Source organism: Colletotrichum gloeosporioides (assembly GCF_011800055.1).
Source record: "Colletotrichum gloeosporioides strain Lc1 chromosome Unknown consensus_53, whole genome shotgun sequence".
In the NCBI taxonomy this organism is placed as follows: Eukaryota; Fungi; Ascomycota; class Sordariomycetes; order Glomerellales; family Glomerellaceae; genus Colletotrichum; species Colletotrichum gloeosporioides.
The window spans coordinates 289,620-360,439 of record NW_025544698.1 but is presented as its reverse complement, the minus strand read 5'-3'; the positions used below and the strand labels follow the sequence as shown (position 1 = coordinate 360,439).

Genomic DNA, 70,820 nt, shown 5'->3' with positions numbered 1-70,820 from the left:
AGAGTAGGTATCGTGGAGGCTGAGCTTGAGATCCTGTAGAGTGCGAGTCGTCTAGCTGGTTCCACCGTCATGCGAGCTTCCGCTTGCATCCCTCCCGACCCTCTGGAGCGCCTGCAATCATGATCCCAGCGTCTGCTGGGATGACGTTCCCGAAAGGAAGTCAGCCCGCCCGTCCCGTCCCGCCGTTGTCTTTCAGGGCGCATCGACATAGTGACACCGCCATACGGCGCGTGGTGCCGACAACAGGGGTGTTGATCCCATACGTAAGGAACTGCTGGCGGCCGCCGCCGCCGGCCTGGCGCTGACCACCAGCGCCGCCACCGAACGGCCCATGCCGAGCCGGACGACGACGCCCCACCCCGCCGCCGCCTGTACGGCCCGGTAGGAGATCGGATGCCCCACATATTACCCGGCATATATAGTGCTCGGTCCCCACAACCGGGTGGGGGCGCTGGTGGCACCGGCTGAGAACCGCAAGCTGACTAGTCCCGAGGTGCCCAAAGCCTACCTGCTTGGGAACGGCAACTGAAACTGGAAGATGGCGACCGTGTCTGAAGATGCGAGGAGCACCGTGGCTTTCTCTTACGTGGATACAAAAGGGCGACGAGGTGGCTGTTTTCAAGACCGACCGGGAAACAGATCGTATCGACTGGGTAAATTAAATCGTTCTCAGCAACTTGCCGAAAACGCTTCTAATCTAGTCTTGTTTACATGTATATATCTTAATGAGAACTGCTTTAAGCTAAGTTGGGCAGGGCGACCATGCTGCCCCGCCTTCTTTCAACACTTTTCACCATCAATGCTCCGCAATGAGCGGGATCAGGTCAAGCTGGGAGTTTTACCCTGTGTACAAGGCGCTGCATACCTGACTGGAAAAAAACTTCGGCTTTGTACGAATTCAGCAGGTATGGCGGCCGCGGGGCCCCAGACTGCGGTCGGGCGGTCGTCTGAGTCGTCATCGGTTCTCCCGCAAAAGCCGTCTAAGATGGCGGAGACAAAATCGCGAGGGTCGGCGAAGGAAGCGGATATTTGACGTTGGGCTAAGTCTCAACAAGAGTTTGTTAAATTTCTGCAGTAATTCAAGTACAAAAGGATACGAGAAATCCAGCTTGCTGACATCGGTCAGTAGCGGAAGGGTGGCCTAGGTGATATCCCTGCTCGATTGCAGGCATCGTCGTGTGTAACGTTCGCCAGAGGTCACTGTCTCGCACATTCTGCTCTCTGACGTGGTCTGGACTGCCCTCCTGGAAGATGGAATGAGGATAGTTATAATGCTTAAAGTCGACGCCATGGAGTGCCACTCGGCAAATACGCGGGCGACGCGACAGACATCGTGGGCTCCTTCGCCACGGTCGTCGTGGAAAAGGTTTGGGTGATTCAAAGACGAAGAGCCACGAGTTACCTTGTGGCTTCATGCGCCACACTCAAAGAACTAATGTGGGTCGCTGTACATCCCAGGGGGTACGATTACCCACTTCTCTTTGTTGTGGCTGGGTGTTTGGTCGACGGGAAGAAAGCTCCGACCTCTCACTTTTTCAACCGGGCAAGTTCTCAACCACCTGCTGATTTCACCTCCTGCCGATCCCACTTAGATGATAAGTCAGGGCAGATGCAATGACGAGACGTGCATTGAAGATGAAAGCAAGGTTGGACACCCACCTGTCCTGCGTCAGAGGCAGGGGAAGCAAGATTCCTCCTCTAGCGGCCACAAGTGCACACAGCCATTCATGCAAGTGAAGCTCCTCCGACGGAGCTGACTGGAGGAGACTTGCCCAAGCGGGCAGGGATGCAGGACGACGATGCAGCGGCAAACGTTGATGGAGGCAGTATGCACATATGAATGCATGGTGTTATCGTGGTTTTTGGTGTTTATGGCGGGAGTGTTTCGCAATCAGACGTTCTGCAGCCTTTCACCAATCACGCCTTGGAGCAACAGGGGCGGTCAGACACGGCGCGACGCGTCCCAGCCCAGCGCGTAGACACGTGATCTTGTCTACAGTGAGTGTTCTGGTTTATGTGGGTCAATGTGCCACCCGGTTGGTACATTGGCCCACATTAATTCCTGTCGACTTCAGTGTGGGACACTGAGTTTTCTGTGCAGCCCCACGTAACCGTCCGGGTGCTCGTGCAGCCACAAAGGTGCACGACTCCCACCGCCTTCCTTCCCAAAAGCGCCCACTCCAAAAGCCGCATGCCGCTCCGCTTGCTTCGCCTCAATGCAATGCTCGCCTTCTGCACACCGCAGTGAGAGCTTTTAAGAAGGTGCCTGAGAAAAAAAACACCCTGTGGCCGGCGGGACGGCCCGCATAGTCAGTGCGTGGGAGCCGCTTTTTCTCCCGCTAAACCACAAAGGGAACCACAAAGGGACTTCCCCCTGGCGCCGCCCCCAGGGTGTTACGCCAGACTTCACAGTCAGTCAGGCACATCCAACCACATACTGAATAAGATATGCATCGCCAACACGCTTTTGCAGAGCTCACTGCCCAGTGGCGGATTACCAGGCTCCTGACTTGCCAACAACTGCCTTTTGCTAAACAGTGCAGCGCATTCACTTGCCCTCAGCCCCCCAGTTTAGCAGTATCTGCAGGCAGTATGTCGACATCAGTCAGTGAGCTCTGTCCTTGCTTTCTCTTCACTAAGTCGGAGAAAGCCAAAGTCTTCGGTCGGACTTCAGGCCTCCTATCTCGGCGCTCCTTAACGGACTCGAGGTTATAGGCGAACATACGGCTCCAGCGGCGCTATGCGGACTGGAACAGGCAAGCAAAGAAGCCTATGGTAGAGACGTCTTGAAGAAACCCTGAACGTGCAGACCCCCGCCCAGGCACGCCAAGGCACACCACACCAACACTACGACGAGCAGCCAGCTGATTGCGCTCGTACAGTAGATTATCTATCGCCGCGCTCTTGGTTGCTGACGTGATTGGTGTCGGCAATAAAGAGTGTCGTTGGCGTCGGCGAGGCGCGGTGGCTTGTGGGACGCAGGCAATGGAGGCGTCAAGTCCAGCTGCGCCCAGGGTTCATGCCCAGTGACAGCTACGTGGGTAATCTTGATCCTTCCCAGTGTCTCTGGATGAATGCCGTTTCCCACTGCCCACATGCATCGGGGAACCTCGGGGAGGTTGCGAATCGGTATCACCAGTTCTCCCGGTCCTGAGGTGACGCATCGCGGATATATTCATCGCGGATATATTCATCGCAATCGCGTAGTTCATCCTTCCACAAAGCGGAGTCCAATGACGGAGCGCAAAGTCTTAGAAGGAGCCAGTAACTTGTATCAGGGCAAGGAACCAAAGATGGTGTAGTTCTTATTTGAATTTACGCGTCAACTATCTGTGCACCCTCGCCAGGAATGAGGAATGACCCGCCCTCGGTCCTTGAAGCAATCCGTATGGTCAACTCACTCCCTTCCATTCTCCGGTATTCATACCAAGACGCTTCCGTGTTGGATGACAAGATGCCCGCGCCTGTCAAATTTGATATTACACCGGAGAAGGAAGCTAGCGCACTCGAATTCTTTCGGAGACAAGTCCACGAGGATCGTCTATATTTCCCAACGGTGCAGAGCTCTGCACCGAATGCTATGATTCATGGAGATTGGCTCGTGTACATGCGAGAGAGGGGAATGGGGAAGGAAACCACCCATCTATGTCGATATGACTGGCATATTTCGTACGAGGGGGTTGTCCGTCCTCTGTACACAACCGAAGCCAGCCCTGGAAGCTTGGAGCTTGGTCTCGGCGTGCCTCGAGAAGTTATTTTGTCGGCATTTCCATGGCAAATACCCGAAATCTGAAGTGTCAATGATCAAGTTGACTTGGTCCGTTGATCCAGGCAGGGTTTTGCGCAGGCGTCGATGTGCCAGCATACGGTACGCGCACACTTGACACAGTAGACTGACAGTGACCATCTTGAGCAGGCTTGACGGCTACTTCCCCATTTCTGCCTGTGCCAGAATATTTCAGCAGCGATGCGTCGATGACTTGCTCCTCAATTGGCAGGTGGTTTTCGGTTTTACCAGTCATGCTTAGCCCGCTGTGTCGAAAGCTTTCTGCATTCGTTCGGTATGAAAAGAATCTCTATGTAGATTGCCGCTGTGCTTACTGAAGAAGCCCTGCAGCTGCAATGTAAAGTAATAGGAAAGCTGGGAGGGAACGATTAGGTTCATCCGCCGCTGCGCAGTTGATCTGTTGCCGAGGAATGGGATCAGAGATTGCCCGCCGAGTGGTAAATCGTCCATGCCACCTGACCATCTCCGCTGGTCTCCCCATCACGCCGGTCGACTGATGGTTCCAGGTTACATGCTCGCCATGAAACCGCATGAATGACGTCAACTACGCCGCTCGAGAACCCGGACTTGCTCGAACAACAACTGGTGGTGGCTATAGAGGTTTCTCGGTGAGCCATCCTGGCCCTCACGTATTTCGCCTGTAGAGTCATATAGCAGCTAAAAAGGTGCGCCTACAGGCGGCAAACTGTGAATAGAAGGTTAGAAGGGAAGAAGGAGGAACAACAACTGGTCCCCGATCGGCCCTGTATGCGCATCAACCATTCTCGTGTTGGGACTGGATGCGCGACGCGACGGGCAACACCATGCTCATTTATGACATACTTAGTATGGATGCTGATATCATGGACCGATGCGTCGGGAATTGGTGACCAGGGGGTGAGCAATCAGTTGGCAGTCGATTCGTGCTGCTGTTGGCGAAGACGAATAACATCGCCAGCGCTGATGGGCAGACGCGACGAAGGAAGCGGCCGCCGAGATGGCAAATTGTGAACTTGTGGTCAAATTAGCAGCATTTGCGAACGAGTGTTTGGGTTAGGCGAACATATTATCGCCAAGGCGGGACGTTTTCCAATTGTTCCAACAGCCGTCCATGTCGTCGACGTTTCTTCAGACCTGAACTTGGCTATCTGCGCAGCGTGCATGCCATATGCCGGAGCATGCGTCTTCCAAACCATCAACAGTACGCTTCCCAGGGGCCAGAGATTCAACACTCCATGCGTAGTGTTGTGCCACCGCTGAAACATTGTTACGTCTGGACCATGCGAATGCAAGCTGTTGACGGCCACTCAAAAGTACGATTGCCGTGGGTCTCCAAATCGAGACAGACTAGTAGGAATGCGACTATCCTGTGTGATCGGCCGGCCATCCGGCGTAACGGTCGCGGGGAAGTTTGACAGTCACGCGAACTCCATGTTTTGGTGAGGAAACTTTTGAGTTCATCTAGGATCGACTGGGACAAAAGCACAAGGTTCGCCAAGTACGAAGAGCTCAACATGGACGAAAGCAATTGCAAAGATAGCCTATTATCTTTTTACCATTTTTCCTTTCCCCTTCTAACCTTCTTTTCAGTCTTCACACTCGCTACACACTCCTTACCAATGAATCTTCCTTCATACACATGCAGGCCAGTCTGCTCCCCCAAGGTTACAAGGCCCACGAAATGAGGGCTTACATCGATTGCAATGCGGTCCAGGGACTGGCAAGTTGATCCGGGAAGGGAAGGATGATCTGCACCTCTTTTTCAACCTTGGCGCAGATCGCCAAACCGCTCTGTGCACAAATCGCGTGTGTGGAATGACTCCTATTCGTTAGAAAGGCCATGCACGTCGTCATCACCAAGTCGCTCGAACAGCTTGAAGCGATGCTCCAGGGGGGGTCTAACAAGAGTAGTCGAGCCTGCCCTCCTCGGACATGATTTCGTAGGATTGGCACCTGCGGTGCAGGATTGGGGTGTGGCTTGGGGCCCCGCCCTTAGACTTGTTAGGAACGAGACGGGTGTAGAGGTGAAGAGAAAACAAGGAAGAACAGAAAGAAACGTAGTAAGACTCACCTCCGAAACGAGGAGTGCATATCATATCTCAGCGAGCGACGAGACAACTAGGTCTAAGAGGGCCGGGTTCATGGTGATGATGGGCTTTCCTGGAAAGAAGACTGTAGGATCGACGCACTGTTGTAGCAGGTGATTTGTCTTCCTGAGCATTCGCACTTCTGTACCCTGAGATGGACCCTTAATTGGAGGAAAAAGACCCTGAGATGGACCCTTAATTGGAGGAAAAAGACCCTGAGATGGAGAAAACTCTGCTTGGAACCGGCCCCTGCCGATTCCAGCGCTGAAGTCGGCATGTGGCCTCTGACCGCGCCACTGAACGNACGGCACCTGCCGATTCCAGCGCTGAAGTCGGCATGTGGCCTCTGACCGCGCCACTGAACGCCAACCACACCATCGCAACAGCCGCAGCCACCGACACCAACCCTTTTCAACCTTTCTTGAAGAATTGTTTGGCCAGCATCGGCCACACATGGCATGGGACGAACTGCTTTTGCGCCACGAACATGAAGAGTGGATAAATATTCGTGCACACGGCTGCAGGCACTCAGACTCGTCTGATCCAATGCCTAAAGAAGACTTGGGCATCAAGACATTCACACACTTCGTTTTCGGTCTGCGAGACCTGACAACGGTCCCCAAACAAGCTCTCGAAAGAACCCTGAAACCGATGCCAAAAAGGACATTGGATGCTTGATCCTTGTGCGATGATGGACGAAGTGAAGAGGTGAAGCCTACTTGAAGAAACGCAACTGGAAGCCAAGGAGAAGCATAAATGGAAAAGTCGTGGGTAGCAGACGAGAGGCGTGGCCTTATGGATGCTGATGATGTTAGCGATAGCCGGCTAAATTCAAAAGAAGCGCATCATCTAACCAGCCAAGCCTCCGATTTATATCCTCTGCGCCGACATATCTTCAAAAGCAGCAACGATCACTCACACTGCAGTGACTCGTACTAATCAGGTCTATTGGCCGACATGCTTTGGGTCTAGCGACTAAAGCTCAGAGAAGCTAAAATGAATGGACCTGTCCTTTGTGCCGTTGTCGAAGAACCGCGAAGCCTTTCTGAGCAATTCAGCGGTCCCCTCATCATCCATTTATTTCCATGGAAATAGCGAGGCTCGTTCGTCGCCTGGCCATGCAGTACGAACACATCCAGCCTTCTTTTCCCTTATGACGTCTTCGTGGTTTTGAATCACAGGTTGCCGCCTACGTACATACCTTCTCGGCTGCTGGATGACTCTGGTAGTGAAGGATTCTGGTGCAAATTCGTGCAATCACCAAGGAATACGTTCAACCTTCCGCGGTTTGAAACCAAACTCTTGCATGTCTGTTTTTCCTGTGGGTATTTCGGGTAGAGCAGGTCAACGGGTCGATGGTTTGAGAATGGCCCTGGAGGCGGCAAAGCGACGTAGACTGACTAAGGCGGTTTGAAGCAGCATTTATCATGTTCAGAGCGAGAGGGTTACAAAGCGCACAAGAGCAATGACACTTTACGGCCCGGCTCACCGGTCGTATTAGTCCTTCGTGGCCGAGATTGACAAGCCTGATATTGCTCATTAAAGCCAGCGTTAATTCGTCATTTCAAATCCAGACATGGGTTGGCAAGCTCAATACCATAACCACCGACTCTGCACGTATGGTGCAGAACTCTCCGAGGAAAACTACCCTGCGAGTCTGTTTTTCGCTTGTACATACAGCAGGAATACGCTGACTCGATGCTTGCGTTTCGCACCCTCGCTTGCGCTCTCACTCTCTGCTTGAACTTCCTTCCTCATCTTCTCTAATAAGTTGGCAGCCTTCAGTAGTCAATACGCCTACGCAAGGTACGGTAAGATGTCTCCCTCTTCGGAAGCCTCAAGAATATTGTGAAGCTAGGGACGTGCAACCTGTTCCCTTCCAGCACTCTGCCAATACCATGTACGCATCGAATCAATGAAATCTCCATCACAAACATGGGTGGCGCTAAAAGTAAATTACCTGGGTTGTTGTAACAATTATGCCACTTGCGTTGCAGCTGAGTTCTGAGCAGGTCACGAAGATTGAGACCGTGGAGTCATTCACCCGCGAGGCCTCCTGCGTTAAAGAATAGACTTCTTCCAAAAGAAACGATGATGATGATAATTGTTAGTGTTTTCATCTAAACCCATGGTTCGCCATTGCGGTCATCATAGATTGAACCAACGTGAAGTGTCGTATCCTCTTTCTCATTATCCCTGGCCTTCTGTGCCTGCTCATTGATCGGCACACGCACGTCAAATCGCTGCTTCTCGAGCTTTTCAAATTCCGCTTGGATGCCGTACAAGCTGTTGGAAAAAGCATTCAAGCATCGGCACACTCTCTGTAGAGGTGCCTACTCTCATCTAAGTGACTTTCTGTTCCAGTTCAGTGGCTTTACATATGCTAATAACGACAGGTTTGTTGCCTGCGGCGGATCCAAGTATCTCGCTGACGTCGGTGGGCAAAACCTGCCCGGCATACTTTCTTAACATTCCTGGTCAACTCCACTAGCCCGCGCGGTACGATGGCGTGAATTGTCAGTCGCACCAGCGCAGCCTGCGACAACTGACTTGTGCATGTGTCCCAAATAAGAACTCTTTCTGGTCTGCCCTACTGTTAACCACCGCGAACACATGAAAAGATGGACTAATTGACCTTCTCTGGTTGGCGGATAGGGAGAATAGGGCTGTGAGTACATTCACACATCTCTCCAGGGACCCCACTTTCGAATCCGCAGTTCTCGCATCAGGACGATCTCTCAGCTTCGACATGTGCTTGGGTCCCAACCACGGGCCAAGCCAAGACTCGACAGTCTATACGTTATAATGTTGTGACTGTTCGGTGCTCGTCTGTGCAGGGGGCCGATCCGGAACTCTGGCCGCCGGAGATGGCTAGCAGTTGCTTTCGGCCGCCTGGACATTCTCTGGTCCAACGTATGCATTACGGTCGTTGCGATTGACAGGAATTCTGTTAAAGGCTGTTGGAGGGTGGTATGAACTCCATCTCTCACAACAATACGTCTGTTGAGCAAGGATCTGTAGATCGATTGGAATTTGTATCACACATCTAGTCAAGTGTCAGACAGGAAGCATGAGCGTCTCCTCTAACTCCGATCCTCGGACTCTGCCGACCAGCAGCTGCCCGTATCTGCACCACTTGGCGATAGATGCTAAGTTGTTCACATTCTCCTTGTCCACGTATTCATCGCGACAAGTTATCGTATAGTAGACCAGTGACGGACAAGTATCTGGCCAGTGACATGCCTTCTGTCAAAGATTTGCGACAAAGACGGTAAACTCCAGCCATCCGTCTCCAATGATGCTGATGATATCCGTGCAAAAGCTCGAGGCTGTCATAGCACACGTCGCACAAGCTACTGCCACGGTACAGCTCTCTCCATGACTTCTGCCCCTCGAGTCATCCGTGTCGACCGTACTGTCGTTGGAGTAGTTGTCTGACATGTTGACTTTGAATTTAGGGGCATCTTCAGCCAATGCCAAACGAAGATGAGTTTGGAGATGTGGAGAAGTATCTGAAAAAGAACAAAAAAGGTGAAGGTGAAGTTGGAGTTGTTCGAGAAGAAGGCTGTGATGGACAGGTAATGTTAAAATAGTTTGATTGCAATCCCTTCTTTCCCAAACAGTCATGAGTATACGAAACTCCCTCATTTTACTAATTCGGTAGGGACGCTAACTGATGATATCGTATTCCGCCGTCAGCACTCGGCATTGCCCCCCCTGACTTGTGTGCACACTCCATCCACAGTCCTAAACATATCTCCTCCTCCAAGAATGACAAGCACCACTCCTCTAATCACTTTCTCATACCCCTCTGTTTCACTCCTTCCTCCTACATGAATAATATCCTCAGGGATACCCATTGGTTCACCGTTCACTCAAATCGTCCACTCTCACCTCTACTCGGCCAACTCACAGCGTCTGGTCAAGTAACGCTTGAGATTCATCGCATGTACCTTTCTCCTTCGGCCTCTCGTGGCTGGGTAGCAGGTCTACAAAGTGATATTCGATCTCAAAGACTCAACTTTCTACGGACCGGTCCAGCGGGGCTTGAAGGTGTTCGACCGCTGCTGTATCCACGGTGATCTCCATGGTCTCCGAGCCAGGAAACGTCCGACCCTGATATCCTTCTTCCTTGAACCAGCTCACACAATGAGTCGCTCACCACAAAGGGCTGGTAATTATTTGGCATCGCATCAGCTTACCATTGGATCCAGTGGTCTTAAATGTCCCTTATCATCCCCTTGCACTCATCCTCAAACGACTCCACCGACACCTCTTCTGGCAAATGGGCTGCTGCAAATGCAGACCCGGCCGCCTCACAGTCCATTACCGACACCAGCCGTTGTCCGTCTTCCGCCGTCGGTGGCCCTCGATTGTGGCCGGCAGACACCTTCATGGGCCATCCAATTGTGACTTCAGCCGGTGTCTACGGCATGGCACGCAACAGACGATTATTGGCATTCATTGCAATTTCCCTCACCGCTTGCGACCACTCGTTAAGGTACGCATAGCCTCGGTCGTAAGCCCACTTGTCCAAGCTCTTTTTCACGACACGTATCAATTTGTCGATGAAGCCCACAGACCAACGGTCCAAAATCTTTGTCTCTTCGCGAGCAAAGAATAATGTGGCAGTTGGAATCTTGAAGTACTCAGCGTTGTTACTTGCTAACTCATTATGAAAATCTCAGGCAGAGGTCGCCTCGTCCCAAGTGTCGACAACCACATTCCCCGTTGCCTTGCCAGGGCGGAAGTGACTGAAGTAGTCGCCCGCCAAAAAGAAGTGTGTCTCTCTGTTTCGACCAGCAAGATGGATGAGTCCCGTGAAGTCCATTCCAACCATGTTTCAAGGTCTCAGAGCCAGGGGTATTGGGTCCAAGATTTTGATGGCCCGATGGGCAGACCTGTTCATGAATGATACACACTTCTTCACGCAGTCCTTCACGCTACGATGCCTCATTGGTCACCGTATGGATTCCCTCAGCTTTTACAAGGTCGAGGCCACTGCGGAGTGTCCACGATAGTCATGTGTTCATTTCATAGCGCTGGCACCTCCTCTCGGACTACGCAGATCGCAAAACTTCCATTCGTCTCTCTCCGGAGCAGATTCCCACCAATCGTTCTGTGGTGAATTGCCTTGCGGTTGATTCGTCTTTGCTGGATCAATGTCTCTCCGTCAATGCCCGGTCTCCGCCAAGCAGTCACAGCACAACATCATCGTACCCCCTCCGGACTGGTCTGCATACGGCCCAACCGTGCTTACGCCTTTCCCTTGGAGGGTGCTACTGTCAACAAGGACGATGGAAGGATAGACATCGTGGTGGGCTTTCTCACTTTCGGGCGCTCCAAGCATGCCGGCACCATCACCTGCCGTCGGTCATCGTTGACTGTCACATGAAATGCTCCGACTTCCGAAACATGAGCCTCTGGTACATCTGCGGTGGGTCCCTCAATCGGGACATCTCATCTGGCAATTGGATAATCTAAGTCTTATTTGATCGATAGACGATGCTGAATCAAAACTTGTTGAGCTCATACAACTATGCAGCGACACGGCTCGCTGAAACAAATTCAAAGTGGAATCGAGGCCCAAGTGATCAATGTACACCAATATTGGCCTAGGCGAATCAATCAGCGACGGCCGGCGTTGCCGCATCTCTCTCACTACCGTGAAGCCTTTTCTTGCTCGCTAATTCTAAACGGCGTTTCGACATCCTCTAACTTGACTAACAGGGGTATTCTCACGTGCTTCATCAGTTTGTCGGTCACTTGGTTGTCCGTTTCATATCCCTCCAGCTCGAAGACAACTCCGTCAACCGCAACGCCAGAAGCATCCGTCGCCAAATGGTACTGTAGGTTACGATTTGGTGCCGCCATCACCCTGGATTGCACTTTCTCGCACATCTGAACAACGCATTCTCGGACCTCCACTCGAACTCAGGCTTGTCCACCCACTCTGTAAATCTGGACTGCTGGCTGGTTGGAGACACCTTCGAAACCCTCGGCATGAAAGGAATCTTCTAGACCAGCCAGCACTCGCGCAGGCAGCCCAGGAACGAATTGCCCGAGGGAAGCAGCAGCCACAAGAACTCCTCCAACTCTGCCCGTGTCTTCGGATGATTCTCAGGACGAGCCCAATGAGCAAACGTCTTTCTGTATTTCTCTGACAGCCACACCTGCCCCTGCAGCAGCTCAAAGTCCAGTGAGGGGATTCGCAACCCAGACAGCACCACCCTATTATGCGGCGGCAGCGCAAAGCAGTCGAACTCCACTTCCGGGAAGCAGCCTTAATGCAGTAAGCCAAGGGTATTATGGTCATTAATATACACATCGAAGGGAATGCCTCTCCTACGATTATATCTCATTAGTGAAGGCGTGCTCGGCCACATGATCGCCGTTGGCCGCCGTCGGCAACCACAATCCCATCTAAAGCCTTAATGTTGGCGGGCATCAACCATTCCCCAAAGACCATTTCTCTGAGCGCACAACAGGTATGCGCACTCCCCAATATTCCCCGTGGCACCTGAAGGATGAAGTACTGAGTATTCGGTGTGAGAAGAGTAGTCTTGAGTTTATCTCCTGGTGCAATGAGTACCGGCAAATATCAAATGGCAGCATCCCTGGAATAAAACATCACGCTGTCCTTGAAGAAGCGTATCAAGCACTTTCTTCTTCGAATTAGTTTGCTGCTGGGGTCTGAATGCACAGCTGGTGATTGGAATGTAGTTGCACACAGACAAGTGATCGCTATTCATCCTCGTCGGATACCGGGAATGTGCGCCTCAGCCTGAAATACCGGAGCCAAGAAACCCACTGCCTCTGTTGTAGGGCGGAGTCGGTGAGCAGACTCCGCCTGGTCAGGTGAATGACGCGGTTGCTTGGGCCCGAACGGCTCTGTATCTGGCTTAAGATGGAACAAATGACTGACCAAGTCTGTCTACTAGGCATCTTTCAGGCTAAGCGCCAACAAATGCTTCCATGTGTAAGCAAGTCGTCTCAGCCTCATTTGCTGCCCGTCCGTCTCGCATTCATCACCTATGCTAATCCCACACGCAGCAATCGATGCATCGACGACACTGTAAGGGGCGTCAATCCGCTCTTATTTCACTGGGCGTCTATCAATTTTACGACCCATCATTCTGCCATGTGTCAGTAACTCCCGCGCGGTCGTGGTCATAACCGGCTGCAACCAGTGGTGGCTGTCGTCCACGAACCGCTTTCTATTCGTCCAATCGTCCCGATGCCGAGTAGACAATGATGCAGGTGAGGGTCATGAGACAGCTGAGAATTATCGAATCAAGGCACAACTCCATCTTACACCTCCGTGTCTCCTCGCGTCATAAGAAAGATAACAGCTGTTTTATTCGCCACATGCTGTAGCTCTAGAGTCATCTCGACACAGCATCTCCGACCTCTTCCCCGCCGCTGAAGTCGCAATGGTCCAAACGGCTCAGGCGACCGTACACTGTGGTCTGATTTGATGCCGTCGCCGTTGAACTGGTTTAAGGGTATGAAAACATTCTTTCCAAAACAAGCGCGCTGAGCCAAAGGGAATGGGCTGGGATTATCATCGCCATTGAAGAACCCACCACCTTCTCCTTCACCTTTCCCCCCAGTACACACACACACCAGGCTAGGCGTTTGGGGAAAGATTTACCTTCTGGTCAAGGGCATACTCCGTTATATCCACTATTTCACTCAGAGTCATAATTGATTCAATGCTGTCCTCCTAAATCCAGTCCTCGTCCACACTGGACTAGTCGTCACCGTCCGTGGCCGAGGTCGACGTCGTCGGCTCAACTATAACCCTGGCACTGACATTGAAGTCCAAGAGCAGACGAGGATCAGATACGATGGCACTTTAGCACCTCGCATCTTCAGCACCGCCCGAGTTCCACAGATGCCCTCAATAGTCAACGTGTTGTAGTGGTAGTCCACCACCGCCTTGTGATGCTTCAACCAACACTTGCTCATCAAGAGGTCATACGCCTCATTCTTGCCCATGATACAGGCCCGTAACATCGAAACGAGGCCCGATACCACAAGCGGGAAGATGACATGATTGGTCATAATGGCGTTGCTGTCATTCGCCATCATCAAGGTTAGCGGTACAGTTGTCACTGTAGGCTTCAGCAACAGACGTGCCACTGTCGCTGGACTGATCAAATCAACCAACAAACCACAGTCGAACAGGCAATTCGGGATGATTTCAGTGCCAGCGTCGCCTTCAATAAGTCCGAATTCTACGCGTCCAGTCGGGTTCATGGCCCTTTCTACCGCCGTCGGTATCATGTTCATGGACTTTAGGCGTCTCACAGACTGCGTCTTGGCCGACGTTCACCCACAGCAACCGGTGGGCACCAATCACAGCATTTCGCCCATCTGATATCTCAGTTTTGGGATCCAATTGAACAACTGTGCCCATGTCCTCGTTACCGTTCGGTCATGCAATAAGTCCTTGGTCATGAACTGCTCATCAGGGCGTTCTGCCATGACTCGAATCGATACAGGCTCGGTCTTCTTCCATGAGTGAGCCCTCATTCGCACCATCGAACTGATTTTGCATCATCATTCTCAGTCGGAAGGAGGTAGTCTCCTGCGTTTTTCTGCTGATTCATCTTAAATTTTTTGGGTGGAGTGATTCAATCTGCTGGCGCGCATGCCCAGTTGAAGGACCATGTCCTTCATCATTGTTAAACGAATCAACCACTGCAGGTTTACTATGCATCTCCGGACTGTTGACCTTCAGGGCGTTAGTATGGAGTACAGCGCGGGGTCATTTTGGCACCGTAAACAGTCACAGTGGCTAAGCCCATCTCCAATTGGTCAACATTTGTGCAATCCCTGGGGCTTCAGGCCAATCCAACCATGATTCGTTCTCAGTGCTGATCATGCATATCGTCGATGCTGCAGTACACTCGAATATCCAGCATTGAAGACCGCCAGTCTCATCTTGGGCTATCTACGACACTGGGGTCTGTCTGGGATCCCCTCCCCTCCTTTGACGGGTATTTGATTTCGTCCTGCACTGCCCACGGTTGAAACGGTGGGACATATGTACGTAGGGCATGGTACACATCTCCACAATTCCAGCAAGTGACAATCCTCGACCACGACGAAGTTTTGCCACGTTATGACCACCAGAGTGCCTTCTCCAGTCGCCCCCGCCTTGTGATGATTGATATTGACCATTTTACGTCTTGGGCTTTCAACTATTTTGACTCTGCCGGCCGCCGTTGGCCGTCGTCGGCTGTTATTGGGCATCATTCGAGCCTCCTGCTCAGTCCCTACATGCTGAGCCACAAAGGCATATCGTCACATTCAGAGATCACAGTGGCCGATGTCAGCACGTCACGTACAGCATCATACCCAACATAAGATTAACACAGTCCATTGTCATTCACAAGATCCTTGAACACCATTCTGTCAGTCTCCGTGACTTGAAGAGCCGTGTCTCCTCGGTGTCCATTGTCAGTGGGTGAGCCTTGAAACAGTTCCAGAATCTTCCCACCGCCTCGTCGCATTGTTTGGCAAGTTCGTCTCCCCTCTTCTCGCATTTGACTATGGTCTCGCTAGCCCGGCGAGCGGATATTTTGACACGAGGTCCGAAACCAGAGGCGGCAATGTTGTGCTTCAACTTGAAGCATTCTTTGAAGAATGCCGTGGCTCAGTTGGTCACCATTCTGATTTCATGACATTGTTCGAGAAGACGACGACTCGTCTCCTCAGCGCATCATGGTTAGGTGGTCAGTCTATTGAGCCTTCTCTGTTTCACAGGAATTTGTCTTCGAGGACTGTAGGGAGAGTTGCAGCCATCGCCCCACCTGTTCTCTCTGGTTTCGTATCCCTGTATGCCCAGAAGAGTATCAGTTGAGAGCCTAGCATTGCAGATAATTAAATTGGCTATACTTCTAGAAGGCCCTTAGACTTTTCCTCCGTCGGACGCGACAGAGCAATGGGACGATCGCATTCGGCTGTACAGTATCGAATTAAACCCGATTCACGCTTTCGGAGTGTCAAATTCGCAGCTCCAAATCCCGAGACTGGTGAACAAATAGCACGAAAGGGATTGTGCTAAGAAGCAACGGATCTTGAGATGCTTTGTTAGTCAGGAAAAGGCCTTTTTGTCCCTCACGTATCAGCTTGTATATCACCAAAAAGAGTGTCGGACTTAACAACCCGTGTTACCTTACAAACCCTTCCATATCTGCCTTCATTGGCGAGCTGTCCCCCTTCCACATGCAACGGGAGAATTCATAGGTTCTTAAAGTTAAGCTCAAATATTCGACTCGGTCATGCAACCAACGGGCAAAGGCAACCCTTCAAAGGCGACCCTGTCCGTTTTAAAGTGTTCCTCCAGAATTAGTATCATGCCCAAGTTCCTGCAAAACTACCCAGCTCATATGGTCCCGTCTCTGTATCTTATGATGGCTTGAAAAGCAGTTGTGCCGGGTGTTATATATGCTAAGTTCAAATGGGAAATGCTTCATCCCATGTCGTCGTCGGGATTGATCAGTACAATTCGGAAAGCAGCCTTTTTGTCATCCTACGTTTTTTTGACTGGTCCAGGCGTTAAAGAGACTTTCTTAGCTGGCTAACGAGTGATAAAACTAAGAAGTAAAATACATCTTGCACTTGTGTCCTACTTTCTCCCATCGCAACATGTAAAAGCATGCGCAATACCGTAGACTCCATCCTTCTGGCGGCTTACTATACTACTTCAGCATATCACAACAGTGCGTCGAGTCTTAATAATGTTTGCTCCTGATTGTAGACATGCAAAACACGCAACTTTTGCTTGGTATATACGCTTTCCCTGTGAAATCTCTGAAATGGTAAGCATACACATCGGATCGTCGCCTGCGCAGCCGCAGAATCACTTGTGAACATTTCAACGTAATATACGACGGAGTATAAAACATAAAAGACATGCAAACTGCTGAATCTTGATGACTATGGCTCGAATAACGATGAAAACTCAAACATGACCAAATGCCTTCGTCTTCCGGTGTAACTGGTCGCAATCGCACCATTACTCCTTTGGCGTCAACTCCGCCTCCAGCTGTTGAATTCGTATGAGCCAGCCTGAGCGTAGCTAGGCGCATTAGTTTGTCAAGGTTGAGCAAGATACAAACTTGCCATCGCGCCCGCGTTCTTCATCGAATCGTTGATCCACTGCGTCAGTCAAAGGTCTACACCATCGTATCAATACTCACCCTAAGCCCAGCTTTCTGGGCAACCTCTAAATCGTTGGAATGGCGAAAGGTCATCGCGCACAACCACAAGCTTTCTGCTGCGAGCAATGTTCTTGACATGGACTGTGGGAAGGCAGCTCGGTGCCATGACGGAAGGAATTGTGGGGTCTGGTTCGGGAAGATGTCTCTTTTGCAGCGTTGCTGCTGATGTAGTGTGTTTCAATGGTCTTCGTCGAGGGGTGAATTGTGTGGATGGGTATGTATAGGAGGGCTCTTCATATACTTCAAAATGGTCTCCAACGATCCCATTCACAACGCTGCCTCCGATGGAGATCCCTGGCCAACTTCCAAAGAAGACCGCCAGAGCCTGGCCAGTATCGTAGTCCAAGGCACGGTCGTCGCCGTCGTCGCCCCGCACAACACGCCAAGCGCAACACATTCTTACCAGCAGCAACAGTCTGCGGCGGTAAAGACCGCATCGCACCCGACTCGAAACACTGGCATGACTCACCCATCTTGAATATTGTGCGGCCGCCGATATGTGCGAGCGCACCGCTGTTGCAAACTTAGAACTTCGAAGATTTTGCAACCGAGGCCGCGCAGACCAGGAAGAAGAAGGATGGAGCCGAGTCAGCGCACGATCCCACTCTGATGCATGCCCTCCAGCTCATCAAGACCGTCACGTCTTCCAGTGGTGGTCGGCACAGCAAGGGGACTGAGTCTTGTCCAAGCTCCGCCCGCTTGTGGGAAAATATGTCCAGCACGTCGCGTGAGTGGCTGTTTATTGATCGCCTGCAATAGTGACAGAGGTGCAGGGCTGACCGGATATCTAAACGCTGAATTATACTCTCAGCATACCGCGCATTTGAAATGATTATATCTCAGAGTTTTGAAGAATTTGGGATAGTTGAGTGACTTTACGCTGAGTTGAGCGATTGATGATCAGGGGATGATAATTGAGTGGCTGTGTAAGCAGCTGAGGCAGTCGAAGATAGTTGAGCAGATCTGACCTGAGGGTGTTCGTCAGCAGTCTCAGCAAATGGGGTTTCACTGGAAGATTATTCACCGACACAAACACCCGGGTAGGTTTGAAATAGTTGGCTTGGCTGAGGGAAACGTGTGCATTGCAGACGAAACGCGTGTCGCGAAATCTACAGGGACCTGTACCTGTCTTTCGTCGCTGCAGGCTTACCTTAAAATCGACCTTCGAAGAACCAGGCTGAGATGATCGCAGCTTAGGCCGCATACACACATCTAATACGCCTTGTCCTCGTTGTCCCCAAGCTGTCTCTTGCAGACTCCAAGCACCACTACTTCCGAGGTTCCAATGTCTATTTCTCAGCTTTACATTGGAATCATACATGCTTTGGCTAAAAACAGCCGAATCTCGTTAGTTCCTTCAGGCGCCGCTGTTCTGATTGCGCGCGACTCTGTGCATATCCCTCAACTCTACTCGATCTCGGCGCCTTGAACCTCAAGACGCGTAAGCCTTTCCCTATCGCAGACTCGGTCTTGGGCGCCTCTATTGTTATCAGTAGCGATTAGAAAGGCTAGCCACACGATCTTAAGGATTTCGCTTGTCGACGGCATTGCCAGTTTTAGCTTCTTCTGTTGAGTTTGGTGTTTCTTGTCTCCCAGACGCGGTGCCGTCGCTTTCGTGGAATTGTTTGTTTTGAAAGTGCCCGCCCGTCCACATTAGCAACAATTGCCAGTCATCTGGCATCTCAAAGGCGAAGTACCGCTCAGCTCCTTCGTCGAGTCTCTGAATACTCTGTCAGATCCCACGCAAGAAAGTTGTGAGCCCACTGAGAGGCAACTCATCGCGGCATGGCATCCGTTGGTCATGCGAAACGGGATGTCTGGGTCATCGCGCGATTTGTCGGGGCCCACTTGGACGATCGTGTCATTGCAGTACTTCTCGAACGATGCCTTGCGATCCGTCGAGTTTTTTACAAAGTACCTCTCAACAAATCTCTGGGCGATGCGCTACCTACAGCAACTCTACACCAAGCGGCGATCACTGCTGGCCACCATTTCAGGTCCCACAGGAGCCGGATAGACACCCATGCCTGAGATTATGGATGTGCACTATCCAGGCGACAGGCACTCTATGCGGTTGAGTGTATGAGTCGCCATGCGTGGCGGGATCAGACTTCTCCAGGACCACAGAAGTAGAATGCTATTGCGACAGAGAGCAGGCGCAAGGGCCGTCAAGTTATTTCGGGTATCATGGGAAAGAGTCACAGAAAGGAGGAATATCACAGAAAGATCAGCGCGGCTGCGTAGCCCAAGTACTGGCAAAATCTGAGCAGCAGAAGGACTACTTCCTGTCGACATCAAAGGGACTTAAGAGGGTGAGTACTCATGGACAAATTATATGGCCAGCGAGCCCTTTGCGGATGGACGTCTTGCGGCTTCGACACGCGTTCTTCAATGGTCTGGTGCATCGGTGAACTTTCACGGTGTCATCTCCTTCCATCGAGTCACATGAAGCAACACAGCTGTTACAATTTGAAGTGTTGTGAGTCGATTTGGCAGGCAGAGGGCTCATTTGTTGCCAAGAGTTGCGGCGGCATCTGGCAACTAACGTTGCTCAAAAATGACGAGAACTGTTTTAGTCAAGCGTGAAGTCTTGCATTCGTGGAACACAAGTAACGGCATTCACTGACTGCTCGCCCCCCCGCTGCGAGCGTGAATTGAGTAAAAGCAATGTGCCGTCGCCTGCAGAGTCAGGCGAACTCTCACGCTTCCTCTCCTGCGATCTTGCCGGCTTTTCAGATGCTGTGCCGTAAAGAAAGACTCTCGAGTTGCCGATGCCTTTCCCCATATACTTGATTCGATTGTCTGTTGTCGCCTGGTCAGTGGAAAGATGGTAAAGAGCATCAGCTAATGTCTTATGGGTCAGACTGGCTGACTCCCAGACTCTGGTTGTATGAATGAGTCCAAGTAAGTGCGGCAAGGGGTCAGTTAGTCCTGGCTAGTACACTAGTACACCCTACTGCTGGTGATTATAGCTGTTGTTTATTCTGTATCTTAGGGATCTGATGGATGGTTAGAACTGTTATAAGCTTTCACACTGGCGATACTGGAAGACGTGTCCAGTATCAGTCCTGTTGCCACTACTTCTCTGGTTAGACCGGGATTCTCTCGTGCTGCAGATGCTGTGGCGATGCGTCGGGAGTTCTAATGCGAGTTTGCATGGTGTATGAGTTGTTGGAGGCCGCAGATTTACAGTTGAACGGGGGTGGCATAGGCTGGACTAGCCTGAGACTTCGAGCCTTCGTTTGATAATGTTGAGCCAGGTGGAAACTGGAAAGGAAGACTCCACATGCCCGTAGATCCGTATCCGTTGCAGTCATTGGTGCCCATCTTCAAATCCCGCCGTCGCGGTATGAACATCACTGGTCCAAGGTTATACTCAATCATACTGGGAGTCATCCCGGCGATATCGCAAGATTTGCGTCATCCACGCAGAGGATGTGGGAATAGGTTGCCGCGATTGCGGAACATGGGAGTCTCGGAAAAGCCCGCAGTGTCTATACCCGAGATTATGTCTTATATTCAGCGTTGACGCGCTGCGTGCGCATGAATGAGAGGTCGAGTTGCATGGGCTGGATCCCTTTTCTACTCGTCTCAGCCACTAGCCTGATTGTCACCATTCAACATGCGAGGATACTTGCATGTGAATGTTTGTGTTCCTTTCTGCATTATCGCGACTCATTTTGGCCGGATCTGTGTCTAACGGAAGTGAGCATTATTATCCGTTGGGCGTGTCACTGAGATCGAGCGCAGAAAGGAAAAGCCCAAAATGATAAAAAAAGAAGAGCATATTGGCATGAGAGAACCTTATTAGTGTGAGGATGGCTTTCATCCCATTCCATCAAGAACTAACCTCCCGTTCCGTCCTCAGCGGCCTGGGTTGAATCGGCTTCCGTGGCGAGGCCAACGGTGGACAATATGTTCGGATCAAAGGCAAGAAGGGAGATGGCCTGCGAGGCGACTTAGGTCGATATACGCCCCCTGGGCAACGTCATGTGTCCCGCACGAAGGGTCCCCACCGCCCTGATTGCACCAGAGACTGCTGCTCGGCGTCCTCGTTCCTTCAGACCACTAAAATGAATTCAGGAAAGGAAATGATTTCGAAAGATGGAGATATTCTATCTCCCACACCGTCGCCCCAGCACTGACTCATTGGTTCGGTCGTCGTTCTCTTCTTGGCCGTCCGAAGCATGTCGCCGTTTGCGGGTTGACGCACCTTGTCGAGCTCCTTCGCCTCTAACTGACAAACTCTCAAAAAGGGCCTAATCGGGCTTCGAACCCAGGGCCTCTCGCAGGTGTTACTAGGCAATAACTCGAAGCAATGCGGTAGGCTGTCTTACATCGAGCTGGCTCGGTGGCAGCGGGTCTTTGGCGTCGATGCTGGAAGTGATTGGAGGCATTACAGATTACAGCCGCGTCAAGACTCTGCCGGCCAAGCCAACCGAGCGGATTGTGATGGAATTCGCGTTGCAAATCCCTGAAGCAGAAATTTCACTTATCAGATGCCTACTCGTCAGCCGCGTGGACGTGTGATGAACGCATTTTGCGACGGAGTTTTAGCAAGAGAGGCACGGAAAAGCCGTCGCTTGTAATCTGCATATAGAATAGGAGTATGAGGACCAGTGGTTTTCCAAGATACTGGCCGGGACGCAGCTCCCACTATGTGCTCCCACATCATCTCATAGGTGATTGCGGTGTGGCGTCAGGTATTCCGCTCTTTCAGAAAACCTAGAGACAAGACGCCTCCCTCCGGGACTTACTCACCCCCGTTCCCATGCATGCTCTCAATGGCAAACTTAAAAGCACTCTTCTACACCAACCTGACTCCTTCTCGTCCTTCCTCTCCTTTTCAACCTCACATCTTATCTTGGTCCGCGAGGATTCACTTTCGTCTATCGTCTCCGTATTCCAGACGGGATTGTCTCGTCTTCACGTACACTCTGTCACTCCGACGCTTTCGGGCGGAGTACGTGCCGACTCCTGAGCCGGCCATTGCTTCCACTCACACAACATAGTATGTAGCCATCTTCGCCGTATACCCCTGAGTCGCCGTTGTACAATGTGGCGATGCCTTCCTCCGATGAATTCCAGCTGAACCCCGACTCCTTGCGTCTGATAATGGCGAGGGTCTATTTCCGGTGGTTATATCCATTGACTCTTGCCTGACAAACAGTGTCCGCCATGACGCATCTATGATATTCTATATGGCCTAAACTTTGAAAGATCGATCTAGGCCTCTCTGTCGACGCCGGCAAATCCACGCCCTCGACAGAACGGGAAATTCGGATTCTCTGTTTGTCGTCCCTCTGCCCCTTTCTCATGCTTTGATCATTTCTGTGATATTTATCACGTGGTTTTGTGATGAACCTCCTCATAAGATGGTATCATTGAAGTGATCCGCTGCTCATTCGTGCCAACTTCAGCCTGCTCTACCTATTAACGAGGTGTCGCAAGGATGCTTAGCCGGACAAACTGAGAAGGCAGGGGCCCGCAGATCAGTAAGAGATTGACAGGAACCTTGTGAACGAGGACTATAATAAAACCCTTGGTGAGATCAAGTAATTAGCAGCATACTCGTAGACAGTCATCCAACGGACGGACGTCATAGGATATCGCGAGTCGTATGTACACTGACCAGCTAGGCAAGGATCATGATTGAAATCTCCAATCCCACACTCTTTCTCACACGCGACACGCACGCGGTCGCCACAATGCTACCCATGTCACTCGCGTCACCAACAAGGAGAAGGAAACTGGAGAAACCTCTGCCATCTCCTGCCGTGGTCTGACGACTTCCCCCTTCTACCAGAAGGTTCCTTGCGGCTGGACTTTGGGCCACAGTCGGCGGTTTCCGATCTCAAGACACGTTGTAACATGTGCAGAGGGTGAGTATTTCTGGTCGAGGACCTTCCTTGTATGTGGGCTATACGGATACGGAACTTTGTGCTAGCTTACCACCATCGTAGCAAATTCAATGATATCGAAGTCATGGATATGTCTGCGAAGATCAGTGACGAGGAAGGGGAGATGAACGGAACGCTTTCGCAGTGGGAAGGGCTCATCGACCACCTCAGTTTTCTGCCTCTGCCTGGGATAGGCTGTCTGGTTAGCAGGGATGTTGCAGAAGAAACTTATCCGAACCCTCATGGCCGAGGCTATACCCTTCTTGACCCTTTCCCCTGCCGCCCTTGCGATCTGCTCGTTGGACCTGGTGCCAATATGCCTCGTTCGGACGCAGATTCTAGTTCTCCAAGAGGACAGGAGTGATGCGTGTTCTTTCCAATATCTTGCCTCATCGCAGAGCTGGTGGTTGTGGATCATTGTGCGTTCATGTTAATATCACGTCGCACTTGTGTTAGAATGGACGCTGAGTTGAACATGGCCAGGGTGATACGAGACGCTGGATTTATTTGTCAAACATATGGCGATGGTGTCTAGCGAGCAGCAAGTGAATTTAGAGAGGGCGGCTTGGCGCGGGTGAAAAAAAACGAGGCATGGACATCAATGAAACAGACAGTCAAGTTTGAGAAGTGAGGCACCGTCCGGCATCGATTTCGAGCAAACGGCCGGGCCAGGGTACGTACTTGAAGCTAGCCAAAGACATGCCCCTCTTGTCCGTTTGCCGCCCCTTCTTCAATCTCGACACACATCCATCAACACTCCGCCACACCGACAACCTCAGAATCCGTTGATCGTTTCTTCCCACGCCTTCATGTCCCGAGACTCACGCGAGCGATCCGGAGACTCGTCAGAATCCACCACACCAGCAAGCGTCTCCCTGCCGCAGATCGCCGCCGTCTTCGTCCATCGCCTTTCACCCGCGGGTTGCATCACGGCAGGTAGACTACATCAACCGCAAGCATCGCGCTCAGTACAACCAATCCCGCAAGCCCTCTTACTCGTAGTTTCCACCTGCAGACGTACAGCTAACTTCTCGGTGCTTGCAGACCACGTTTCGAACTCCAGCTCCCCGAGACTGCGCAGGCACGAGAAAGGCGCCGCGCCCCCATCGACGCTCCAGAGTTTGGGCCCTGGCACACCCCCACAGACTCACGATCCCAGCCTGCGGGCCCTCCTCGCCTAATTGGCCCCAGACAACGACGGCCAGATAACCGGTTCGTTCTCGGCGCCGCAGCGGCCGCGGTCACAATCGGCCACAATCGGCCACACCAGCCCAGCACCCCAGCTGTCGAGCCTCACACCAAACGCACGAACGCGGATACGATCCCGGCCGGTGGGACACAAGGCCGTGTCATGTAGCAGGCCCTGAAGAACGAGAAAAAGACAGAGAGATTGTGTAAGAAACAAGGAGTGCGCCCGCCGTTTGTTTGTCCATTTCATAAGCCGACCACCAGGCCGCGTACCCAAACTCCCTAAACCCTTACAAAAGCAGCCAAAGCGTAACTTCAAGACGACTGATGTGTGGCCAGAAGACATTTCAGAGCGAATGCCTTTCCGCAAACGCAAACGCATCCATCTACAGACCGCCCCAGGCTCGAGCCTTGACGCACGACGACAACAGCATGTATCGCAAGGTGGTTATCTCGCGCTGTCGTCGCAGCGCTGATCTGGCACGATTGCCCAGAATTCCTTCAATTGTTCCCATAGGCGATCTTGATGCGTCGCGACCCCATCGAATGGTCCGACCGAAGTCCAACGGCGTCTAAGGTCCGCATCCCCCGTTCGCCCTCTCCCTCTCTCCCCTCGCAATCGCCGAGCTGACAATCAAACATCCAGCAATCAGCCAGAAAACCTGCGCCATCCACCCCGCCTTCCTCGACGTCAAGCCCGAAACGGGAGCGTCTGCCTCGCTCGACGAGTACCTAGGCATCCGCGCAGCGGACCACATGGACGTGGACCTCTAGCTCGACGTCTTGACGACAGTGCCGGTCCCCGCGCGAATGTGCTCATGCAGGAACGGGAGCGCAGCGAGAGCGGCAGCCGGGCTGAGAGCCGTTTGCGGGTACAATGGAGGAGGGGCAGATCAAAATGATGGAAATGTCTGCATGGAGCTGCTGGGGGTGTTTGAAACAGTACCGGGCGATGAGGCAGTTAGCCATCATTTGTGCTTGGTTTGGAACATGATGGTCAACGATCGAGAGCTCGCGATGCCTCGGCTTGTGGCCAGGGCCTTCTTTGTGCCCGGTTTGAAACACATTCGTCAACGACGGAAAGCTCGCGATACCTCGGCCTCGCCTGTGACCAGGGCCTTCTTTGTTCAGGTAGACAAGAGAAAAGACGAGGAGGTTATCTCTTTTGAAAAAAAAACCTTCCTTTTCATGGACAGCAGCAGAGTGGCTCTTGTTTTTCCAACACACTCATCTCCTCGCGTCTGCCAGCCCTTTTCTTTTCCTCATCTTCTCTTTCCAGTCTCTGCCACCGTACCAACCGCGATAGACGCCTACCATGTCGCAACTGCATTCCGAGGTTGAGCCGCAGGCTCAAGATGCTCACAGCCCGCGGGAGCGCCCTCCGCCCCAGGTTCAAGAGGCCGGTAACCCACCGGAGCGCCCGCTGCCGCCGATTCCATCCGAGAAGGCCGTCCCATCCAAAAAGGCCGCCTCATCCAAAAAGGCCTCCTCATCCAAGAATGCCGTACCATCCGAGAACATCGTCTGGCACGAGTCTCAGGTGCAGAACTCGCGACATTTCCAGCGCTTCTACCACGACCCGGCGAAATACGCCGCCAGGAACCTACTCACGCCAGCCGATATGGCAACCGCTGCCCGTATCGCGCCGTTCTATTCGGATCTCCAGGAGAATGAGTTGCCGTGGCCCAAGGCCTGGGAAACGGACGCGGCCCCGCTAAAGCGCAAACTGGTACACCATTCCTGGAAGGAGGCGTTGAAGCGGAACGGCATAGACCCCCCTCCAGCTAGGGACGGCCCCATTGACAATGGTGTCGACAAGGAGGGCGGCGTCAGCGAAGAGGGCCTCTCCAACAGCGATGCTGACCAGGCCCACGTTGTCAAACCTAACAACGGCAGCGCCTCCGGCAAAGAGGGCCCTGCTGTCAGCTACGCTGATCAGAACCGCGTCAACTCCAACAACGCTCAGAATAAGGACCCCTTTGATTATCACCTCAAGCAAAACGCCTCTCACAATGGCATCGCCTTCGCCAAAGAAAGCGTCACTGGCAGCTCCGCTGGCCAGAGCCGGGTCGTCAGTTCCATCGACACCCAGAATCACAACCGCCCTGATTTTTCTCTCAGGCCCCAAGGACTCCTGCATGGGGCTGACCTCGACCGCTCCCAGCAACACGTCGGCTCGAGCAAGCCAGTGTCGTACACCAGTGCACCAACCCTAGGTCCCGAGGCGGAAAATGCAGCAGGAAGATACGGTAGCGTCGGTGCGACGATTCTGGCCGTGTCCGACCAAGTACCACTTGAACCTAGGCCGAGACGAGTGGATCGAGAGCCAGCTGTTCTCGGCCTCACCGAACTCTGCAAAGAAGACGACCGGGACGCGCAGGTTCGGCGTTTCGACCGGTGGTGGAAGCAGCTAACCCCCGAGCGGCGGAAGGCGATTTTGGAGGAAAGCAAGCAGAGCGGCGGCAAGGTTCAGTGACGGGGATGGCGTGGTAAGTATGCGGTGAACTGCTGCTGGTGGACTCAATGTACGGTATTCGAAAGTGGTCTCTACTTGGCGGATGGATAGCCTGTGCCGTGATGCATGGTGATGTCCGAGTCCTGGCTTCTGGGCTGCCAGAGACAGCTGCTCATGTGGAAGATACGCGTCGTAGAGTAATTAAGGCACGTGCTCAAAAATCCTCAAAGGTCCCTGGCAGTACCCTCGAGCTTGTCCTTGCCGACGTAGATGAAGTTCGAGGGTTCGAAGACCGTGGAGCTGAAGGAGTAGACCATCATGGCGGGCGCGACCGGAACGGAGGAGGGGAAGGGGAGGTAGGCTTCCTTGCGGCGGCGGCGCTTGGCGGTGGTTGTGGTTTTGATCTGTCACTGCGGGGATCTCAGTGGTGGTTGTGATTTTGGCGGGGTGTTCGTCTCTTTTTTTTTTTTTTTTTTTTTTTTTTTTTTTTTTTTTNTTTTTGGGGGGGGTTTTTTTTTTTTTTTTTTTTTTTTTTTTTTTTTTTTTTTTTTGGCTGCGACAGGGAAATCGTGAGGGTGGGCGCTGCATCCAATGACATTGGAGAAATTTTGCACAAATCCCACTCAGTCACATAATGCTTACATAACAGAGCGTTCTGGCTTTTTTCAGCCAGACCACAAGGTAGCAGGTGCACCACCTGCTGCGCGCGACCAGACACCACCACCGTTAGTCAAGCTGCCTTCCCTATTTGTACTTTCCTTCTGCCAACAACGCCCGACCAGGCCTGCTGCGCGACAGCAACTTACATCAGTTGCGGTCCTCATCTAGGAGTCAGCATGTTCTCGTGCTTCTGCATCGGCGTCTGCTATTTCCACTCTAGGGAGTAGAGTTCCTGCCCGCGGTGGATGGTGTCATCTGTCGTTTCCGCCTGGTGCATCGCCCCGGGACAGCTTGACGCGCCTCTGCAACGAGGGCGACGACGATGAGTTCGCCTTTGCTGCGGCGCTGGTCTTGGTGCAGCTGAGGTGAGTCCTGGAGGAGGAGGACTGTCCGGCAATTCTACTGGAGAGAATTGTGGGGATCGTGCGAAATTTCCCACTGGAATGCCGCGGCTGGCTAATCAGGTGAAGTTATTCAGTGGGGCATGGTCGACTGTGTCCCGTGGGGTTTCGGTGAGAGCGGTGCTGCGGTGCAGGTGGACTGCATAGACCACAGTGGCACTGTGTTCCCTGTTGTTCTTGCCGACGAGTTCATTGCCCACCGTCTAGGTCTCCTTCCCTAACCCTATATTCGGACGATGTCCACAGCTTATTTTCTCCCGTGATTGCGACTGCGAGCGCAAGGCGGTAACTGCAATGTCAAACTTCCCTGACGCACGCTGCACCTGTAATGATGAAAGCCAGATTCATCCCGCACCGGCGTCCCGGCCGGCAGGGTAGCTCCACTCAGGCTACGGTGCACTCGGACCGGACAGGACGCCGGTGAGCGGGCCGAACCGGCTGGCCTCGCTGCGCACCGTAGATTGCCAGCGAAGTGTTCACTGCCCGCTGAAATGGCAACACCCGACCAGGACGGTTGATGGACTGAGTCTGGGTTGCTGTCCCGCGCTGCAAGAAACGCACCACCATTCATGCTCGTCGGGTTTCAGGGTGATAGACCGTTAAGAAGAAAAGATGCGCGTTGAGCAGGATATTTCTCCCGGTCGGATTCTGCGTTCTGCTGCAATCCATGCGACTGCGATAACTCCCGTCGATACTGTTGAACGCGGATACCGTCCATCTCAGTTGCGCAGGTGATCGATCAAGGCCGTGGCTGCCAAGTGTATAGCTACTCAGTGCGTGGCTTCCCTCACCAAATGCGGCTGGCCGTGTGCCATTTCCTTCTTTCCTCTTTCCCTCGCCGTCTCCCATGGCAGGCGCAGGACGGAAAGGACATATGCAGGCCCCTGGATGGACGTGGATGGCAGGAAGACACGATGATCGGAAGTTGGCCTCCTCCACTCCTTCCCGTCACATTTCTTTATCATGTGTGGCGGAAGTCTCTCTGCCACCACTGCTGGTGACCTCAACCTTCAACCCGTCGCCATCTTTTTCTGCCCTCGCGTGCAACGTGCCATAGCATCACTCTTTATATTCCAAACGTTGCTCGGTCATTGTCCATTCATACTGGCCCGTCCGACTATCGCCCTCACCGCTATCATGACTTGACTTTCAGAATGGCTCCCGAAGGGACGGTGCCCTGAAATCTGCGACCTCAACCACCACCATCGCCACGACAGACAACTCCACCCATTGGCTCTGGATCCCCAGCATCCTCGAAAGACAACGCCAATGTCGCCCCAGATGATGACGCCAGGACGAGCCCAAACGCCGCAGAGGAGCCCAATCCGAATTTACCATACCACAGAGTTTTCGCTGAGGTGACCGACACAGACCCTAAGCCCGGTCGTAAGACGTCCAAATTTGTCAACGAAAAGCTGGCAGCAATACCAACACCTGACAGCACTCTCGTTTCCGAAAAGACCATCGCACACCTGCCATTGATAAAAAGGGCTACTCGCGCTATTGACCGGAGCAGGCCCGAGAGTGCGGTCCCGACCCAGAACTTGAAAAAGGCCCACCGCTACGAGGAGACACTGGATGCTGCCGCCATTGTTCAGCCGCATCCGCCCTGGAAAAGTTGACCGGGCTGAGACCAAGCTGTCAATCAATTCACTCAGTTACATGGCCATTCTGGCTCGTCTCTGCCGCGAGGCCGACATCGATGTGCGCACGTGGTACGACGAGGGCGGACTCCTCCGCGAGGCCGCCGTGCTCTGCCATGGTCAGTCAATTCGGTGGACAAAAGCAGTCCCGAAACGCGCCGTACAACTTCTCCGTGAGCGGGGTGGGGCGATCTCTTCCGCTTCTCAAGATCAAAACCGCGAGTCTACGGCCGACGACGTCGCTCAGCATACAGCAGGAAACCACAGAAGCGACGACAAGAGTCTGGGAAGCACGAGCATGAAGCTACCGACATCTCCGTTGCGCCAAGTCTACTCTTCTCCTTTGTACGGGCCGAACCAGGTTTCTGTGATCCATCATGAGTACATCCGCGCATCCACCGTCAGCTCCATGCGAGATCGCGACTACGACGACAAATTTAGTAACTTTGACACCGACGACGATGAGCCCCCCTTCACCAACATTGGAAACTACGGGGACAGCGCAGAATCCGTCCTGGAAGTCGCTGATGCTGTCCAAGACGACGATGCCGAGTCAGCGGCAGAAGCCAACCACGTCATCGACTCCCCCGTCGGAAATCCATCAGAGGAAGCTAGCATCGCGACACTAAAAAATCTGCCCATCGCATTCAAGGCTCTCCCAAAAGCAGTCAATCAACTGAATAATAGGGATCGGTTGACTGACGACAGCGTGTAAGTGCTCCAACTCGTCCTACTGAATTCGATGGTCTCAGCGCCGAGAATCCTCGTCGTTGACCCTCTCTACTTGCAACGTGCAGGTAGACTTCCCGCAGGCCTACCATCGACTCTCCAGAGCAGAAGCAAAGACCGAATCGTGACTGTGGTTCACCAAAGACTCTTGCAGCACTGGATTCTCCTCGACATTTGCTCCGCCGACCGTTACGTCCGCAGATACGGCTCCATCTCGTCGTTGGGTGCCTCGCCGGAGGTCAAAGAGGCGGTTGTTGCCTGGCTGTCGCTACACGTCCCAGGACCTGGCTTTTCCTTTCCGACACCAGTGAGCGCTTTTCGTTTGTCATCGGTTTTAGCAGCTAACGATGCAACAGAGATGCCCTCAACAGGACGACGATACCAGCTCTGGCGCCTTTTCTCTCCTTGGGATGCAACACCTACTTGCGGGTAACCTCACCCTGGCGGATCTCGATAGAAAAGCCGCCAATCCACTCCAAAGTCCCTCACTGGCTTGTACAAATCAGCACCGGTTTCCCGCAACCGCAGACACAATCGCCCGCCATAGTGCCTCGCCCTCCCCAACGTGGCCCCGACACGTTTCCAAATCCGAATCAATGCCTGAAACCGGTGCCGAATAGATATTCGGACCGGGAATTAGATGTTGAATCCGGGGTAGCGACGACACCAACCTTGACGATCAGTCTTGGACGCAGGCAATCCCGGCACAGCGACAGCGGAGACGAGGAAAGCACTCCCCTCAGGAAACGCTGCAGACTCGAAGTAAACGAGTATCAGCCCGACTTGGACAAGTTCGTTCGCACTGCACCTGCTCTTGACTGACGCGCGGAACTGGACGCTCTCATGAAAGAGATTGAAGCTTTGGAAGAACCCTCACCGTCGGAGCAAGAGAGCGAGAAGGAGGTCCATAGGTTCAGAGTTGACTTGGAAGCAGCGAAGGCACGGTCGGCGGGAGCTGCAGAGGCTCTCGGCACCCTGACCAAGGCACTGAGCAATGAACGCACGTCGCAGGCGGAGGCTCAGTCAAGCTACGAACAGATGGCGAAGTGGGCGGAAAGTGTCCTGCAGACCTCCTCTCAGATGACCCAGCGAGTTGCCGAGCCCGGCGACACCACTTCATGCCGAGACGCGTTCCAAAAGACCAAATAAGCACACCAGCTCTTCGTCGAAAATCCCATATGCCGCGCAAAGATGGAGGTTGATGCAGCGGATAGAAAGGTCCAAGAGGCTGAGGATGCTGTTGCTGAGCAGCGTCAGGTGGTCGTCAAGGCGGAGCAAGGTGTTAACGACGCGGAGACGCTACTTGACAACGCCGAGTTGTCGCTCAGGAACTATGAAGACTACAAAAAGCTTCGAGGCGCGCTCGCAGCATGAAGTGAAGCGAGCAACGCTCGGTGTTGGAGGTTTTTTGTCTTGGCGCACGAATCATTTGTTAGGAGCTCACAGCTTGCTTTCTCTTGGACGTGTAGTTTGTCGTTCGATTATCCCTCTTCAAATCGCAGAATTCCAAGATTGCCACTCGTATTCTCCCAACCATGAGGTTTTCCAAGCGTTCGTGTCAGTCCGGACTGGGCTCGGAATCAGACACCAACAGGATTGGTGCCACCACCAAATTTGCACCGCATCTAACCATCCACAATGCCATTGCCACAGGGGAAGTCGTGTCATCGGTTTCCAACCTAGCACTTGGCTGGGTGGTGTCTGAGGTGCTGGCTTGTCGACCTGGGTTGGTAGGGTGGACTTCCGGGGAACATGCCACCTAGGCAGAATTTCTGCACCGGTGGGATGTCGATAGCGGGGCGTGAATTCCCAGGCGATGAGTGCACTGGATTCGTGGCACCTTGGTGGTCTGGTTCACTGATACCAGTAATGTAATTAGCCAGCCTTAGATAGGTACCGCTGGTATCGCAGAAAGTGCCTACCCTGGTGGTCTGGCGGAAAAAAATGCCAGAACACCAGCACCTTTTGGTGGTCTTCCCAAGGTCAACTTCAGATCGCCTCTTCGAAGCTTCACAGGCCGGAAAAGGTGAGCCGCTGTTGGGTGGGTGCATGTGCACCCCAGGATGCTTGCCTTCCCAAGTTTAACTGCGGATTGGGACCTGCCCTGCGCCCTGCTTCTCCTGCCCGATGTCGCTCGTGATTCCCGCAGGCGACTGCTTTCCTTCCCGATGTCGCTCACGATTTCTGCATGTGACTGCTCAACATGGTGTTCGTGACTGCTCGGCGCCATTTTCGTATCTGCCAGCGGAAGGCAGCGACGCGGCGGACCTGCCCCCTCAACCTGGGTATCGGCCGGTGCTGCGAACCAAGTCTGCCTTTCCATCTCCCGTCCGTCTCCCATCCATATCCCATCCATCCAACCTGATTTCCATCCATTCTTGTCCAACCATCCGATCTGGTTTCCATCAATTCTTTTCCTTCCAACTCCATGTCGCCGCCCACTGGCACACCCTTTTGACCGCCGCATGACCCTGACGGGGAAACATGAGAGGGCCAGGATGGCTCACAGAGAAACCTCTATGGCCAATCTTTGGGGTATTTGAAGGGAGCGCCGTGTTTTCCTCGCAGGGTCCAGCCCAGTCTGCCTCACACATTATTAAACGCCTACTTTGGCACTCAGGCTTTGATAACCGCTGACCTGGTCCCCAAGTCGAACTTCGTCGTCAGCGAAGACAGTACGCTTGCAGGGGGCAGCTCCCTCTCCCACACCACCATTGTTCGGCAGCGATTTTCAGCTGTATTTTTCAGTTTCACATGCGACACATGCCATGAAATGCTCCCAATGGGTACGTGGTTGCAGTGTTGATTCCACTGCCTCTCCTTCATCTAACAACCACACACAGGCCACACGGCTACCTTGTACCAAGGCGACAAACTGCTCGGACGTATCTTTCAAACCTGATAATGTTCGACTTGAAGACGGCAAATTGGACACAGCCGCAGGTGATGGGTCCCGTTTCGAAAGGACGAGCTAGGCATGCCGCCGTCCTCCACGAAGTATCCGACACTCGACACCATCTCTTGGGTCGCTGACCCTGAACTTCCTGCGTCGCATTGTCGGCGTGGTGGGAGGTCTCATCACCCCCAGTCAAGACGGTCATTTCCAGGCCGACCAGATCGCCTCGGGATCGCAGTGTGCCGGCTGGCCCCATCCGCCCTACTGCAAACACTACCCACTGCAAACACTACCCAAATTCGCAAATCGGCCATCCTCGTGATGAGTGAGGCGGCGCCTAAGGTCTCCAAGCTGCCTCGTCCTGCCTCGTCGGCCCAGCCAGCTCAGCAGAAGCTGTCAATCTCCACCGACCGATTGCAGGCCCTGGTAGAGAAGAAGGTTAGATTGCCTGTCTTCACGGATGCCTCAGATCCTGCTGGCAAGGCCAGTCGGATGAACAAGTGGACTGGGCATGGCTGGGTGGGTGAAATTACCAGATTACCATATGGTAATCGGTGACTAAGCACCGGTCGGCAAGCGCCCAGATGGATGGCAGCGTCTAGGAATCCGCTCGGTATCCACCATATACTACGAAACTACTGGACTGGGCACTGACCGAGGTGCTTTTACTGCTTCTTCTCTTACTGTGAAAACCCCTACTGGGTGGGCTCCGAACTTCCTCAACATCCCCCAGGCTCACCATTCTGGACGCACCGTGTAACAGGCACGCGCAATACATCGGCGCATTCCGGCATGGATTCTATTAGGAAGTTCAAGTTTTCCAAAATGACGAAGAGAACGTAGGGTAGTCTCCTTGCGTGGTAACCCGATACGAAAACCCCCTTCATATGCCCCATGGGTTAGCCATAGAAGTCACGCTGTGACCCTCTCCCCGTCAGATTCATACGGCAGTCAAAAAGGTGCGCCTCCGGGCGGCAAACTGCGAAGGAAAGGTTGGAAGGGAAGAAGGATGGTGACCTGGTTACCTCTGGGAATCCGCTCGGTATCCCCCAGGTTCACCCGTCTGGACGCACCGTGTAACAAGCACGCGCAATACGCCGGCGCATTCCGGCACGGAGTCTACAGCAAAAGGCAAGGGAGGGGGGAGAATAGAGGTAGAGACTAGCTCGCATGACGGGTTTTCGCGCATGCTTTTGGCCAAGCAGACGGAGTAATAAGTAGCGTGGAACAATCATGTACTTGTCAAATGTGCTCGTCCCTGTGATTGCTGCTTCTTTTCATTTGTCCTTGGTATTATCATGACTTGTGCTCGCCGGGCAGTGCCCCCTATGACTTCAATCGTAGCGCCCTCAATACTTCGGTCCGATGATAGACAACGACGACAACAATAGTGACGACAACGATATTGGTGACAGCGACAGGGACGAGCACGACGACAGGGACGAGAACGACGACAGGGACGACGACAACGACAGGGGCGACGACAGCAAGCAGATAAGAAATTCAGTCGTCTTAGTACAGGAAATCAAGGGGGCCTCGGTAGGATATACGGAATACATACGTGTAGCAAACACTGCCCGAGTAGCAAATCTCTTGTCATCAGCCCTTGGTCGTCCACATTGCTCTCTTCAATCTTCTCTGGAAGACTCTTGGCCATTTCTGGCCAGACAGCGAATCGACGCGTTAGCGTAGCCCGCTGGTCAAAATGCTTCGTCAGTGTATGGAACCTTTACCGTCTGGACGGTCGCACTACGAGCCTTGTGGAGAGCGATGCCAACGTTGGAATTTCTTCACGGTTGTCGGTCCCCTCCTAAACGCGTCGATGTTGTGAGGCGGAATCTTCTCCGTGTTCAAGTAATCTCAATGCCCAGCCCAGTCTCCATGAACCTTTTCATGGGGATTGAAATCACTGGTGAGTGGAAATGATCTTAATGTGTTGGTCAGTTTTCTGTATCCAGATGCAGATGCAGTTGGAGGTGGAGGTGGAGGGATTGAAGTTGCGTGAAGTGGCTTGAAGTGGCTTGATTCCTTTAGCTGCGAGGGCCGGACGCGTCGGCTGCAAAGAGGCATTCGGGCCGACATTTGGGCCTCGGGCCCGGTACCGGATTCAGTGATGCTCGACTAACACCTTCATGGATATGTGCTGACTCAGATGTCCATGTTGACTGCATCCCACAGATTCGCAACACCCAAACCTCGTGGACTTAGAGGCCACCAACTGAGCAGTTCATGCGCTCAAAGTATGCGGACAAGCCGGCTGCTCAGCCTGAACAAAACACGGCGGCATTTCGGCACCAGCGTTGAGGAATCGCCGCATGCCACCCAGGACGGCTGAGCAGTCCAGATCCTCAGCATCGCAGTCGACCAACTCCAGCGCGGCGACATGTTCATCTGGCTGCGCATGCGGTTCGAGACGTATCCTCCGCCAACATTGACCTCGCCCTCTCCATCTAGTTTGGTCAGATGTTAACTGGGGTGAACCCCAGAGAAGAAGTCTTTTTTGACAAAGTAGCGGATGTGTCGTCGCTAGCTGCGGATCTCGCTTTCAACTTACCATAATTTCAGTGACACAGACTTAGCCACATTTCATCCGCATCCTCGGGTATTCCTTCTCATCCATCTCCGGCTTCGATCAACGAGGTTTGGAATTTGAGGTCTCGGATGAGACTGCACAACGCAGAGCGACTGAATGCTAAGAATCAAGCGAATAGAATGCATCTTATATATTCCTCAAGTTGATGTGAAGTTCCTTCTGCTGCAGCAAAACGGTCGGAAGCACGTCGTCTAGCAGCACCGGCAACGTGAAGCTCCTCACGGGTGTAGCTGTCAGCTGGCCATAGATCGGCCGGAGACCGTATTGCCAACGAGTAAGCAACAAATCCTCGTTGTCCTGCATGTAGAAGACAGGCAACCGCAACTCCCCGACTTGCGTCTCCGCCACTCGCTGAGAGCAAAAAATAATAATGCAGCTGAAACTGACAGCTGGGCTGAAACCACGGGTCTGAAGTCTATGCAGAACTCGCTTGTCATGAGAATTGGCCCGAAGCCAAGGCTATGTCAGCTGGAAAGAGTTGAGTCAAGAGCATCTACGTCAAGGACCAGGAAGAGGCCGCGCTGTCCATCGGACTGACGGACGAGCTCTGGCTCGGGGAGAGCGACATCGTCGCCTGCCTCGCTGCCATATTTCGCTCAGCGGATTGCTGAGCCATGAGATGAGCCACCTTCGATCTTGACGGCCGTGGCTTGAAGCTGCGGTGCGGGTGCGACAATACGATTCCTAACCGACAGATGATCCTTTGCTCAATTCAGCAGGGCGGTCGCACAGAGGCAAGAGCAATGTGGAGTGGAGAATCACAGTGAGATCAATGTCTGTTTCAAACCAGGTTTGAATTCCATGACGCCAAGTAGTGCCTACGGGGGTATCATCCACATGTCCATGAACCAACAACGCCACATTGCTGCCAGAAGACCTTGGCTGCTCCAAAGCAAAAACAGAATACAAACGGAAACACCGAACCACAGCCGGAGAGTCAGGAACGCTCGACGGCCTGAACCAGCCTGGCACCAGGACGAACTCTTCGTGACCTACCCAGACCGCGAAGAAGACGGAGACCCACCGTCATCTGCATAATCGCTTGCTGTTTCCGAACCCTCATCCTTGGGGAAAAGCTCCTCCGAAGGCGTAGCTTGGTGGGAGGCGAAGCGGAAGCGAAGCCACGAAATCACCTGCAGCCAATTGCCGTAGCCAGCTTCGGATGTGATCTTGTCCAGAGGCAGAGTGTCTCTCGTCGTGATGTACAAATTGGGACCGTCGGGACCGTCGCGATCGTTTGGATCAATTCGCATCTGGAGAACTCGGAGCGAGGTGGCTGTGAACATGAGGAGGGTGGCCTACGACATGCAAGAGCAAGTCAGCACACGCTTAAACAGAAACGCTGAGGAATCGAAGGAGACAGAACCAGGACAGAAGGCAGAGAGAGTCCTGCGAAGATGAACTTACGGCGATGGGTGTATTGAGAGGCTTGCCGCTCATTGCGTGGCAGACTAGGGTGACCAGGCAGAGAAGCTCGCTTCGTCTGTATGGGAGATGTGCAGGGAGCGGATCGCAGGAGTCGTCGAAGGCAATGCAGCCGACGGATCTGCAGCCGTTGGGGCCTTCACCTTTCGCCCGAAGCAAGGTCGTCGCCTTCCAACGCCAATTCTGGTGATCTGGATACGCCTCTCCCTTGGCGAGCAAACGCTCGATCGGGTTATCCCAATTGAGGGGGCTTGGACGGGCGGACGAGTCTGAGGGAGGTTTCGCAGCCGGCGGGAGGGTGTCAGCAGTTGGTCGCGCCAGGAGGGTTGCCATCTCGGAGAAATGGGTGGCCCATTCGAGGGCGGTGCGGTGTGCATCCCAAGGCAGCTTCTTGGGGGGACGCAGGGCTGGATTGCGGTCGGCCGTGTTGCCGTCGAGATGGGGAGATGGAATGGAGGATGCATCTGGTAGCCACCGTGGATGACCCCGGTTCTTTGTCGTGTAGACTCCGAGTCTCTCTAGCATGGGGATGGTGAAGACAGAGTCGTCGTAGCGTTGGATGGCGACAAGTGCTGCGCAGACCTTGCTAGCACAGCGGCTGCTGGCAGAGGCATCAGTTGGAGTGCTGCTGCTGCCGCTGTCGCTGGCGGAAACAATGCCCATGGTGAGCAGCTATGCCTGACTGCAGGCAGGAGTCGTGGAAGATGGATGTGAAAGGGAGGACGCAAGATTGATGCTTGGTGACTGACTGATTGTGGTGGTGGTAAGTGGTTCGTAGGCTGTGCTTTGAGAGTGACACAGACGCGCTTTGTTTACTTGCAACCAAAAGCACAGACCTAGCGCACCAGGTAACCAATGTCACGTGGTCAAGAGTGGCGCCTCCCTGCCTTAGTCATCTAAAGTGGGCTCACTCCAGCCACAGCAGCTGAATCAGAGGCTACCGCCTTATGTAACCAGATTTCTGCCGTTCGTGGCCCGTGCGCCTATCCCGATTGAGCCCAAAGTGAGATCGTGATCCCCTCAAACGGTGGTGCATCAATTCAGTCCTATTCAGTCCTCAACTTCTCCGAAGCAAATGACGCTTCATGGCTCCGGTTCCTCGTGACTTTATAGCATGGAAAGCCCAGGTCACCCAGCAGGGCGTCGGCAACAAGACACTCGGCGAAATTAAGTCTACATCGGGCTCCAAGATACCCCACAGCGCGTTTCTCCAACTGCGTGCTGTTTGGCTGCCCGACAAGCTCGCCTCGGAAGCGACTGGGAACCTCCATAGGACCGGCCTCATTGGAGACTTCAAGGAATTGATCAATACAGTTGTAACACACGGGTTCAGTGAAGCGGACACGTTTCATAACTTTCTCAACGACATCTGTGGCTCAGGCAACACGACCCCAGCGCCGCAATCCGATGAATCCCTAGTTAATGCCCCTGCCATCGAGCCGAAGTTCAGTAGCTTTGTCGTCCCCTTGGGTCAGTGGAAGCTGCTTAAGCCTGCTGCGCAGGAACAGGTGGTGGCAAGCACGCCGCCTCTTAATGCCATCAAGAACACAAGCGCCCTGCCGCTCGACTATGATAAACCTCCACTCCCGCCTTCATTCTCCAGAGAACTGGATACGAACGTTGCAGACATCACCAGCTTACTCATGTCACAGCAAATCGAAACGCCCTCAAAGGTCCGCGTCAACAAGAGCTACGCTACGCCGCTTGAAGAATCAGAAGCAGACGGTGCGAGCGCCTCCCCGACCCGTTCGCCTCCTGAATCCCCGGCCTTTTCTTCTGGCGGGGAGAGTGAGGCCGAGGCCATTGCGCAGGTGGGGGGTCGTTTTCGGAAACTCCGCACAAAGTACGAAGTACAAACGTCCAACTTCTTCTCCAGCTTCTTCTACGCCTTCTTTCCACACTATCTTACCTTCGTGTGGACCCGGTACCTGGAAGTCGTTACCGAGGAAGCCAGTTATCGTTTCGGCGCCAAACACCCGGTTGCCTCTGGCACCGCTCCATCTCCTCCACCCATCTTTATCGCCCGCACCGACGGGGCCTTCTACGAAATCGGCGAGGACGGTTCTCGGAAGAAAAGGGGCTTCCTGCCTTTTGAGTTAAAGCCATATTGTCGGAATGAAAAGCTTGACGCCACATGCCGAGAGGAGACGGCTGAGATGGCTGCCATCATCTACGAGGAGTTTGTAAGGGACAACCAGCAGTGAGTGCCCGGGGATAGTTTCTGTGGGTGGCTGTACGCGTTTTCACTAACGGCGAAAAAGCCCACCTTCTGACGAGCAAGAAGCCCTCGATCAAACCCATCATCGGTTTATGCTTTCGCTGAACCGGGATGAATTCTACATCACGGTCGCAACCTTTACTGGCCATTACATATCGTACATCAGCAGCACTGCAACGCCGTCAAATCCATCGAATCTTGAAGCAAAGCATCTCATCTCCTTCCAGCCTCATGGGCCATTCAGTCTGCTGGTCAGGGAACATATGATAATTTTTAGGGAGATTATGCTTTCTATGGCTATGAAGAAGATCAATCATCGAGGCTCAAAGGGTCAAATAGTGCTTAATGCTTTACAAAGTCGCCGTTGATGGCGTTGTCTGGTGCCCTGAAGGCCAGTCTCATTGTCGAACATGCAACACGCGCCATCGAGAAATAGTTGACTCGGTTTTGATGTCTGCTCTTACCTGAAGCTTGCGCCTCTCGTGATGCTTTCATACCACGTACCGTATACCTCATTGCACACTTTACATCAAGCATGGAAGACAGGGAGAACGAGCTGAATGTCTCCAGATCCTGCAAACCGGGGAAGGGTGCAATATGCGGGAGAGTACGATGCGTCATCATCTCTACTGCGGTGGCTCACTCAGCTGATTCGGCGGCAGTCTTGCCTGACTCCTACTGTGCTTGATTTGGCAATCCTGCTTGATCCACACCATCCCTCAACCAAGCCATCCCGCCGACACACTAAGCTTTTCCCCACTCTTCCTCCTCGCGTGTTCTCGCCAACTAGCCTCACCGGACGGGGCTAATTCTATTTGATCACGCCGGCGGGAAGAATGCCCTGTTTTGGCTGGCTGGTAGGTCCGACGTTCTGAGAGATTGCGTCAGTGGAGGATCGCTTCAGATTGTGTTCGGAGGCAATGAATGCTGTTGCGAGAACTGCTACGGTCGGTATTTGAACATGGTGCAAGACGTTGTGCTTGTGCTTGGGGGGATAACGGTGTTGTTTGGCTGCCAGAGTCGTGCTGATGGGTGAGATGCCTGGATTCATTGGTCCCCTAGACACGGTGCGTCAAAGGCGAACCACGATTCAGTTGTTGAACAACAGCCGCTGATCCAGAGCCCAAATCGTTCTCATTCTGGCCGAAACGAGTCCGAAAATAACCTCGGTTGATAGGAATAGTATTCTCTCGTGTCTGATTTGTGTCGGGTGTTCCCCAACGCTTAGCGACTGTGAAACATGTCTGGTATGGCGTAAACCTTTCGTGAAAGACACTATCCTCAGATGATAGTCAGGTTGTTTACGAGATGAGTGATACTCAACCAGTCTCCCCTGCAACGAATGTTCTGACCAAACATCGCCGCTTCCAAACTGTTGTGTCCAAGACAAACTCGGCAAAGCTCATTTGTACAACAGTCCGGCGCTGCTGGTCTCACAGTCGACCACTCATTTACGCCCCTCAAGGATGTCTGCACTGGGCTCTGCTGGATCTGGCTGCTAATACAAGCAGGTATAACTAGTCTCAAGGCCTCCCTTAGCTTTCTATCATGACTCTTTTACGGCGTTTTCCCGAGGTATCAAAAGGTTGACTTACAACAAATGCGCATAATATCTTGGCAATAAGACCACCCCGTGCTTATGGCTGCCGGTGGAGGATTGGAAAGGAATGACGCACCGTGATGCGGGTTTGCTGGAGCTGGATCTTGGGTTGTGGTTGACATGTAGACTAGAAGTTGTGTCCAAGGTGAATACGGCGAACTATCAGTCTATCACAGCAGACCACGAGGCATAGATATCAACATCATCAGCAGTCGCCATACTTGACAAGTTGATATGGAAGCACAATTTGTGACCTAAATTCACGGTGCTACGCGTAGTAATACGTGGAAAATAGGTTACCACGTGCACATGGAAGCAAACCTGATCCATCTGTTTTTCGTCTTGCAGGGCGGGATTAGAGACTGGCAGTATTGCTATTTTGCAGCACAACCTAGACACGACTTTTGAATTCAAACCATGGGCCTCCGCTCTACGAGCCCTTGTCTTTGAGGGTAGATCTGCTACGAACTTCATTCAGAACCACTTTGACCGGTGTCATGAAAGTCGTCGAATACACCAACATGATTTCCCATCTCCAGAGCTGAGTCCATTTAAATGAAGCCAGCTAGCTCACACCAAGACGTTGAAGAGAATTGGATTCTCTGTAGCTCATCAAAAGCCGCCAGCATGCTGCGTTTGGCGCCAAGTCATACTATTGACGTGTCAAAAGCCACAGAACGGTCATGATCATGTTTAGCTGAAAACACAGCATACTCCTCCTGCCAAACCCTGCGCCTCCATGGATTGAATTGGTGCGGTAGATATTTCTCCAAGAATGAGATGATGATGATGAGCCGCCATGAACCCACCAAGACATTGCCTTGTCTCGAAACCCCTCCGCTTCAGGTTGAGGTTGAACAGGTCAACTATCAGTATACGAGTAGAGTCCAATGACTCACTGGAAACCCACGGCAATCGCATCTCCATGATGACTTTCGCTCCTCTGGCTGGCGTTCTTGCTGTTGTATTGCCCTCTACGCGGGGGCCTTTCGTTCACCCAGCAAAAGGACAGACAGATGACAACAGGCCTGGTTTCTCATGAGCGTTCGAGGCTGTATTGCTCGAGGCAGGCGTTTTACTCATTTGATACGGGTCGGCATATATTTCCCTGTCAGGGAGTTCTGGCTCAACAAGTCTGTCAGGAAGCTTGTAACACTTGCTGATTATGACAAATTTACGTGAATGAGAGTGAAAGTCCGCGCGAGCGAGAATGACTGCCCCTGAAAGTCTTGCGCGCTGAAAAAGACAGTCGAGAATCACAGAAAGTACACATACATATTTTTCTCCGCCGTCAAGGTGGGTGGACGGCGGAAGAGATGAAAATGGTGAACACCCTTGATAAAGTTAGTACCCCTGCTCAAGTGCCTCGGCGGCCAGTCAACAATTGTCATCGGTCATGACAGAAATTTGAAGATTTCTGGCTGGCTGTGCGGCGGGGCAGGATAGGGAGTACAGTAAAAACGTTAAAGAAAAGACAGTGTCGACGGCGAGTGACAGTAGCGTTGCAGACAAGGGAGACGTCCGTGACAATCACAACAGAAAGCAGATCGAAGATGCTCTGGATCGTCAGAAGCCTTGATATATTGCTTCATGAGGTCGGCCTATCTATAAGTATGCACCGAACCTGCAGTCGCAATCAGTGTCTACCTCCTGTCCACCGCTTCCCATGGGCTCCTCCTCTCTCATGTCGAGTACGACCGCGGGCTCTGCCTCGACAGCCTTGATGATGGTCTCGACCTCAGCCTCTGCGTTCTTGTCCTCGCTGATGACCCCGATGACTCCAGCTCCAGTGTGGCAGAGGGCGGGAGTGGCCTCGCCGAGTCAGCCTTCGTTCTGCACTTCCGACGCAATCCGGTGGGTCTAGGAATGACCGTCTTGGTTGGGCTGGCTGAGCTGGGCGAGCTGGGGGATTTCCCTCTGCCAATGGCAAGACGAGCCACATCGTGCTATTTCTGTGGTCCATGGTGATGATAGATAAGACTGGGGAGATGATGATGGATATTGGATGTTGATGATAAGGATGGGAACTATCCGTGGTAGCGGACAGCAGCAGCTCATGCTCGTCCTTTCGGAACGAGGCGCGCAAGACGGGTTTGTGTCCAACGCGCCGTCTTCAAGTCGAACATGATCGGGCCCCAAAGGTGGGCTTGGTTCTTGTCTTCGCCATCAGAGGCAAGCAGTTTGTCGCCTTGATACAAGGTAGCCGTGTGGCCTGTGGTTGTGTTAGTCCACATGTTCGAAATAGGAGAGGCCCAATTTCGGCAACATACCCATACGCACACCGGGTAGAAATAGTATCTGGAGATACCGTTAAAAATACCGGATAGTTTGTATTTGGTGATAAGGATAGGGCCATTCGGGTTGGCGTTGTTGAAGTCTTGCACGGAAAGGAAGTCAGCAGCGTTGTGGTGCAGAATTGACGTTGGAAGATGGCGACGACATGGATGTGAATTGGGAACGGGGGGACAAGGAATGTCGGGGGACAGATAAGCCAGGTCGGATACATGCACCCGGATGAAGCTGACGTGGAAGGGAGCAATGGCAGGGCATCAAGGTCGGACGGGCAGGTTCGCCGTGTCGCTGCCTGCCACTGATCTATGGAAACACACCGTCAAGCAGGCACATCCAGGAACGGTCGAAGGTATTGGCCAGGAGAAGCAAGATTGGGTCTGGCTCCATGGCAAGCCCTTACCAAAGGCGTCCGTCACATGGCCCGGGTTCCTGCGTCTGCATCAATGGTCGCGCATGCCAAAAGTTGCCTCGCTGCTGCCTTACTTTGTGTCACGAAAACACCAGGCCAAAAGGGACCCACGTACGAGCCTTACACATCCCACCTGGGCAGAAGATCTGCCTGCGCGGGGTGGCTGCCTTCCAGCAGAGCACCACTCTAGTTGCTGGCTCAATCCCACGAGTCCGTTGTTTTCTGTGCTGGGAAAAGCCGTCAGGGTAATGCGGCAAGGCATGAGTACGTGGAGGAGAACAAAAGGCGACCTTAACGGATCTTCAGGGACGGACGACACTACCTTGAGAGGCGGTCGTGAGGCACGAGGGGATGGAGCTGGTGCGTTGGCAGGCATGAAGAAGCTGAGGTACGATCTAGAAGTTACGTCGAGTGCCTGGAGGGTGATGACCAACTTCAGTCTTCTGGGGCAGGAATTGTAGGTGGGGAACGTCTCCCCAAATGTGACGCAGCATTCCCATGGGAAATTTCACACAAGCCCCACCATTGGGATCGAGTGGTCTGCAATCATTGGCCGAGTCGTCGGCGCGTGCCTTACATTGACCTGCTCAAAGGAAGTAAGTACCTTGGGTCAGGAAGGTAGAGGGCACCGGTCGGTCACCTTCCCTGCCATCAAAGTTCTCGGATGGGAGAAAGACCAACAGGAAGGCGCCCAAAAGCGCGGGCTCTTTCCACGGTGTGCATGTCCCGTTGTCGCCTTCCAATCCTCGCGGTCGCCTTCCCTCTCGTTCACCATGCGACCTCCCTGCCTCTTTCCTTCTGGTGTTCGGACCCCCAATACCCTGATCGTTGCCAGACCTCCAATCTCAACCGAATCCTTGTCACGGTCAGTTTGGCCACAACCAAAGCCAACCAACACACCCTTCCTCAACATCTTACGACCCCAACGTCTCTTTGCCTTTCTCCTTCCCCATACAAGTCCCACTCCAGCATGATCATGGCAGCCCGTCACCTGAAATGTGGGACTACGTACGCTTTCGGCATCGACCCCAAGACAAAAACTCTGAAGAAGGCAGAAGACAGCCCAAAACGCTGATTGACTGCGACGAGGGGGGCAGAAGACGATGATCGACTGCGACGAGGAGGGGAGTATATGCGAAACCTGCGTCTACCGCCGTCGAGGAATGACCAGCAGTGCGGTGATCTTCAACAAGGATGATGGCTTGCGAAGCCTCAAAGATCAATTGCCTCGTCGTCACGATGGTCCATCTCTCGATGATGATCCATCACTCGATCGCGAGCACGCGTTCACTCCACCAAGACCGCAACGGATGTTCTTCAGCCCGCGAGATTGCTCGGAATTGTGCTTAGGAGCCTTTTTTTCCACCGAAACTCTTGGGGCCTACCCTCCACCTCGACTTCGATCTCCGGGTCGACCTCCTCCTCGATCGTGACATCGATGTCCACACAATACATTCACCATGTTGCGGGCAACGCCTGGGATTAGAAACGATTGGCTCATACTTGTCGCTGTTTGGAGCTGATCTGGGATGCGGCTGGCCAAAACACGCGTCAGTCAGCTTCTGACCTCGCATGACGCATCAGCAAGACATTTCAAAAACTTGCGCCCCAGTGACCATGTCTGCAACCACACATCCGCAAGGACTGACATTCAGGAGTCGGTAGCGGTGATGACCGCCTCCGCCATGGTCTATCCAGAGAAAAGTCTTTCGTCGGTGTCGAGGTGCCATCTTGCAATACTCAGGTCTTCTCATGGGGGTCTGCCGACTCGTCTTGATGTTTGCAAAGCACCAACTTGCGCGCTGGGCGGTAAACTTGCCTGCTTCGTCCAGACGGGTTGAGACACGGACGCTTGAGACTCTACGCCACTATACAGGCAGACATCGACTTGCGACCCTGACCAGTCACAACCCCAGAGGCTGCCCTGTACAAGTGAAAGCACGGATCTGGCCATGTACTATGACTCAGGTGTCGCGGAGGATGAGGCGGTATATCAGGACTCTACGCAAAGAGCTGCACGCCTGTGAGGTCTGAGGAGGCATGCCCCGGAGTGTCGTTGCTGACTTACAATATGGTGGACGAGGTTGCGAAATGTGGTGGCTTCAGAGAACGACGACGCTTGGCTCAGGCCAGTATGTCAACAGCAGACGCCTGTAAGGCATGTCTCGCATTACCTATGACGGTATAAACTTCTCAGGCTCCCACAATATAGATCGAGCGTCGTGCTGGAAACCTCAAGCGTCTCTGGGCGGACTGGCCTCTACTCGCCGTGTCTCTCGTGTTTTCTCCAAGATCCAGGTCACCAGACGTGTCATATCGATTGAATCTGGTACCATCAGTAATTTCGGGCAGACTCGTCTGTTGCTGGTGTCACTTCTTCCGGGTTCCTCGCTTCCCAGACGCTCTTCGACCCGAGTGATTCTTGCAGTGCCAATTGAGATGTCTCACACTCCCCAAATACGGTCAGTTTGTCCAGGAGACCTTGACTCGCGCATATTTGGCAACTTTGGAGATCGTTGAGTAGAAGTTGGATCTCTTGCGCACGGGATACAACGATCCTCATGCCACATCCGAACGAAGGGGTTAGCGTGTTTGCTGAATGGCCCGATGTGCCACGAAGACCCCGGTGTTCGAGCTTCTCATGCCCTAGGGCCCCTCACACATAACGGCATGCGGTATCTAGGCTGTAGAGATGATGCCTTTACCCGTGTTGACCAGGGACAGGATAGCACCGTTTCTCACAGCTCATGCTGTCTCCAATCTTGAGCAAAATCTCTTGAGAAATCGCCAAAACCTGCACGTCATCGCCTTTGTATCTTTCCTCACACACCTCCAGATACTGAAGCCCCTAGACGCGTGGTCACAAGCCCTCTAATTGGCCGCGCGGTGACGCCCTTTGCCCTAAAACACAGGGACGCACCGGCGTAAAATAATACACACACACACATACACCCTGACCATTGCCCCCTCGTGCAGATTGCAAGTAATTCTCCTCATAGCAGTCTCTTTTCACAACATATACAGTCAGATCCCAGAGAAGACCTTGGCATCTTCAGAGGTGGTGGCGTGCCGCATCTCATCAAGCTTGCGTTCACATGGAAGCGGATGGGCGGAGCCGAGACCAGAGGAGTCGATATATAGACTCTCTGACGGACTGGCTGGGTTTTGAAACACGTAGGAAAGGGTAGTAGTTGTGCTTTAATCGGTTGCGAGGTTCGTTCCTCTGCCTACAGCTCCTGCCTTTCGACCTCGACGTGTGGGAGCATTGACAGACTGCTGGTGCTGCCCTGCCTCCTACCTGTCCACTCAATTGATTGAGCCTCCAGCCTGAGCCGTCATTCACTGACTCCTTGCATCTGTTGCATCTGTTGAGGGTCTCCGTGAAAGCTGAATGTCGACCAGTCCATCCAAACAGAGGTAAATGACGACTCAGGTCGGGACGATGTCATCTTTGAGCTTTCGCCTCCTTTTGTTCCGACCCAACTGATCCTCAACGCGTTCAATCCACACCATTGCTAATCTTGCTCACTGCAACCTTTGTATGCTCTTTCCTGTCGGCTGCCCTCAGTGTAACGCATACTGATTCTTTTGGTTCATATACTGCTTCCTCCGGCTGCCCACAATATTATCTCCATGCCCTGTTTCCTTTGCTCTGTAATGTCATCGGCGACCGGAAGATTTTCTGTCGGGGTATGATAGCTTGGGAGCTCTCTGGTTTCACCAGAGGCTTGGAGAAGCGAGGGAGCACGCCAATATTGGAACAAATATTGGGACCATCCACGTCAAATCCTCTCAGAGATTGCCAGAGGTTGTAACCGCGTGAGAGGTAGCCGGGCCTGGTACATCCTCAATGGCGAAAGACAACTTGATCGACGTGACATGATAGAATGCTGTATATACAACATTCTTGATTTATGTAAAGTTCAAAAGCAACAGTATGTGCTAATTTAAGCTGTAGCGCACGATCACGATGGCTCAACCGGCGTTCTTCCGACATTGAGTTTCTGTGTGTCTTCTGCGCCTAGCGACAGCTCTTCGGATACACGGCGTCCGTCACTTTTGAATGAAACTGACACACTCCAATCTTGGGAGGGGTTGCTGGTGTAAAGGACCTGCTCCAAGGGCGGGAGACAGCGGGAGCCTGCATGGGTAAATGGTACCGAGCAGCAAAATGTGGCGACAGTGTGAAACGAGAAGATGAACCGCTAGATTCTGTTAGCCATTTCAGCTGTGGTATTTCAGGCTTGCTCGGCCAGCCTGTTGCGCTTCTGGGGGCCATGGTCCTTGATCTTGGCTGAGGGGTGATAGGAGCTGACGGAGATACGCGCTACTTTGGATGATGTCGGGAGAAGGAATTCACTTACTATGAGCTGTCAGGAAGTGCGTCTTTGTGAAAGCGACTGCGAAAAGCTTGCTGTTGCTCACAACTGGAAAAAGGTGGCGACAGTTTGTGAGAGTGAACTCATCGTGTGAAATACTACCAGGCACAGTACTAAAGACTCCGTGGGTATTCAACATACGAAGAGCAATGGCATCAACTAAGAGGAGATTGTACACAAAATACGTATCAAGAGTTAAAGGAGTGAGGCGTAAGTTGATCTTTCTTGCCATGAGCTTGCAGGACGGGTGAGATCTCTCTCTGGTTTGGCCAGTGGCTGACGCTGGGGATTAAAAGGGAGCGGAATTGAAATAATTAGTATAGAGAGATGGGAAAAGAATGGGCTGAGAGCACTATCTCCAATCTTCGTGAACCGGTACACTTAAAACCCGAACCTGGAAACGAATTGGCTCTGAAGGATGGACGCACCCCTCCACAGGAATATTTGCCGTTCCTTAAGATTCATTCGACACTTGTCGTATGCTTGATACTTAAACACACCGCAAATCGTACTATCTTCCTCCTCTCTTACTCTTCTGCCCTTCTGATGGGTAGACGGTCTGTCATCAGCGGTATCACCGGCCAGATATTGTAGTACTGGAAGATCTCGTCCTTAACGCCGGTCGTGTCTGTCCACTTACAGCACAACGGATTGGTTATTCAGCAGTCACTCCAAATTCGCCTTTTCTACTGCTTATATTATCACTTCAAAGTGTATATCCTCATCTCTGAAGCCGTTTCATCTTCTCGAAACCGATTCAGAAGAGGCGAATTGTTTTCTTGGAAACAAAGCAGACGCTGAGCGAGCACGCCAGGTATGTATCTTCCTCAATCGATATCGATATTTCAGCTACTAGTGGGGTCGTGAACCTGATATGATAATGCGACTCGCAAGGCAAGTTACGTTCACCCCTCTGCCTTTCTGTCTGCCGATATTACTCCCGTAGAAAATCATGGTTTACAACGCTTCTGACTCATGTGGATAAGCCATGTCGGAATGAGAACGAAGGGTCTATGTCCCGCGTGGACATTGAGACGTAGCGTTGTCGCTGGACATCCATCGCCGTGACCTCCCCGCCCTCAGCTGCCTGCTGGATAGTAGTCTTCCAGCGCCGGATATAAGTGCTGTATTGGTGATGCGGACTGACAAGTTGACCCCAGTCTTCGTGGGCATAACACGGATGTGAGTCGGTGCGTTGCTCGTTATTGCCGGAGGTTATTCTGAAGTTAGGACATCGGAAATTCGATCATCGAGGGCGCAAAAGACCCGGGGCATTGGTAGTTTATTGTAGTGGAGCTGGGAAGGTTGAGTATGAGGACAATTCTGCTTGGGCTAAATGACTGGGGTGCACCATTGACAGATTAGCATGGGGTGCTGAAATACCTAGGTTAGTAGAAGGAATTGAAACGGGGAAGCAAAAGGTCTTGCTGGGATGCGATAATAGAGGCCACGCCGACATTGAAAAATATGCAGGCTGTCCGGATGTGTCGCAAAGGGAATGCAGAGACGACGCAATCTGGATGCTTCAGGGAAAACAATCTAATTGTGAACAGGAGGCTAGGAATTGTCGCGGGATTGATGTGGCTCGCATACTCGAGAAGCCACGAAAGCTTCCCAGAAGAAAGGAGTGCATAATACCGTCGACATGCTTGTCTGTTTAATTTGATAAGGTAGACGGATTTAGGAAATCTTGTGTTAGTATTGATGACAATGACAGCAGTAACGGTGAAGATGATGCAAAAGAGTCACGAGCAGGAAAGGGCAGAAGCGAGAATTCTTGAATAACGCTTGGCAAGCTATGGTGAGATGCAAACGTGGCGTGATCTAATTAGAATGCTTTGCCTTCGTGTGTAGAGTAGGTGGCGGATTGCGACGAATGTAAAGCTGGGTATTACTATTGACGATAAGGATAACAACATTATCGTCAACATGGCCAACATCCTAAGCCAAAACCAAGACTATAGTCGTTCAACCGACAGCCTCTTACCAGATCTTATTCGGGAAGAGCTCGTGCTTGAGGGACCCTGATTGAAGTCACCACTTCGAGCATGACTCCTATGGTTCGGACTGCCAACGTTCATGATATGTCTAATGAGTTCAGGATGGTTTCCGACGACTGTCGCCGGAGACGGCCATGGAGCCACGCATGTTTTCCCTTTCCTGCTTCCCGTAAGTGTCAGACAATGCCTGGCCGATCACCCAAAATGCCTTCCAAGCAGACAACTTGAGAATCCACACTCATCTTGCCTTTATTTGCCTCAAGCCATGACGAAGATGTGAATACTAACTTCCCCGTCAGAGTATACGACATTCGAACAGGTGCGGTCATAGGCGGCAAACTGTGAAAAACGTTAGAAGGGAAGAAGGCCATGCACCTGCATCATGTTTAGGACAGGCATCAGAGTCCACATTGGGCCTTCGAGATCGACGTACTCATCTTGGTTGGACGTCCAACCTATTCGGGTCTTCAGAGGATTTCCAAGATCGCACATTCTTCCCAGGATTGGACATGTTGGTCAAGGTAGCCTTTGCTGGACGGAAATGCTGGAAATGAAATTAGTTCATGACGCGCCAATTTCGGCTCATCGAATTATGCGACGATCAAGGCCCTAGCGGAGTACAGTTGCGGAGAGGAATGTGCCCATTGCCGCGAAACATCCTGCTTTTTTGAAAATTTCCGCAGTCGCCGTTTGATCATTTAAAATGTCTCACAACAAGGAAGCCGAAGATCATGTAAGTCAAGATGCAATGAAGGTCGAACACAATCCATTATTTGATCCGTCTGAGACCGGAACCCAACTGCCAACAAACAAGACATGCCAACTCTCTCAGAAGCTACAATTTAAACCGCCACAAGCATCCTACCAGAACACAAACCAACAAGACCCAAGACAACCGATGAATCACACATGAAAGACCACAGGAAAATCCATACTTGCTCAATCAAACCAAAGTAGCTTTTCACCCTGAAACTCCTCCTGAGCTCGCTTCTCCCGCAAATTTTTGATTCTCTCATGCTCGGCGACATCAATCCACTTCGCGACCCTCTCCATGTTTTCCAGATGCCCCTGCCTCAGACTCTTTCGAGTGCAATCATCGAGCTTTTCGAAGTCGACGCTGACGCATCGACTGATGACTGGGCTGGCGGGCCGCCACTCGTGTGCGATGAGGATGTTCGGAGCTGACGCACTCTGCTGGACAGGTGACGAGGGAACTATCGAAGAAGGGATGGCCGAGGAGGTGCGGAGGATGCCTGGCGGACTGGACTTGTTGTTTCTTCGTCTTCGGTTCGATGCAGTCTTCCTGGTTTTGATGGGAATGAAGGGATCAAAGGGTCTTCTGCTGATCGGTCGGATCGGTCGCTTGGGGGGGTCCGGTGAGCGTTTATGCGTCGTACGAGGGACCCAGGATGGATCTATTTCATCGGATGACACAGATATGGCGTAGATTCTGTCGTAGTTCACGCTCATGTCGCTGGCGCTGTCATCATGGTCGGAGTCGTCGGAGGTGGCGCAGTGGTCAGCCCGGGGCTCGTCCGTGATGGAAGACTTTCTGGACGGCTGTGATTCGGTGATGCCGGGCATAGAGAGCGGATCGGGGGACTCGTCGCGGGATGTGAAGCTCTCGAGGAGGCTGACAGGGACGGTCTTGGTTGGGCTGGACTTCTTGATCGCTTGAGAGGAAGACTGAATGTTGTCAGTATGGGTTGCCCTGCACAGGCGAGGCGATCGTGATTACTGACCATGTTGGAGATACTTGGATAGACAGACAGAACTTCGAACAAAAAGCGGGCGATAGACGTGGTAGCGCAAAGAAGGCAGCGAGGAAAGCTGCGGATGAGAAGGTTTGAAGTAACTGTGATGAGAATGATGATTATGGAAGAAAACGTAGGCGAATTTGTGCGGGGTGGTGGAAAAGATCGCGAAGGGCAACTTGCGAAGACGCGCGAACGCGACGCGTGGGAATTTGAGCGTTTGAGGAAGGAGCGAGGAATGAAGCTTTCGGGGAAGGAACGACCAAGCGAACGCACAATCTTGGTTCGTCGAATCCCATTTTCTCGAAATAAAAAGACACCGCAAGTAAAAAGACAATTGTGGCTCAAGTCTCAAAACTACCTGTCTCGTCAACCCACGGCACTCTGTTCAAACAGCCGAAGAGCCTTCATTCAGCAAATCAACGTGAAGCTCCTACGTCGAGTCCCAACTTGGTCATCACCAGATCGTTGGACGGCAGATGATGGTCTCATGACTTCGACGTTCTTTGATGCTTCTGACCCACTAATCTGGTTTGAACACCCGCCCCCCAACTTCAACTTCAGCTGGTAACATGCTTCTATCTCAGTTTTGCTGAGCCTAATGCTTGTTATAATGCCCCCCTGACCCCGAAAAGCCGGAAACATCCCTAGGATTCAGGCTCTCGCTCTCTTTCATGCCGCAGCAGCCTCCTGCGTCTTGTTTTCTTAGTACTCATGTCAGAGCCGACGATAGAGAAAGGCAGTCATTCCACGCAGATCTTGGCTGAACGGTTATCAGGAAAAGCCTGGCTGTCTGGGGCAGGCGTACGACTTAATCACCTCAGTTACACGGACCCTACTTCGCCGATTTGCCTGGTTGTGACAAACGCGCCAATGCTCGCAGGGTTCGGCGTGTCCTGAGATAATGTCAAAGACGATGAGCGATGAACGCAGGGTTACAAACTTGAGCGGAAAAGGCAAGGCTGCCGGGTCAATCCCCTCCGCATTCAGTTACATCATTTGGTGGTAGCGAGAGGACAGGCTGGTCTTTCAAGATGATTCCATACCATTGGACTACCAGGTTGTCAAGTAGTAGTATTCGGAGGGTCCGGCAGTTTTCAAGGAGCTACTGTCCCCTTTCTTGAGACATCAAAGGGCCTCTCCAAGTGCGCAACAAAGACTACATCGACTGTAATCAGCCGATGGAGTGCTCCAGGTGTTGAATCTGTCAACCGCTTCCAGGACACTTGGCGCAAGAAGTGCAAGGTTTCAAATATGGCAGCTGACTTTGTGGCTCACGCCGTGTGTTGACATATTGCCTGTATTTTCTTCTCATCAAATGGGATTCATTCTATCTCAGCACGCTTCTGGCTGGTTTTAGACAACACCTCTCTGCTATGCGGTATTGACCATGGTCATCGCATGGCTTCCGAGCCTGCAGAAGTTGATTTGCAAGTAGCACCTCTTATCTAATATGCATCGGCATCTTCCTCTGAGTCTGTTGTGACGGTAAGAGGGTATTTAAGGCGTGTGGTAGAGAAGTCATCAATAGGGCAGGTCCGGAAATATTGGTGATTTGGATAAGGCAATGCCAGAATCAAGGCAGCCGAGTCGGAGACTTTCGGACCCGGAAAGGCTCAGTCTGAAACAATCATGGCGGGGATAGACGGCTGGGAATGATCAAGCATGTAGATACCATGACAGCTTTGAATCAGTCTGTCCAAAAGATAAGCATTTGAATGATTTGAACCAAGCAGCGCAAGGACTTCCTAGAGGCTAGGAGGCAGGAGAGATGTCACGAACTCGCACCTTGGACAACAACGCAATTGAAGTGACGAGTGTGCACAGTAGTGATCTCAGAGGCATGTTCAGCACCAGACCGTAAAATCTGTCGTATAATGAGTTTCTTTGTGAGATAATTGCGACGAAGCGCACTATACACATCATGGTTGCAGTCATGTAATGCATGGGGCTTTTAATATCTACAGCCCAGCAGAGCCTTGGCCCTGGAAAGGAAACGACGGCTTTGTAGTTTCTGCCCATGTCCAGACTGATTCGGTTCCTGATGAAGGCTCCAGGAGGCACTCCGTATTGACTGGGATTGCAGTTGCTGTGTCCAGAGGCTCACCAGGGGCAGACGACGGTCATCGAGAAGTGGGAAATAGCTTCCGTGATGTCTTCAATTTACGCAGACCACAGTACCAGTGTCATTCACAGTGAGCCGTGCCTCAAGACCGGGCTGCTCCGCTACCGAACTGCTTCAGCAAGGACGGTCGCCCGTGCTTGTTTCATCGGAACATTAATTCTCCATGATGAGATATTCGTGCTGAGCATCGGCGGAGGAGATAGGCAAACTGTTCTTGACGGTAGACTTCAGACTCCGTACTCGAAGAAACCTGGATGTCAACGCCAATAGCCGGAAGCATAATCGTAGTTCGACTCGCATGAAACTCGTGGGAGACCAGCTGTCAGACGCGTAGCGAGATGCTCTTTCAATGAAATCCAATCCTGCAGCGCCGCGGATCAGATTGCGCGTATTCCTCGGCTGTACTTATAACCCAAACTGACGTGGACGCTTGACAGGTGGGATTGAAATTACTAACAGAAATGTTGTGTCGATGGGCTGCAATCGGCTGTTGATAGAAAGTTGGAGAGAGGCAGCTAGAATATGTGAACTGATACGTGTGTCCTGGAGCGTACAGGGAAAGGGTGCTAGCTAATATACCTATCCGGTCTTGATTTGTCTTTCCGGTTTGTGAATTGCTGGTCCAGGTAGTGCAATACCGACAAGAAGCAATGAGTGTACATGAAGGGACGACCTGATTTGGGGTCCTACTTCTGTGTAACATGATATAAAGTTTTCTTAAAAATGTATTACGATACGGCAACTAAATTTGTGCGAGGATGACACCTTGATGACCATCTGAACCAAAACGAAACTGCTGGAGGCTCGGACGATGAGCTCCGCAGCCTCGTTGCAAACGAGCATCTCATCCAGGGTGGAGACCTTTTCAAGGACAGTGTGACGATAGATCAGTTTGTCAACCGGCACAGCAGAGGTAGCCTAGAATAGCTGATGGACTTCATGGCGGTGCTGACTTGTTTGAAGAGTTGCGAGCGAGATTCGGGAGATTCGAACGACAGATGAGAGATGGAAAATCAAAAGCTCAGGGTTCGAACCGTTCAAGGCGAAAAGCACGTGCTGCGAGGATGCGGAGCTAAGGTGTCGGCGCGTGTTTCGAATACAGAGGGATCCGAGTTTGCTCTGTCCTGGCTGTGGCTGTCATAGATTGCGCACCATGACTGAGATGACGAAAACCTCCTACTGGAGACATACGCCAGGGTGCCTAGTGTTGGAACGGTACGGCGTTGTTCCTCGACTGCGACCACGGTCTCGGCCAATATAGCTGGAACGTGAGAACCTGTGACAGTTTGCTGTGGGGTATGCTGGTTTTGTGACGCCTCGGGCATCGTTTCCCTCGTTGGAAAAGCTCAGTGTGGCCAGTGGTTTGGCACAGAAGAGATGTCGACGGGGCGCGAAGGTATGAAAAAGAATGGCCCTTTCGGGGAGGATGCGGGTGATGGCGCGGCTGACGGCGGGGATTCTCGGCAGGCTGAAAAGAGGCTAGATAGATGATGTGGAAAGACTGTCAGATATTTGTTACAGCTGATGTGGTAAGGTGGAATTCGGGCCTCGACTCAGTCTTGTCTGGCGTGGGAGCAATCAGACCCTTCGGCATTCCCCGCGGCCCAACATCGCCTCAAGTAGTCGGCGAGTCTTGCCGTCTATGGCAACCATGTCAGCCTGTGAGGTGAGACAGCGGAGCGTCGAGTATGAGAGTAAGCAGTGATGATAGACTGATTGACGGCATGTTTGCTGCGGAGGACGGGGATTCGCGATGTGGAAATGAAAAAGGGGGACATACAAACACGTGGGCAGTGAAGCGTTACAAGAGAGGCTTCCGAAATCCATGGTTGAAGACATTGAACGCAGCGTCGCCAGATCAGCCGTGCTCCCGTCCACCGGCGTTTGGCAAAAGAAATGCTCGCATCGGTGACGGCGACGGCGGCACGGTCGAATGTGCCTGAATGGGGATGGAACGCAGGATCTATCTGCTGGCGAAGTCTTACACATTCTTCGCAGGTAGGTTTGTGAGTTAGTCACAGCATTTATCTGTGTACTGGAGAAATTGAGGTGGAATATATGCTAGCGCCAGCTAATTTGTCGACTAAGACGCGTACTCTCTGTCAGTTGCGGCGGCCTTCTCCAATACGTCTCATATCACCGCTCCGCTCAGTCAGGTCTGCTCTGTCATTTGAAAATTCTTTCACGATATCATTCAGTCACCACATCCACTCCGCATGTGCCAAGAACTCTGCATTCTGGAACTCATTCTGCTCAATATGTGGATTCATTCAGCAACGTTTGATCCACCGCCGAGGCTGCAATTGTTTTAGAAAGTATTGAAACATCAGAAATCACTCACATGATTCCAGTAAGATCTGGATGGGTGCTTTTAAGCTCAGGCCATGGTAGAAGCCACGAAGAAGGGGTTTATCGGAGGGACTTCAGATAAGAAAGCGAGTCGGCGGGCGAGAAAACGCATTGAGATGTACTCAAACTTCTTCAACACGAGCCCGACAAATAAAGGCAACAAACAGGCAAGATATCTTGGAGTTGTCGCTGTTGGCAGATCCATGGATGCAAAAGAGTTCGTGAAGAATGATAAGACTGCGACCAGTATCGGAGGTCTGGCACGATGGGGGTTCCACTCGTCCGGACACAGAACGCTGACCATCAAATCGATAACTAACGATGGTCTCCAAGACCCCGAAGGTGTACATGCTGATTCTGGAAGAAGAAGACAGGAGGCGAGTTCTTGGCTCTCCCCAAACCTTTTGGACCCCGGTCGAGGAGCTTTGGTGAAGTCAGGAGAGAATCCAGGACCATGCATTGAACTATAGGGTACTGCATCCCGGGTACGGGTACGTCAGTCCACAGTGATCTAGGTAGACCATGATTCTCGGACGTATCATAGGGATCATGAAACCTGCTGTCTAACAGCAAAAGGTGGAACAGGCCGAAGATGCAAGCATTTGTCGCGTGGTGAAAGGTTGCGGGGTTGTAACGAGGCTGGCAAAGGTCCTCATATCTTGGGGGGTTGGCAAGAAGCCGTGGTGAGTGATCTGAAGGAAACAGCGACAAAGGAGGAGTTGTTGTGTCTGTGGTTGAGGCAGTCTTTGTTGAATGCATTGCGAAAGGAGCAGATGGCTTTATGGCTCCCTTGGTATAGAGAGCGACTGCTCTTCGAGCTCGAGTTGATCTCCTTTTTATATAAACAACCGGGCCATCTGTGGAGTTCCGTCTGTTCCGGGTAGCGGCCATGAAGCTCTAATGGAGGTTGCGGTAGTCACGACAATGGTCATAGATACTTGTGCCAGGCGTGGCCCGCCAGGCCGTCCTCAAGATCATTGCTGCTTCCGACAGCAGTAGGTCAGCTCAGCAACTGACTCATTGACTGATTCGCCAGTTGTTCGATGGAACCGGAAAGGGCGAGGTCAATTGTTTCGAAACCCCGAGAAGCTCCATAGCCCTGAAGTTCTAGATGCCGATGCAAGAGGGGGCAGAACAGAGTGGTACGTTCTCCATCGTTGTTCATTCGCAAGCAGAATGGTTCTTTTGGTGGTTTCTTGATGCAGCAGAAAAGTCCAGGAGATATTGTGTGTCATCTTAGTATCGCGGACACGACCGATGGGTGCTGCGTCCCAGAGGTAGCGTTCTTCGCCGCGAATGCGCTCAGCGATTCACTTGTGTGATATCGCTAGGTAGCTGAGAGAATGCAGAGTGGAAGGAGATGTATGCGTTATACCGCCGAGTAAAGAGACGGCATGCAAACCGAATGCGTTTAGGTTCATGTTCCTGTTCGGCAGATGACGATCGACCGGTGGGCGCAGGAGAACGTCTACCTTGGTGGCTTGATGCTGATTCTCCCAGTGGTCATGTCCTTCGTCGGAGTCATGGTCGCATGATGCTGCGGGTGTGGGGGCGGCGATGCCCGGCTGGGTTATCTTCCGTCTTCCAATGCTGCATGTGTTTCTTTGGTCTCAGGTTTATATATTTTCGGAACGGCAGACATGGAAATACCACGGCGATGTCTCGGCGCAAGATGAGCGTATGGATATGTAGCTATAGCGAAGTTGAAAATCCGGAACTACTGACTTCGAGATTCCTGTTTGCGTGAACTATTGACGGTCAATAGCCTTGCCTCAAAGGCGTCAGGTCGGACATTGGCTATTGCCCATTGATGTGTTGTTGTTGTTCGGAGCGTCGAAACGCCGCGAAAAAGAGGGCGAAGTGTAGATAGTAGCAGAGCCCTGGACTCGAGAGAGCTGGTTCGGGACTGAGAAGTTCCAAGCGGCTTCTGCGGTTGTTGTCCTGGCTGGCGATGGCCTATTCCATCGGTGTATTTGTGACTACGTTTCGAGAGGCCCTTTTGCCCAAATAACTGCATTGGCTGAATTTGATGTGGCGATTAAACATAGAATGAACTATGTAGTTGACGAGGGTATAACACTGAAGGATCATGATGATAGACAAGAGGAACAGATGACTTCTCTAACGTGTTCAAGCCCATGCGGACGAACGAACCAGCCAGAGATCCAGACATTATCCACTAGCATGGCCGATTCTCTTCCTAGGCTTCAAAGCAAATTCGCTAATGTGCACCACAATCCCCCGCTTGCCTTGTCTCTGACCAGCTGTGCCTTATGCGTCCTTGTTCAAAGCTCATCTGGTGGACTGGGACCAGAGGCTGGCAGTGTGAGTCCATGTCCCGGTTTGGAAGCTTGCGGAACGAATACTGAAAACGAGGAGTAGCTTGATGTAATTCACAGCAAATGCACAGCGAATGAAACTAAAGTCAGGCTTTGTTAGGACTAGTTGTGTATGGAAGCCATTGTAAGATGAGGATCCTTGACGCTCACAAAACACAGCTTTGTTGAGGTCAGCGGCGGTAAGGTTCGCAAATCCCTTTGCTTGGTTATTGCATTTCAGTGTAGCTGGAGCTTGACTGACGAGCAGTGCTCTGTCTCTTCTGTGAAGTAATGATACCTTGGTGTGGGAGAAGGAGGGGTGGGAAGGCAAGAGGCAAAGGAAGAGAAGGCCTCTGGGGAGGCCCAGTTGACATCAAGATAGCGGGAGGTACCTCCAAGCTGGGGACAACAATAGAGAGTGTCCCTAAGACTTTTGCAGGCATTGGTCGCACAATTGAAAGGTCCCACCACTGGAAAAGCTGCCACCGAAGCAAAATTTCCTACCGACATCTGCATCTTCTTGGACGTTGTACGTTGGGACTGAGGTCTTTCGGGGCTTCCGCCATCAGGCTCGTACTCAGCTGCCAGTTAGCTTTGAGAAGAAGCAAACACGAGCAATACGAGGCCCTTATAACGGGCGTACAGCAGGGCATGAAGCATTGGGACGCGAGACTGCCCACACTGCCGAGCCGAGATTGATCTTCTTAACTCGCTCCGAGCGCATGTGGTAGGCTGAATGCTACACGACGATGGCAGAAGCCAAGAGATCGGCGACCGATTGGGTGTAGGGGTGGCTCGGATCGTCGAGGCCGTGGAGCGGACGATCTGCAATCCCTGGAGGCAGTCGCAGGCCTCAGTCTTACTAGTCACGATCGCGGGCGTTGAGAACCTGGGTGACAAGCCCGGCTCCCTCGGTGTAGTGGCCCTTGGCCTGGCAGGCGCCGCAGACAAAAAGGAGAGAAGAAAGTGGGATGGGTCGGCTGCAAATGCAACGAAGCTGCGGATCCAATCAAGCCGACTACGTCGGCACCACCAGTGTGGCCTCCTCATCATTCCGCCGATTGTCCTGGCATAGTCTGCCCAGCGAAAGACTGCCTTTCTATTTCTATCCTCGAACACCTGTAAAGAGGTCTGTTCTTTCTGCTTTTCTTGAGGGAACATGTTCATGGTTCGTAGAAAAGCAGCGCATCAGCTTCGACTTGGGTTACTCAATTGGGCGACGAGGACGTCCGGGCTCGGGCGGGAGCATTCGGTCGAGTTGGTGGCTATGGGGGATGGTCGTGTCAGGTTGTCGGTCGTTGCCCTTGGGCCTTGAAGAAGGGTGTATGGATCAATGGATCAGGGCACAAAATGGGGCCGAGATGGTAAAAGGCCTGGAGAGTTTCGTCAATCATGTCCATGCTTTTGACAACCGGGAACGTGTGAATACATACTCCTCTGGTCCGCGCTTGAAGACTTCACTGGCGCGGAAGCGTGATTCAACGTCAGAGACCTCCGTCAATTCGTGCAGTTGCTCGCAGCGGTTCGGGAAGAAGGCAACGACGAACGTAATGTGTTGGATAGCTGCCCCAACTCTCCAAGATTAGGAAGCATACCGTTAGTCCTATCTAAGATGCATCGTGGCACGAGTCCAGCGAAATAGAAGAGGACGGCAACATGGGGCAGGGAGGTGACGTGTTGCCGGGCAGTGCAGCAGGGGAGATTGCGACAATGGTTGGTCTGCTTGTGGGAGAGGCGGCAGGAGCCAGGCACCGACAGCCATGCGAGACAGCAGCTTCATCTCTCAGGGATCTAAAGCTGGACGAGCAAAAACGAGCAAGGAACATAACGGATCGGTTCTGTTGTGACAAGGCGGAGGCGAGGCCGCTAGATGGAAGTTCAAGGCATCGTTGCTGTAGGTGATTTTGGTTGGATTATCTGGGATCGCAAGACCTCATGATGATATTAGCAGTCAGCTAGACGAGCATTGTGTTCAAGGGCCCAACATGCATGTGCCAGCGATGCCCGATCGCCGTGGGGAGGCCATAGCTCATGTTCTTGGATGCCACGCACTTCCAGCTCACGTTTGTGCGCGTGCGTATGACCTGGACTCCTTCCAGGTGTCGGAATGAAATCTTGCAGCAAGTCTGACGATGTTCTTTCCAGGGGCACCTTTGGGGAGGCAGACCGGTGTTGGTCGATTGAAGTCACAGATGTGTCACCCTCCCGTCATCAGCCACGCACTCAAAAGAGTTGGCCCTGCTGTCACGGTGGGCCGGTGCGATGGCAACATACGGCAGGGTTCCAGAAAATGTCGGAAATCAAGCTCAACGTCAACCCGTTCGTCGGACTTGCTTGTATTCCTTGCCGTGTCGGACTCCAGGCACAAGGATCATGCAGCAATGCGCAGCCCGCCGGTTTGATGTTGGCGTTCCACGACGGACATTTTTGGACCTGATGCATGTTGGTATTTGTCGCCTTGGCTGTTGAAGCCCAACACTTCGTCTTTTTTTTTTTTTTTTGTGTAGGTAGTCGTCTGGAACGTCAGCCCGGGGTCTATCGGTATCTAAGTACAGGCGCAGAAGTCAGGGATCTGCCGAACCATGGATGGCGGGTTGACCAACTCTGCCTGGTAATGCGGGCTGCGCCTGCTAAGAGTAAGCCGTCCCGCACTTAATTCCTTATGTGCAGAGTCAAAGGCAACAGAGGAGCAAAGGAGCTGTAGGTCATTGGACGACGATGCGGCAGATGGAGCGTGTGCCGGTGTGCGCTATTGGAGTGGGGCATTCGGACGCTTGTGGAAACTTTCGGGAAGGAGGTCTCGTTTTTTAGGGTGGGGTGGGCTGCTGTCGAAGCGTCGGTGCAGTCTTGTGGGGAAGTGCAAATACATACACTGTACTAACTAGAAGGGGACGAATATCTGGGAGGACGATTTTCTAGGAGGACGATATTCTGGGACGTCGGTTTTCTGGGACGTCGGTTTTCTAGGAGGACGATTTTCTAGGTCGGTTTCCTGGGAGGTCGATCTCCTGGAGGAGGGGCCGCCTCTTCTGGGCGGGATGTGGTGGTCAAAAGGCAAGGTAGGTACGTATCTCTCACAAGTTTAGAGGGGCGCCACAGCAGGTCGGTGTACTGATTGCCTCAACAGTCCCCATTGCTGTGGGTACTTTTTGATTACGTCAGATGTCCCCAGCACCATCGGCGCTACGCCTCGGAAGGGCCGTCACGGTTAATCAGCCTCCGGCGCAGATATCTGGCCCCTGCCATGGGCTTTCCTCCCGATCGCCTTCTCTCGACAATCTGACACCAGCCCCCATCAAGCTAGCTGTACCATTGTGCGCACTTCTGGGGCAAAGCACAATGAGCGGGGGCACTGGATGAGGCAAGTCGCAAGCCGAAGGAGACGCGCTCAAAGGTGGGAGGGGACTTTTGGAGGGAATGTAGTGTGTGAGTCCGAAAGCTCCCACGGCAGGCCGACCAGATGCACCAGTAGCGAGTTCAGAATGGCGAACACGCCGGTATCTTGGAGAAAGGGCAATAATGGTATCGGTCGCCTTGCGGACTTGTGCATTCTGCTGGCTGGCACCAACGGCGTGGGATGACGAACCTCAGGCCCGATACCGATTTTCCTGCGGTGCATCAGCACTTGTGTTTCTGTAGGCGAATGTGCCACCCACTTGACCGCTGGGAAAAACCTCAGTACATGAGATACTTGACAGGAGGTGAGGATGCACCGCAATTAAGAAGTACTCTCGCAACACTGTGAAAGTCTGGTCAGTAAACTAGGCTGTTGTACGAAAGTACGTACCTTTCCAGACGCAGGCCAGTGTACCACACACTCAGAAGGCCCCTGCCCAAATTGGACACGGCGCTCCCACTGACTGGTCGACTGCTTGGCCCTGCGCCCTGCAGCACGCACGACTGCCGATTAACTCAATTGCGACGCCTCGCTTCTCATCAGATCTCAACCACCAAGGCCTGAATTGCGACGAGGCACCTCCTTCACAAGCAGTTCCGCCCTCCTTCTGAGCCAGAGACACACCGTCTCCCTATGATTCCACTACCCAATTTAACAATCCAACCAAACATCCGCCATGTCAAGAGCTGCATCCAACGACAACCCGCACTACCATTTAGACCTGAGGTGCACCATCACCAACATCAGCGACCACCGCTGCGCCTCGTCCAAGTCCACTATCGAACTCCTCGTGCACTAGGGCTGCCACATCGGAGGAACGACTTGGGCCAGGGAGAAGAATCTGTGGGACAGCCGCGACCACAAGAAGGCTGTCTTGGCGTACTGGTCGCCGGACGGAGTCAATGCGCGATCTGAGAAGCTTGGCCTGGACCCGGTCAAAGGTCCTTTTGTTCTCGAATGCATCATCAGCAAGATGGCCTGGAGTCAAGACTACGATACCGACGAAGAGGAGGAGCAAGGGTCCGATCGTCGCACGACCGAGGACAGCGATGTCAACGACGGCGGCGTTGCAGACGGCGAGGACCCAGACCTGGACAGCGATGATGATTCACACGGGGACGAGGAGGAAACCGAGAGCAGTGATAGAGAGGACGAATACTTGGTGGAGTACGTCGGTTACAGTCCCATTTGGCTGCCTGCTCACCAGGTGTGCCCCGATGCAATCAAGAATTGGAAGGGAGCAAGGGTTCCCGCTGGCGGTCTTCGGCCTCTGCCAGGCACAGGGAACATGGCATGATTTCCATGACAAGATGGGATGGGCGGTTCGGATGTGATTCTACCTAGGGTGGAATTTGACCATGCAGAGGATCGGACGGAGGTGGCACAGACCGACGGGCCCCAAATGAGATTGATGTCACGACAAAGACGTTGCAAGTAGTATTCCATGGGTGCAAAATACGTACACGATGGCAGCAGCAATGTCTGGTAGTGAATTTCAATCGGTCTGCAGACTGTACGACGCCTTCCATAGCCATCGAGATGTGACGCGGGATGGAATGGCATCGTCCGAACACCCATGTCCGAACTGGACAGCTGTGAGCTGCGGACCAGCCACACACTGGTGATGCACTTCGGCCGCTGGATCCACAAATTACTGAGATGGCCGGCAAAAGCTTCTGGTGCTGGAATTCCTGACCGAAAGCCCCACGTCTCGATTGAGTGACTACCTAATTGTACCAACCAACGCAGGCTGCATCTGAGCTGGTGCGCTTCAGCCGGAGCTTGCACCGCGCGAAATACGGCGCAAATTGTCATCAAGCACATCCGAACCAGACCATCTGCAGAGCTGGTGATCTTATTTTCATCTCCATTACTCTGCCCAATATGCGGGGGACAGCGGCCTCGTTGAGCAGGGCAGCTGCAGTCCCAGGGCGTGTGGTCTGCAGGCTGAGCCCCACCGAAACAAAAGTGCCGATGAACGGCAGGAGAATCAGAACTGAAAGTGTTTCGTCTGTGCCTACCTTACCTTAGGTAACTTGGATCAGTGAAGCATGTTCTAGACCTTCCAGCTGGGGTAGGTAGTTAGTTGGGTACCTGCCTGCCCATCCTGAGGTAGAAGCAGAAGGCACCATAGGGGCTGCGGGGCTGTGAGGGAAGGACCTTCCATGCCTTTCATTTTTGGTTCGGACCTCACATTTTTTGGTGGGCGGAACGTGAGGCTTGTCCAACCTGCCAACTTTACTAATCGCCGGGTTTACCACCTGCTGACTTTCCCACTTGTTGATTCCACTGCCTGTCGATTCCCAGACTTTGCAGAACTCTGCCGCGCCTGCATACTTCTGCCACACCTGCCAACCTCTGAGACTGCAGACTTCTGCCGGGCACAGCTTCCACCATCCTCAGCTCCCTCCGCCAGTTCCTGCCTCCAACTGCACCGGGACCTATCTCATGGCGCACCAGTTCTCGTTCCTGCAGATTCGGTTCTTCCGCGTCCATCAGAGAGGCAACAGGCGCGACAACTCAAACCAACCGCTGGCATCTGTCTCCCCGAAACAACCCCCCATCTTCCCAACGACATTCGATCCATGGTCATCACACCGTAACTGTTCTCGTCTTCCTGTATGCATGCTCCCTCCATCACTCCGCATCGGACGCAACTAATATTCGCTAGTTTTCAGGACTTTTTCTCTCCACCGACTACCTCCCACCGACCGAACCAATGCACGCTCCCCACCGGGGTTGAGCCAAGAAAGGCTGAGGGAGCAGCGACCCATACGTTAACAAGGTCAAGAGGCGGAACAAAGCCGAGCTTCCCCGCAGGTTTCGAGCAGATACTCGAGCTCCCCCGCCGGGGTCGAGAAGAAAGGCTGAGGGAGCAGCGACCCATACGTTAACAAGGTTAAGAGGTGGGACATTTTCGACCTCTCCCGCAGGGCTTGAGCAGATACCCAAGCTCCTCTCGACTTGACCAGATTCTCGAGCTCCCCCGCCGGGGGTTGAGCAAAGAAAGGCTGAGAGAGCAGCGATCCGTACGGTGAAAGTTTCAAGAGGTGGTAGTACACCGAGCTCCCCCGCCGGGGTTGAGCAAAGAAAGGCTGAGAGAGCAGCGATCCATACGGTGAAAGTTTCAAGAGGTGGTAGTATACCGAGCTCCCCCGCCGGGGTTGAGAAGAAAGGCTGAGGGAGCAGCGACCAATATGTTGATAAGGCTTCTGGAGGAACAAGCTCTTTCCCTCAGATTGAGCACGATCCCGCGACTGAGATTCCTCCGGGCCTAGCGAAAAGTTCAGCTCCCGACCTCGATCGCGGCCGATCCGCCAACATTTGCACTCGTGGCAGCGACCGAGCCAATGGCACTCTTTCTCAACCGTCAAGGGAAACTTTCGGAGTGGTAGCCGACGCTTGACGCTGTCTACTGCGTGGTCTCGAAATTGCAGCCAAAGACACCACAGTTGGAGCGGTTGACATGGAGGTCGGCAAGCTGCCATACGGCCAACTCTCTCCTAACTCCGCAGCGAGGCTCTATTTCAGGCCGTCCTTGATTTCTTGCAGCCATTGCAGTTGCCACCGCTGCGTCGTCATCACTGCTCTACTGGACACCACCATCATCTCAACGGAAACCGTGTCACGACTATGCCTCTGATTCCTTCTCTCAGGCCAGAAGTTGCGCTGTGCAACGCAGCGTCTGGTATGTTTCCCCTCCTACCTCCTGCTCTGCCCTTGGACTTATTCAATCTTCCTCGCAAGACCACCGACTAATCCGGATCGTGTCCCAGAATCACATTCGTCTCCCTTCTTCCCCATACTCTGTCGGTCCTCCCTCTTTATCCTCCGCCACTTTCCCATGTCCCTATTCTGTCGAGACCGCCAATTCCATACCATGTATTATCATGGGAGCCGAAGAACATCTCATGCTGTGTCGAGCGCTGTTCCTAGAGCAACATCATCCACGGTGTGGTCTTAAGCATCTCAAATGCACAGAGTGACACTGAGAAGGATGATGGACGGACCAGTGTCCTGAACTCGCCACTTGGAAGTCCAAGATGAATGAGTTGCTTCCATTCCACGTGTCCTGCACTCCACATATCGTCTTTTTCGCCCGGTGTGGTCGTTCTTGGCTGGCTTCATTATCGTTTTCTCTTCCCTGCCTCCCCTGCATTCGAGGGCATGGGCTCCTTGACGAACAGAATTCGTTGGGCGATCTGCGCCGGCCGCAACATCACTGGTTCACACACCCCTCCACACGCAGCCAGAGAGTTCACAGATGGGTATCTCCGTGGTGCGTGCTACAGGTAGAGATCGCCAGACCATCGTTGTGGGCGTGCGCAGCCCCTACCCGTCTGTTTCTGGAGGGTTGGAGCGCTGCTCCTGAAGCTCCGAAGGTCAATGGTCCTTCAACCCTCGCAATTCCCTGCTGCCGTGCGTATACAGAACAATTGGCGGGAAGATTATCGCAATGTTGCGGAGACGTCGATCAGCTCCGAACGCTCACTTGCGGACGTCTTGCAACTCAGCTTCAACCGCGGCTCGTCGGCGCAGCGCATGCGCACACGCAACGAATCAAATGACTCGAATCTGGCGCTCTTGCTTCCACAAGCCGTAGCGAGGCCCCATCCCCCGTCCCCCGTCATGCATCACACGTTCCAGATAACCTCGGTCTACAATCGAACGGCGTCAGCTCATCCTCATGTTGCCATGATCTCTAACTACCCATTGTCCCTCCTGCAATTCTTGCGCTTGCAACTGAGCTATTTCAGGGCATTGACGCGTTCCGCATGTTATTTGGGAAGACTATCAAGCACGATTCAGAATCCATGTGTAACAACATCGTCTGCGTATTCGTCGCCATGTCATCGCTGCGACGACGCCTTGCTCTCCTTGCTTCGTCGCACAGCGCTCCTCATCAACGGGGCCTTGCGTCTCACTTCGCCTTGTCTACACCACCCACGTACTTTAATTAGGTCTCTGTCGCCTCCACTCCATGTTCAGTTGCGTTGGTTGGCCACAATTATATCGACAGAGACGGACGACAGACACAAGTCTTCTTTGGCGGCGCTCTGTTGCTCCCTATCTTGCGCGGGGCTGTCTTTTGGCGCTGTCTTTTACTTCTTTCTAGCTCACGCTCATTCTCGATGGTTTCGTCTTATCACCAAGAGGATCTCCCGCACCTTGTTTTGTCTTACGTCCAGACACGGTTACCTTCCACCTAGCTCTGTAAACGAGCGTTTCGGCCAGCGAAATGCGGCGATGTATGAGTTCCATGCGTACTGTTCACGCTAGGCCTCGACGAGGACACGGTTTGTAGACACGTCAATGTGTTCAATGGCGGCGAGAGGTATCTCCAGGGTTGAATCCCTGGCCGTATGGGTAGCCACCTTGGCTGATGCTGAATGCGAAAGTCGGAAAAGCCATCAGCAAACGCTGCAGAGACATGCTTGAAACAGCTATTTTGAGTCTGAAATACAGATATTTGCTAGTGCCAATGCCATTGTCAATGTCGGTGCCGGAGCCGTTGGTGCTGAATCTGAAATAGTGTCACTTGGCTCTGCATCCCTGGCATCCGTGTGCCAGTTCTCAATACCCATCGGTCGTGATTCTACCTTTCCAACGGCATTCCGAGCTTCTTCACGGTTTGATTCAAGTTTTGGACCATCCTTTGGCGGCCAAGTTTGAACTGTCGTCAAACGTAATCTCCCTCGTCAATGGCAGTCAAGAGCCCCGAGTTTGAGCAGCGCGCCGTGAGGCACAAATTCCAAGATGAAAGCATAAAGAAGAGTGACTCATCGGTTGATTCTACGATCATGTTGGTGATGTCTGAGGATGGGCTCAAAACCTCCTCAACATTAATCTGTGTTGGCACAAGCTGACTTCCACTCAGGTTTCCACAGCCATACACTGACCCTTTGGTATCTATCTATCTATCTCGGGAGACGACATCTGACGATGCAATCCCCATCGCTATGGCAGGTCCTACTCACATGTTCGACGACGTGACAACTTGGCCTGGACGACTTCTGTTTGGTACTCCGAATAGGCGGCAGGTACAGACAAGAAGTGAGAACCGAACCCTTGCATGTAGGTGCGTTACCTGGTTCGTTGCTCGGCCGGCGGGTGTTGACTCAAAGGCACACAGTGAATCATCATCTCGGAAGAACCTCAGCGCCAGGTTGCAGAACCTTGATGTCATTTGATCAAAGCACACCAAGACCATCTGGGGGAAACCCTACACACAGACCTTCCCAACTCCATAGCCAAAGACGGAAAAGCTTGGAAACCATCATTCAACGGCAGGTCAAAATTGGGAATAGTGCGTCTCCAATAGACGGCATGCACAGAAGCAGCAAGCCGTCTGCAAGTGCAAAATAGACGGCAGGGGCTCTCGAGGAGGGCAGCGGAAACGCAAAGTACGGTACGGGGAGTGCAAAAAGAATGTGAGCTGCAGCAAGCGCATACAAATCCCTACGTGAGGGTATAGCAAGACAAGAGTCTGCAGGGTCATCGGCATTGGCTTCGGCTTCGGCGTTGGTAATCATGATCCAACGGGCCGTTTCATGGGCGGACATCCAAGCTGCCGGATCCTGCTTGCGTGAGAGAGAGTCTCATCGGAAACACTTCGAGACTCTGGTCGAGTACCCCGGGGAGTCAACTAATAGAGCCTCTATCTTGCTGCTCTTGTCTCTACTTCGCCTGACGCCCAGGCGGTCGGAAAACGGTCCGATATCAGTTATTGAACGCTCTCAGTCTGCTTATCTCCTCCTAATGCTACTCAGGGTGACTATTTCTCCGTGTCCCCTTGAACATGCGGCGGTGAATGCGGAGTATTCACCTTTTAGATGCTTCTCAACGTATAAGCTGACTAGTTCCCTGCTGCTCTTGGTCATCTACGATGTCTATGGTAACAACTAAGGACTAAGATCGATCTGGATACCTGCCTCTAGATCCTCAGCGCCCTATCATCGGTTAGTCCCTTGATCGTTCTCTCCCTATCGATTTGCTGCCTGTATCTGAGCATCGCGCATTTTCTCTGCCTGACCCAGGCAGCCCTCCATTTCTTGATACACACCATTCATCCACGTTCCAATGCTCTACATGCTATCTAGACGGCCGTCCCCGTCATTCCGCCACGCCTGCTGCACCTCCGCCATATCACCATCCCACCCAAGAGACCCAAGATGCTTATGCTACGGGTTGACTTCATGGATGAGCGCGAGCTTTCTAATATTGTTCACGTAGTTGTGTGGCCAGATTCTTGTCGACCTTGGGCTTGAAGAAGGTCATTTTGCTTTTGTGCTCGGACGCGAGCCGTTTAATGCTGCCTGTGCCCCTTGATGTTAGACCACTTTTGCGACCCCCTTTGGGCGACGCCCACCAAATCTTTGGGAAGCGAGACGGAGAGGCAGGCGATCGTATGGTTGCCAGTGGCCGGCTTGCCTGTTCGGCATCTCAGGCATGACGTACGCCCGTGGGATGCTGAAGCTAATCTTTCTGTCTTTGCTTGAGGTGTGAGAGTTTTAGCAGAGGACTTCTCCGTGGAAACTGATTGCTTGTTGTTCTACTACTAATTTCTTTCCTGCTCTTTGCGTTAGGGAAGCGGCGGCTACAAAACATGTGCCGTTTAAGCTATCATTTTTCTTGGGAACTTGGATTGTCTTTCATTGATGAGAACACGTTCTTGTTTATCCTGGTCACTTGAAAAGCCAGTCGAGACGACAATTTCCGTATATTCCAAGACACCGTCACCGTTGGCTTTGCCCTTTACAGAATCCACTTGCAACACGCCATCTTCCATCCGGATGATTTGCCGCCATCTTCCCTGCCGAACTCTGGCTACAAGGAAACAAGACACCTCGTCCAAGTCGTATTACTCTCAAACGTGTGGTCAACGTCAAAACTTACTTGTATGAGCCTGGCCCCGCAGCATCCCCGCTGAAGTATCCCGGCCAAACCGAGCCCCTCATCCACAAGGCGGCACGCACGACCTTTGTACGAACCTCTTTGCGATTTGGCGCGCTGAGTTGCGCTGAGAACTCAGGGGACTTACATGAGGCGCGTGCGGATCAAGCTTGACGAACGAGAAAAGGTCTTGGAAGGATACCGCACGGCCCGTGTAGAGATTCTAGAGGGAGTGGAAGGCGAAGCAGATGTCATCTTTCTCTTGTTTAAAGCCTTTGCGTCGTATGTTGAGATCGTCGGAGCCGAGTAGGGGATTAGAGGAGTAGAAGTTAGAAATGAGAAGTATCGCCAGAGTGGTTTCTGCGATGGTGTAGGTCTTTTTGTTGATGCGATCGACGTTGTCGCGTTGATCTGGAACGCGACGTCGTTTAGTCATGTACACAGCTTTTGAGGCTATTTCTTGCGGACTGGCAACAACAACTTAGAGATTCTGAAGTTAATAATTCAATCATAAAAGAGTGAGATAACTGGAAGCGATCGCGGAGGGTCTTCTTTTCGAGCCAAGTTTCAACACTCCCTTTGCCTACCGCGTCTTTGTGCCCTTGCGGAATCGAGTGCTGTGGCGAATTGGCGCACTACTTTGCTCTCATTTCTGACCTATTGCCAACGCAAAACAGCAACGAAACCTCAATCTGGATTCTGACAGCACATCGGTATGGATGATTCTTCCCGGGGCTTGAATCCCACAAATTCCCCTAACGTAGATCTGGAAAACACAAACATTAAACGTTTGTACTTCGCATGACTACTTGCCATGTGAAGCGAGCTTGCTTCTAATACTATCAGACGTACAGGATGCCGGCTCTCAAAGATTCGGTGGCTTGGAGCTGTATATGGGATGAGATCCACCTGAATATCAACATCATCAAGGCTCACAGCGCTTTCGTCAATGACCTGTGCCAGAGAGCCACGGACTGGGAGACTGCCAATACGACCGGGCTCCACGGCTGAGCTCTCGCGCGTTTCGGTGCCAGGATACTCGAGAAGGCCCAGAAGTCTGCATTCGGCTCGATGTGCTTGTTAAGATGGTTGGGAATGCCTGGGAGTGG

At 52.6% G+C, this 70,820-nt stretch overlaps 7 protein-coding genes across 7 annotated transcripts; 5 read left to right on the top strand and 2 right to left on the bottom strand.

The window, feature by feature from the left end:
- Window positions 1–25,490: 25,490 nt before the first annotated feature.
- Window positions 25,491–26,651, top strand: GCG54_00011658 (uncharacterized protein; the record flags this gene model as incomplete). Its single annotated transcript, XM_045411558.1, has 1 exon — window positions 25,491–26,651. One exon carries the CDS (start codon window positions 25,491–25,493, stop codon window positions 26,649–26,651), a length of 1,161 nt encoding a protein of 386 aa, XP_045262979.1.
- Window positions 26,652–28,845: 2,194 nt separating this feature from the next.
- Window positions 28,846–29,313, top strand: GCG54_00011657 (uncharacterized protein; the record flags this gene model as incomplete). The annotated part of the gene is made up of 2 exons (XM_045411557.1): window positions 28,846–28,863; window positions 28,909–29,313. 2 exons carry the CDS (start codon window positions 28,846–28,848, stop codon window positions 29,311–29,313), a joined length of 423 nt encoding a protein of 140 aa, XP_045262978.1.
- Window positions 29,314–29,353: 40 nt separating this feature from the next.
- On the top strand, window positions 29,354–31,212 carry GCG54_00011656 (uncharacterized protein; the record flags this gene model as incomplete). Its single annotated transcript, XM_045411556.1, has 4 exons — window positions 29,354–30,045; window positions 30,208–30,327; window positions 30,420–30,628; window positions 30,998–31,212. The coding sequence occupies 4 exons, from the start codon at window positions 29,354–29,356 to the stop codon at window positions 31,210–31,212; spliced, it is 1,236 nt and encodes a 411-aa protein (XP_045262977.1).
- A 42-nt stretch (window positions 31,213–31,254) lies between these two features.
- On the top strand, window positions 31,255–31,437 carry GCG54_00011655 (uncharacterized protein; the record flags this gene model as incomplete). The annotated part of the gene is made up of 1 exon (XM_045411555.1): window positions 31,255–31,437. The coding sequence occupies one exon, from the start codon at window positions 31,255–31,257 to the stop codon at window positions 31,435–31,437; it is 183 nt and encodes a 60-aa protein (XP_045262976.1).
- Window positions 31,438–36,544: 5,107 nt separating this feature from the next.
- On the bottom strand, window positions 36,545–37,640 carry GCG54_00011654 (uncharacterized protein; the record flags this gene model as incomplete). The annotated part of the gene is made up of 2 exons (XM_045411554.1): window positions 36,545–36,850; window positions 36,960–37,640. The coding sequence occupies 2 exons, from the start codon at window positions 37,638–37,640 to the stop codon at window positions 36,545–36,547; spliced, it is 987 nt and encodes a 328-aa protein (XP_045262975.1).
- Window positions 37,641–38,062: 422 nt separating this feature from the next.
- GCG54_00011653 (uncharacterized protein) lies at window positions 38,063–39,563 on the top strand (the record flags this gene model as incomplete). Its single annotated transcript, XM_045411553.1, has 2 exons — window positions 38,063–39,177; window positions 39,239–39,563. The coding sequence occupies 2 exons, from the start codon at window positions 38,063–38,065 to the stop codon at window positions 39,561–39,563; spliced, it is 1,440 nt and encodes a 479-aa protein (XP_045262974.1).
- An 11,251-nt stretch (window positions 39,564–50,814) lies between these two features.
- Window positions 50,815–51,620, bottom strand: GCG54_00011652 (uncharacterized protein; the record flags this gene model as incomplete). The annotated part of the gene is made up of 2 exons (XM_045411552.1): window positions 50,815–51,561; window positions 51,618–51,620. The coding sequence occupies 2 exons, from the start codon at window positions 51,618–51,620 to the stop codon at window positions 50,815–50,817; spliced, it is 750 nt and encodes a 249-aa protein (XP_045262973.1).
- Between the last annotated feature and the right edge of the window lie 19,200 nt (window positions 51,621–70,820).